Consider the following 72,089-nt stretch of genomic DNA (forward strand, 5'->3'; position numbering starts at 1 on the left):
CCAATGTGAGGAATTTTTATTCACTAAAGTATACCATCGATTCTTCCTGCCGGGGTGCCATAAGGGCCATAAGGTATAACCTCATAGGGTGGAGTTAGTTTGCTATGCGTCTATCTGTCACACCTAATTTGTTCGGAAAGATTGGAGCTATTGTCACAAATTTGGTAGGAATTCGTTGGGAAAAGGCTGAACCTATTGCCACGAAATATAATAAGAACGTATGGTCTAAAAGCAATGAGTGGCATAATCTTGTGTTAAGTTTAAAGGTGGCTCCCCGTATGCGTGAAAGGGGGCTCTCAGTTTTTTTCTATCAGAAAATGATCATCTGTAGTGTCAAATGAAACTCCTCAATTAGTATCTTTTAGAACTACCATAAACTACCATGTCAGTTTAGATATTTGGGAGTTAGGATCCAAAACATGCACCACGCCATAAAGTATAATAGGCCTTGTTCTTAGAACCTACCGAAAGATCTAAAAAACACAATGATGTATCTATACGAAGGCCTCAAAGTATATTCCATTTCGACATCTGCTCAAATAAAGTCAGTAATAGTAAATTGCTATATTTTAGAAAATTATCAAAAGTCCACCCTTAAATTAATTTTAGAAGTACGAAATTTTGTGTGTGTGGGTTCGAAGGAAATCATATTATTAGAAAGTTCGAAGAAAATCCTATTGTTATAGTTATAGCAGGTGAAGTTTTGCTGAAGACATAGTGGAACGGTGAGCAAAGTGGGGTGATGACAGCGATCAAAACGTTAAAGCCAGTAAATAATGAGGTATCGGATCCCCGATCTTCGTTCATCGTGTGTATATTTACATATATCATCCCCATAGTACAGTTAACGATACTGAGGGCCTGCATGTACAAAGGTTCGGATGAAAACATTTTATTTTTACTTTTCGTATTTTTTGGTTGCTAAGAATTTGTGTAAAATAAACCGTTTGCCTGCTTGTCCATTTGTCTCCTTGTTAGACACACTTTTCACATAAACGGTTATACCTATTGACAGGAAGGTTGGAAGGTTGGCATACAATGAGTAGCATCATTCTACGTCGAGCTTAAGGGAGTTATCATATGTGCAATAGTAATGTAGGTAATCAGAAAAAGGGCTCAATTGGTAATTATCGGTGTTAGTTTTTACATAAATTTTAATGGAGAAGGTGAGTGAAGGGACCAGGAAGTCTGAAGAAAACATCAAGCAGCCAATCATGACATCTCCTCAAATAAAGTTAATAGTAGTTTTTGGAAATTGACACCCCCCTCCCCCTTTTAAGTTCATCCTATAATCATAAGTTATGGGGGATGGGTTTCACATTAAATTGGCATAATAAATACACATCCATTACAAACCCCCAATGATGGGACAACACTCAAATACTCTTACATAAGAAATCCACAAGACCTTTCATACATGATGAACCGAGCTTCCAGCTTTCGACTTGTTTTAATCTTTCCTGTAAGTGTGCTGCACATCATCGACATCTTAGTTCTAAGTGAATTTCTATTAATTTAAGTCCTCAATTTAACTTTAAATTAAGTTAGCTGCTAAGGTTACTGCTAAATATGTGTGATAACTTGGGGAATATGAGATGGCCGGAAGACCATCCGACTTGACTTTCATAAGTGGACAAGATATTTTACGACACTTTGCCAACCGAACGGAACTGCAAATAACTCCTTATTACTCCTTATTATTATTCGCCCTTGGGACTGAATTCAAAACGAACCTATGTATTTTTTTAGTAAAATTTCATTTTATTTACATTTAGTAATAATTTTAAATTTCTTTGTTGGTTCAAATTAGATTAAATGACAAACACTATATAAAATTGAACTGATGAAAGCAATAATAGATATATTCAGGGCTCCTGGCGAACTGCTAGTTTTACAATATTGGTTGGAGCAATCTGCTTTCAAGTAATTGTCATACTTTGATAAAATATTTTTTTCTTCACACAGTCCTTCTACACATCCATCAAGTTCGAGTGGTTTTTGATTCAGGAAAAAGCGTAGCCTTGTTGTAGGTTCAGAACTGTTGGTGGAGCAACTAAAAAGAAAAACGAAAGGTGGTGATAGTACTAATGACTAGTGGTGGAGAAGTTGGGTTCCACTTTTTTTTATTAAACTTGGAAAAAAAGTGAAAGACTGTTTAAAAATCGGGGAAAATATTAGTTTGCTTACTTATATTTCACAACAGCCACGTTAGCCGCAAACGGCACCATGTAGCTACCGCGCCATTGTCGATCCTGCATACTGGCATAATTATCCGCTGTCAAAATTTGTTTGTCCTTAAAAGCTCCTGGAAGAACATGATATGATGTGCTTTTATTATTCATTATTTTATGATACAATACTTCTTTTCTAAACTTGGCTAGGATCGGATATTTCATGTAATGATAGATAAATGCAATATTGGTCCATTTATAACATTCAGTATTAGCACGGTTGAGTTTAACCATTCTAATGTACATTGGTCCCCATGATACTTTATACACTTCATATTTATATACATTGCATATATTTGATAAAGTATAGATACTTGATCTATTTTTCAGTGTAGGAAATATTTTCACGTCTTCCGGGTTTTTATTGTAAAACGCACCGGTTTATCCGATGTTGTAGTCTCCAGGTTTTCCTAGTGACTAATAACCAATTCAACAAAAATATTCATTCAGTTTTCATGTAAATACCGCACATACACTTAAATTTGAACATATATGGTTGCCATTCACCCTTTGGTGGGGTATAACACTTAAACCACATCTCCAAACCATCGTTTGCGGTTACCTGAAATATGCTTCAGCTCCCCCCACGATTTCCCCAGACGATCGTACTCCTCTACTGTTCTACGCCAAGTGCCCTCCGGGGCTCTTAATGTGTCGGGCAACATCCCGTTCGGTGCCACCGTCCGCAGACACCACGTCATTGCACCTATACTTGCCTCTCTTTCTAAATTCAGAGTCATTTGGCCAAAGTTGACGACCCAGTGAACAACCAGAAAAAGTAGATATCATCAGTGTACTCGATGTGTTTAAGGAAGGATGATCGATTGAATTCCTCTTCGTCTTCCGGACAAGGCAGCATGGAGAACGTCAGCGATAACAAGAAAAAACAATATCGGTGATAGGATGCAACCCTGGCGGACTCCGTCGCTTTGGATCTCAAAATCCTCCGAGATTTAACCTCGGTGCAGCACGTGACATTTTGCGCCATCACAGGTCGCTCTGGTAATTGCTATTAGTTTCTCCTGCGTAGAGCATTCCAGATACACTCCCTGTTCACGCTATCGAAAGCTTCCTCGAAATCAATGAAGAGCCGGTGTAGCGAAGATCTAAACTCTGCGCACTGTTCCAAAATGTTCAGTTGTTCATCATCGTGAGAAATCGACCATTGACGTCTTTCACAGGACCATCGAAAGATTTGCTATCACATGCAAGCTTTTTCGTGATGCTGTATACATTCCTGGAACCATTGCGATCTGCGGCATCTTCCTCTTCCCTGACCAGTGAAATAGCAAATTGTTTCTTGTCACGACGTACACTACGCTGAACTTCTCGGGATTTCGTTCGATATCCGAGTTCTAGCGCGTTACGCGCCATCACTCGTAACGGCCAATAGAGCCTTCAACCCCTTCCGTTTATTGATCCTCTTCCAGGATTCCGCAGTTAGCTAGATCTTCTGACACCCCTTCGGGCCGTGGCCGACGACCTATGTAGCACCCTAGAAAAGCGTATTTTTGATGGCGGCCCAATGCTCATCGATATTTTTAGGCGGATTGCTCAGTATATCTGCCGTCCGATCAGCGAGCTCTCCCACTGTCGAGCGACATCTGTTTTATCCAAGCGGTCGATGCTGAACTTAGGGTGTTGCAGCTCCACAATCCTGCGAGAAGTGGCGGACGCAACACGCAGCCTAACGTAAGCGACCATGGTGATCCCTTTCGAGGCTGATGTCGCGCCTCTCTTGTTATTTAACGACGACTCCTAAATCTACTGCTGGTCGCGAAGTGATTGTGCGGCGTCGGTCAGTTGATATCCAATTGGCCTTATGGCAGGCTCTGTGCTCGAACAATGTGCCACCAGTGACGAGGCGGTGGAAGTTGCAGAAATCCACGAACCTCCCACCATTACTGTTACGGTCTTCAAGATCGTGTTTCCCCATTACCTGCCCGAGCAAGTTGTTGTCAGATCCCATTTTGGCATTCGGATCATCCATCACGATCACAATGACACCTTTAGGAAGCTCCCCTTAACCCCATTTAATTGCTCATAGAGAGCATCCTTATCCACTACATTGAAAGTCTCCATGCGTAGCATTGTACAATTGTGATGCTCCTTAGCCTGTACCGAAACCTTGCAGTTAGCAGTCCGTCACAAACCGGCTCCCCGGTTATGAGAGTGCGCCTTTCGGTAGCCATCAAAAGCAACCCGACACCGGATTCGCGTCTGCTACGACTTGGATCTCCAAAGTGCAAAAGCACAATGCCAAAAGTGTCGCAAAATAGAGAGAAGTACTCTCCGAAGTCCCACTATCTTACTTCGCTCAGGTCTAGAATGTCTAGTTTATATTGCTGGAATTCCCGCTCAAGTTGGAGAAAACGAGCATCCTGAGGACCCTCGCTACCGTTATCGAGGATCGTGTGCACATTCCAGAAACCAATCATAGTGTGTTTTCGATAGCCAACGGTTGTTGCCGTAAGGTCAGCCCCTGATTGAGGCGTTGAAGACGTTTCGGCAGCAGTAGAGTTTCAAAATTTGCAGGTTGCAAATTACTTTCCCTTTTAGTTACCACTGATGACAAGCAGGAAACATGTTGAGTGTATTCTTAACTCCCATCTTTCTGGGTATTTGAACATAGTGGACTTTTTTGTTGAGGATGCTGGGAGTCATGAGTCCGCACCCACTTGGCGATGGACCGGACCACCTAAGAACCAACTTACTTCCTCTTTTGTAGTCCATGGACTCCTCTTTATTGGGTTAAACGCCCAAGTTTTCAAAAAGGGAACGAAAAAGTTGACTGACGGTTTCGTCCAGGGCAGACGCTGCCTCACCTCTGCCTAGGGCCTAGACGAAACCGTCAGTCAACTTTTTCGATCTCTAGTGGTAAGTCGGTGACAAGTACATACAGTGACCACCAGGCCATAATTTTTGAAATCATACAGCATCCAAGAATAAATTGATCTCGGAAGGCAGCTGAAAGATGGACAGTCAGCAAGAATATCGAAGAGACTTTCAAAGAAGTTTTGCTGCAGGGAGAGAGTGAACATTTTAAACGATTGTGTAAAGAATTTGACATAAACCTTTAGATAGCGCCTACAAGACAGTAATGTCAAAGTGAAAGGTAAACGTTCTCTACTAATTTCTGCCCTAACTTGCTTAGAAATAGTGACGAAGCTTTTCACGCAAAACATGAGGACCGCTAAGCTTCCTACTGTTGAAATAGACATCGCCGAAATTCCCATGGTAAGTGAGGAGGAGGTCCTCGAACTGCGAAGAAAATAGTCGAGAATGCGTCTGGCTTTGATTATGTCCCCAACATAGCTCTAATGGCAAAAGTTAAAAGAACGTCAAATATGTGGCCGAGGGATTTACAAAATGTCTTTAAAAAAGAGCATTTCCCACGCAATGGAATGGAAACTAATGCTCATTCCAAAGCCAAACAAACTTTTGGATGAAGGCGGATATGCCTTCTAAATAATACTTTTGTGCTGCAAATCAGACAAAGGACTGAAATTCTGGTCTATCGCAGAACAAGTATTTAGGCATAATGATCGCCTAGAGGCTAAACTGCAAATCTCTGCCGAGTGTGCAGCAACCAAGGCATATAACATCGGAGCACTGATCTCGAGAATGCTATCAAATATAGGTGGTCCAATGTGTTCAGATGTACTGGAAAATAAAGCAAATAGAAGGAAGATTGAAGTTACGTGTCGCTAAGTGCACTCCGAACATGTTGTGCTTACAGAATAATATTCGAGGAAGCAATCTACGTGATAGCAGGAATGATTTCGATCGATATACAAACGATGGAAGGACAACGTTTTTACGATCAAGCGTACCTCACCGGAGAATATTCACCCCATCAGCGGTAGTTCGCAAGAAGTGAAACTATCGTGGAATTACAGGCGAGGTGGGACTTGTCAGAAAAAGGCCGCTAGACGCACAGAATTATATGGGATATTCGAACATGGACCGAGCGACCACACAGCGAAGTAAGTTTCGACTAAATACAGCTTTTGAGCGGATACGGATATTATCGAGCATATCTATATCGATTTGGGAATATTGCAGAGAAAGGACAAGACGCTCGAAATTTGCTGTTCAGGGGGTTGCATTGGAAGTTAAAACCGGGGAGTACCTAAAAGCCGAAAACATCATGCATTATATATTGAAATCGAAGGCGATATGGACTAAAGTTGAAAAGGTGATAGCGACCCTCCATATGAAGGTTAGACAGGACGAAGTCAGTCGGGAGAAGAAACGAGGGAGGAACACGAACGTGGACACGAGTGCAGGATAAATTTTAATCCAAACCGTGACGTAATACCATATGAGAGTCCCGTGGGAAGAGTGAATGGAGATTAACTTTCTATAGAGAAGAAAAAGACAGACAAATAGACATTGAATCGGTTTTAATAAGGTTTTGTTTCACGCAAAACCTTAAAAATTGCTTATGGAAAAATATTTACTAACTATTAAACCCTGTTAGATTATTATTATTATTATTCTGTTATGGGAAAGTCGCACCGCGTCCTTGAAGAACTATTGTGTCCCTTTTACTGGTTATAGTGTACTTATTGATCATAGTATCTTAAGCAGGCCTGTAACCGTTAGGAACTATAGTATGTTCCCCACTTCCAGATGTTTCAGCTTTGCATCTGGTATTAAGTGTTCTCCCAGATGTCTCGACCTACTTTGCACAAGTGCGGACACTGTCCCAGGACGTGTATAGAGCTTTCGTCCTCCTCCTCACAAAACCTGCAGGCAGTCTCCGTAGATATCCCTGGCTTCCCTAGGTGATAGTTCAGCCGACAATGTCCAGTGAGAATTCCCACTATGATTCGGAGCTTCTTTTTGGTGAGGTTTAAGCAATCCTTTGTGCGCATGGGTTCGTATCCCCCAATAAGCACCCTGGTAGGCCCGCCCAATTTAGTTCCCTCAACCGTTTCTCTTCATTTATTAGATTCATAGCCATGAAACCGTTTCCGATTCCACAGAATGGTTCTGGCCCGTGTAAAGGCGTCCCTGCTCCCTTCTTGGCTAGTTCGTCCGCTGCCTCATTGCCTTCCAACCCAGCATGGCCTGGAACCCAAAGTATCCAGACCTTGTTGGCCGAGTCGAGTGTATTCAGTTTCTCAAGGCATTCCCATACCAGTTTAGAGTTCACCTGGTTGGACCTAAGTGCCTTGATCGCTGCTTGGCTATCGGTGAGAATAGCTATGTTCTGCCCCCTGTAGTTCCTTTGCAGAGTAAAGGAGGCACATTTGTCTATGGCGTATATTTCCGCCTGGAATATGCTAGTGTACCTGCCCATTGGCTCAAAGTACATTTTCCTTGGATCAATGACCCCGGCACCCGCTCCCTCTGCTGTGAGGGATCCGTCAGTGTACCAAGTAATCAGTTGCTGGTTTAAGCCGTATGTCAGGCCTGTTAGATGTAAACCTTACGAAAAAGAATCAATATCTCCCAAACAATTAATCGAAAGGACTAAACAACCGATATAATACCTACAAGCAGACAAAGGACACGCAGTAGCCATGATAAGGTCCAGTTAAGAAGGACGTAAGTCCTATGAAATAAGGAAAAGTCATCATAAAAAAAGTTGAAACGCTTCTCAACGAATGCAAGCAGATAGTCACACAAGCCTCTAAGCTGTAGACGCCAACTCCTATGCACGGAACCAAATTTTCTTCTGTTTTAGCCTGTGACGCGTTCTATAACGGAGTCGACTAGTCTAGATCGAGTACCCCAATTTTCCCAGTCACAAACCTGGCCCGGGTGGTGCCATCTAGCGTATCAAGCCATTCTCACCATTATGGCCATTCTCACTACAGTATGGCGGAGGAGTGAATCGCTCTAGAAACACAGAACAGTAGAGGAGGGGTGTATGCTTCTTATAATGACATGGAGAGAGTTGAGTTCGGGAAACCGATAGCGATTATTGTGTCCGTTTAGGGCGTAATGAGACTTTTTGAGGTTATACTAAATAATAGAAAGAGCCCCCATTATATTAGTTTTGAAATTATAATAAATACACTATAATTTCATTTTTAAGGTTTTGTGTAAAACAAAACCTTATTAAAATCGATTCAATGTCTGTCTGTCTGTCTTTTTTTTTTGTTTTTTTTGTTGAGGAGGTGGAAATCTTCAAAAAGACACTGGTCTGGACACACCAGCGTGTGGGATTCTTACCCACTAAAACCACCCCCGACTCCCTCCCTGCGCCGTGGAACCACCATAAGGTATTACATCACGGGGCGGAGTCAGCTCACTCTAGCTTTGTCACCTTTCTTCTATACGCGGCGCACGTGACCGCGCTTTTCTCCTTTCCTCTGCCTTTCGCAATTTATCTTGAATAGATGCGATCATGGAGTTGACCGCACCCCAATTCTCTTGATGTGCTAGCATTTTCGGTACCAGATTTTCTGTCTGTCTGTCCGTCTGTCTGTCTGTCAGTCTGTCTGTCTGTCTGTCCGTCACACGCATTTTTCTCGGAGACGGTTGCAGCGATTGACACCAAATTCGGTGGAAAGCTGGAAACTGTGAACGCTCACGCATACAGTGAATTACATCCTTTTACGACGAATTTAAGGGGGGGTCCCCATACATGCAAAAAGGGGGTGTACATTTTTTTTTCATCAAATATAGTCATGTGAGGTATCAAATTAAAGGTCTCGGTTAGTACTTTTCGAAGCTGGTCTTAGTTTTGACATTTCTTGGAAAGGTGGGGAGTGCGGGGGGTTGAAAGTGACCATTCCTTTACGGGGGCCATTCTCAGAAACTACCAAACCGAAAAATCTGAAAAAAATCAACAGGCTGCCACTATATGGTGCCTGGGCTCCGAAATACCTTCCACACTGATATCTGCACAAATAAAGTTAATAATAGTATATTACTATAATTTTTAGTAATTCGTTTCAAAACCCCCCTTAAGTTCATGCTAGGACCACGAAATCTCGCGGCAATATAGAGTATAACATAGAGCATGATCTTACCAAGTTTAGTGGAAATCGCACTATTATTATAATACGTCAAAGTTGTCGCTTCTTTGCAAATTCAAGACTATGAATGTCAATATCATCCGAAAGTGGATATTCTCACGTAATATATGCATATATTACGTGCTACGTACTAAGAAATACACAAAACCTTTCGTACCTGAAGCGTCCAGCTTCCGGTTTCCCGACTTGTTTATATTTGATGCTGGTTAAATTGTTTTCATTCGCTAATAATATTAAACTCAGAGCGTGAAGCGTGTGAAGGTGACCATTATCAACACAGGGCTTTCCATCAAATGATTTATTTAAATCGCTTTCTAGAAAATAGAGGGCAATGGAATTTTTAGCTATATGACGCGGAGCTGTCGTGCACTCGTCGCTCCTCACATCTTTTTCTTTTTCTTCAGCCTTCAGTTCACAAGCGGGGTCGGCTCGTGATGATCGGTTTCGTCATTTTATTGTATCAAATGCCTCATCAGGATGTAATCTGATCAATACTGGTTGTTGAATTCTCGTTAGCGTGAATTACGTGACCACACCATTGAAAACGCCCCTCTTGCAGTTTTTCCACGATCGGTGCAAACCCATATCGATCGCGGATATTCTCATTTCAGACGTAATCAAAAGGTGTCACGCCATCAGTGCAATGCAACATCTTCGTCCCCATTACCGCAAGACGCCGTTCATTGTCCTTTATAGTCGGCCAACACTTAGAACTATAGAGAGTGGCAGACGGACGACATTGCAGTAAATTTTAGATTTGGGACGTGCGCTGACACGTTGATCACAAAGAACACCAGTTGGGGAATGCCACTTCATCCAGGTTGCATTAATGCGTGAAACAAATTATTACGCAGTTCTCCATTGGCTGATAGCGTTGATTCGAGATATTAAAATCGCTGAGTTCTAGCAATGGCAGTAACCTGCCCTTCGAGATACTTAAATCGCTGAGTTCTGGCAATGGCAGTAACCTGCCCAGAACTGAACGATTTCAATATCTCGGGTCAATGCTATAAGCCAATGGAGAACTACGTTATGCTCCTCACATAGGGAAACACAAAACCTTTTATACCTGAAGCGTCAAGCTTCCGGTTTCCCGACTTGTTATTTAAGTACTTTTATTAGGTAGTTCTATCCATAAGTTATCACCATGTGCCGTTTTGGCGCATTTTACTCATATCCGTTTGGAACCAATTTTTGGAATTTTTACTTTTACTTTCATGGATTTGCTATTATTTATAGCAGATATGGGATTTTCCTGGGCTCTTTCCAAGGTGCACTACAGTAGAGTTTGCGAGTTTGATATTGGGTTCAGAGAGGAGCGATTTTTCTCTCCCTTGATTAAAAAAGTGTCTTATTTTACAAATAAGAGTGATAAATGATTGTGATCCAATTAAGGGAGCAATTGTTTCCCGAAATATCCAACTTGCGAAATAATATTCGTAAGTAGACTAATAAGAAATAGGATTTATGGTAATGTGAAACTTACCTAACGCGACGAAAAACAAATGCATTAAAGTGGAATGTGAGAAATAAGCGGTAACAACGGGCTTATCTTCACTTTGCAACTTTTTCAGCATATCTTGCATCAGCGCACACGGCACATTTGGATTTAATTTGCCGACATAACCTGCTTTGTATTGATGCTTCATGTCCTCGTAAAATTCTAGAATTTTAGTTTCTTCGAGGGTAAATGCCTGAAAGATAGATTTAATACGAATTGAACAAAATGGAAACCGATAACATTGTGTTATTTTCAACTAACCGTGCACCAGGCACTAGGTTTGTCGAGATACCAAGCCTGTTCAAATCTACACATATCATACATGAGTGAAACATTGTGGTATGTCAGTGAGGTGTTGTAGCTGAAAACAAAAGAGGAGAGTTTACTATCATTAAAAAACAAGCAAGTTAAGTAAAGTAAATGCTAGGAAATAAAGTAAACGTCAGGACTGGTATGTTTACCAGGAGCTTTGAATTTGGCAGATGCTTTTTCTTTGACTTTTCCATACTTTTTCATTGTAACGAGAGCAGTAAATGTTCCTCCTACCCATATAGTTTCTGTAGGAAAGAGCGAGATTGCATGAGGAAGCTTTAATCTTTGGGGTGCTATCTCGTTCGCACTGTCTCGCTCAGACGATCTTGTTCTCATGGTTTTCGGGTTTGTGTATTCGCTTCTTGAAAGTTTTTTTTATAGAACAAAACCTTATTAAAATCGATTCCATGTTTGTCTGTCTGTCTGTTACACCCGATTTACTTGAAAATGGCTGAACCAATTGTCACGAAATTTGGTGAGAAGATGTAGTCTGTGAATGCCTTTACCTTTTATTGGGGGTTCCTATACATGCGGAAGGTGGGTGCGGCGGGGATCAAGCGCTATTTCTAATATTGGGTGAAGCCTAGGTTAGTGAGAGGTCAAAATATGTGCCCCGAAAAGTGAAACAGGTCTCTTTCTCACCACTTATCTAACGGAAAAATTTGAAAAAAATCACAATGGTGCATCCATACGAGATCCAGGCCTCGAAATACATCCAATTCCCATACCTGCTCAAATAAACTTAATCATAGCATACAATTTAGAAGTTTATCTGAAAACCCTCCTAAGTTTCATCCTAGAAGTATAATATTTGGTGTTAAAATATAAGACATAACTTTGGGATTGGAATTTGGATGAAATCCAACTACTATTAACCGAGTTATAGAAGGTCAAAGTTCTGCAATCCACGCCAAGGGAGCCCCACGACACGACACTTTTTGTTAACGCCCACTGGGAACAACACGAAATGACAGAATATTGTCTAGTGTACTTGTAAAGTAAACATATTGAAAACTCCTCCGGCTACTTCAGACAACAGACAGACAAATCTCTGCCCATGTTTGAGATTTTAGAGTGACAAATATTTGCGTCAAACAAATGTCTATTTCAGACAAAATCTTTTTTTGCAGCAGACCAATATCTGGGTCTGTCTCACATATTGGACAGACTTTTGTGAAACAAGTGTCTGAGACTGCTTCAGACAAATGTCTCTTTCAGACAAAACCTGTTCTTGTTCGTCACACACACTAGTCAGACCAATAGCTAGGTGGTTGCAAAACTGTCGTGTCGCGTCTTATCGGTCCCAGTACGCGCCCTCTTTAATGGGTATATGACGTCATCATCATATAAAGTGAATTTATATGAACGGTGAGGTGCATGGGGACATTTTGATTTCCTTCTTTTTGCTTTTTTGAGTTATTATCATATCACTATGAATACCTTGAGACAGACATGTGTATGTATATGTATGTGCTAATTAAGTTTGCGGGTAGTGAACAATAGGATAGACATGTGTACGTTAGTACCGGTGGAATTTGTATGCTTTTGAGCACGGGGTAAAGTGCAAATCCGAGATCAATTTAGATGGGCAACGTTTGTTTATTTAGGATGAGCATAATATTTATTTATATGTACATATTGTTACGTTTTTCCTTTGCATAATGACACCATTGCCGCCAATTGTTACGTTCTTCGCTTTACGTACTCGTCACTAGTTACGTTACTTGTTTTACGTAGACTCATATCACTGGATTGCGTAGCACTAGACCAAAACCCTTTCTATAATTTTAATATAAGCGATTACGATTTTACATTAACTTATACAACCCTACTGCACAATTAATTATAGAACAATTCCTTCAACTGGTACAATTCGAGGCGTACGACACGATCTGTTCTAACTCTAGAACTAGGCTGACTTCGTGGGCGGATTTCCGGCGCTTTTAAACCCCGTGGAACATTCCAGAAAGGCACGCAAAACACTTTACTAGAAAACTACTCTGCACCTTTAACAAAATCTCCTTATCGGCATTAAAGTCATCTGTTTATAATTTTCCTTACTTAATATTCGCGCTACTGTTATATAATTTTGGTGTCTTGGCTAATTGTCATAACTACGATTTACATTGACGTCACACATAATTTTCCAAAGTGATTTTCGTCACAATATGTACATATATCTGGAGTTTAGCAATTAGTGAAGGAATATTTTGCATTTTTAGATATGTATGAATGGAAAACCGTGTTTAGAGAGTGTTTCGCATAAGATGAACACAAAACCTTTATATCCGAAGTGCACAACTTCCAGTATCTCAACTTGTTTTAGGTTGAGCTGAAGGTACTCATTCATAATAAGGGGCTAACTTTAGATGATAACAGGAGGATCCCTCTTCTAATCTTAGATGACGATAATTGAGGAAGTTTATCTTTAACGAGAAAACTGCGCAGTCTCTGTCTTTAAGGATGTCATCAGATTCGTAAAAGTCTGCAAGCGTTGCAAGTAGGATGGTATAATGGGCCATATCCAGGAGGGCTAAGTGCTTGGAGTTGCAGGAACCGCAATTTTTTTATTTAATCTAACCTAATTGTTTGCTGCTGTGAGCTTATCACTAGTAGTGATAGTGAAACTGAAGCACAATCTGACTGTGTGGATGCCCTATACTCCACCAAGAAGTGAACAGGAAACAGTAATAGTTAAAATCAAGGGTGTTAAAAGTCGCATAACTATATATTATATTTATAATGCTCAAATTAACAGTCTTGCCCTTCTCATCGAAATTCACATCTCGAAAATTATAATGGCTGATGACAAAGATGCGCTGTCTTGTTGTAATTTTGATATTGGCTTGGTGTTGACCAAGTTCTTTGTTTGTAATAGTATCAGGCCAGCGTCCTCCGCTGAGATAACGCAGACAGCAAACGTAAAAAATTTGCAAGTTACTAGCTACCCAATTTCTTTGCCTTTTAGTCACCTTTTACGACAAACAGGGAAAACTTTGAGAGTATTCTTGAGCTCTAATTCGCATTATTCATTTCCCTCATGATAAGCTGATAAGTTTTACATCTTCCGTTACTAAACGGTGTGTATTGTTCCTCATCTTTCTCAATAATCGTAACCTAGACCGCTCGTTCGTCTTTGAAACTTGACGCGTCTGATATGTCAAGAGCAGGTAGCACCGATGGTAGAGTTCATCAGAAAGAAATGGAACCAGTTGTGTTGTTTTATTTTAGGTTCTGAGCAACTTCTTGAGATTCTTCAGCAGTGAGTCGTCGTTTTGCATCTTGTCAAGGGTACGGATATCATCTATACACCTTAAGTAGAAAAAGAGAATTAGCGACTCGACGAAATTTGCTCCTCTAATTCCCCCATAAACTTCACTTAATAGTGATGATAGGGGATCGGCTACTGTCGGCTACTTAACTTGCCATTGAACCAGAGTGAAATTATGCGGTGTTTCCAACGATTAATTAATTGAAATAATAAAACTTGTTGTTTCTTTTTCGTTGTTTTTTGCACTGATGAAGGGAACAAGTGGTTCCCGAAATATCGGTATTTGCAAGAATAAATACCCACACCAACGAAAAAGAAACAACAGGTTTTATTATTTCAATTGCCATTGAATATTATTCTTCTGAAAGGCAATGGGACTTCGTTCTTGTTTTCCCAAATGCAGTTTCGCCAGTGTCTGCATAACATATGTGAATTTATTGCGGCAGGGATCACCCTTATTCCGTTTCTAGGCCTTTGATAGAGATCTGATGCTCGGAAAGATTGGGGTGGGTGTTTTTACCACTGATAAATTTTCGGTAATAATTCCGCAATCCTTGATTGTTTGTTTTTTTAATATTTTATCGACTCCGGTAATACGTCTTTGTTTAACCCATGTAACTTTCATTCTTCAGCTTATACATGACTTATCAGTTGTGACAATTACATCTCTTTGTTAGCATTCAGATAATATATCGGTTTATTTTAAAAATCTTGACAATAGCTGCTTCTTTACTCCTTTTTATAATCCTACGTAATTGTCTATGGATATTGCTTTCCATACGATTTCTTTCTACTTTGTTGGATGATACTTTATAACTACTTAAATTATAATTGGCAAGCTTTTTCCAGAAGGCGAAACAAATATTAGAAAACTTCAAAACTTCAAAACCGTCTGCCTTCTCCCGAACAAAGTGGACCGTGACTGCGTATATATATAGTTGTATGAAATCCAATGTCAGTTAGGCTAGATAAATTTCTGAAAGAGGCTTAGTAGCTTACGGTACTGAACCTTGGCATAAACCTTCAACTAATTAATTATGGGTAGAAATATAACGATGGCTCCTAACGAGGGTTCAGCAGATGAGGGTAGCTTCTCATTGGGCGGTATCGTAATAGCCACTTAACGCCCCTACGTTAATCATATCAACTATAACTACAAAAGACTATTGCAATCAATATATTTAATAAAAAACTAAATACATATCACAGACCACGAATTAGATTATGAAATCCACTTAACTTCCACGGAGAAGGATCTCCTGCTAAATTTTCTTTCGTTTTAAAAACCATCATTCGGATATTAGGATAAAATCGAACCCAGGTATCTAGTATTTAAAATCGCAAAAAGCGAGGAGAAGAGCCATGAATTCCCTCAATATCCTCCTCCTGAGTCGCAATATCAATATTCTGGAAGTTAATTTAGTTGAAAAGGATTTAGGAGAAGAAACCTCAACTTTGAAACCGGTTAAGGTGATCCAGACTACCCTAACTACGATAACGGAAATGATACAAGAGAGAGCTTTAAATAAACCGACATCGGAGTAGTTCATCCTCAGCAGATCTTCTGAATGCATTACTGAAAGGTAGCTACTATGTAGTGCTCATGCACGTACATTCGATTTGTAAAAGTAATCCCTAGCAGATAATTATTACGTTCAGAAAGAGGCTATTGAAGACTATTCTTACATGTTCTTCTAGAATCTGGTAGAAACACCAGCGATCTAACTTCAGTACATGTTAAAAATGATCGAAAACAATGACCTCTGATTAGTGTTGGATCATACATATAGATTAACAATCCACACGATTGACCAAAAGAGCTACGTAAGTAGATGTTTTACTTAAACTCCAAACAAATAAACAATGGTGCTCCATAATTCATTCTCTGATTGGTGCGCGAATATATATTAGGCTACTATTAGGTTGTTGCATATGAAATGGCCGATTTGGCAACCAAGTGAAGTTAGTTGCGATTTTGCTATATCAAACCACCACCAGTTGGCGCTGTTGGTGTCGGATAATGATGTATAAACACTTCTACATTTAATCAAGGAGTCAATTCAGTTTTGACCATCGTTGTGATAACAGTGACTAAAAAGGAAAAAAGGATGGAAAAGAGCCAAGAACGTATACTTTTTCTGTATAAGTTCAAACTCGGTCATAAAGCAGTGGAGGCGACCAGGAACAGCGCATTTGGAGCTGATACGGTAAGTGAACGAACCACACGGCGGTGGTTCGAAAAGTTCCGGTCAGGTGACGTAAACCATCAAAGTGAGCCACGTGGACATCCAGGACCATCGATTGATAACGACGAGCTGCGTTTGCTAGTCGAATCCGATACAAGTCAGTCTGTGAGAGACATTGCAGAGAAACTGGGCGTACAGTATTCGAAACTTTCCCGGCATTTGCAACAGCTTGGAAAGGTAAAGAAGCTCGACAAATGGGTTCCGCAAGCCCTTACGGAGCAAAACATGACGCTTCGAATAGAAATTTGCAGTTCTTTACTCTCTCGCAACAGAAGCGATCCCTTTTTGCACAGAATAGTGACATGTGTTGAAAAGTGGATATTATACGTCAATCGTCGCCGATCATCACAATGGCTAGATGCTGATGAGCCACCGAAGCATATGTCGAAACCGAGCCTCCATCCGAAGAAGGTAATGGTGACTGTTTGGTGGTCTACGGCTAGAGTTATCCACTATTCTTTCTTGGCACCTGGAGAAACGATAAATGCACACATACTGTGCCAAACACGAGGAAATGCACCAAAAATTGAGTATTCAACGGCCGAGATTAGTCAACAGAGATGATGTGATACTCCTTCACGACAATTCACGACCTCATAAATCCAGAACAATGGTTCAAAACGCAGTATGAGACTCTGCCTCATCCACCATATTCACCAGACCTTTCGCCAACCGATTACTATCTTTTTAAGCATTTGGATCATTTTTTGGTGGAATAACAATTGAGGAAAAAGAGGTCATCAAAATTGCCTTCAACGAGTTTATCAACCCCTGAAAATTGGACTTCTGCGAAACTGGCATACATGCTCTTGTATCCCGCTGGAAGAAGTGTTTTGAATCGACTGGCACCTATTTTGATTAATTAAATAAATTTTTGCAAGCTTTATAGTTGTTTCAAATTTTAGTACCAAATCGGCCATTTCATGTGCAACAACCTAATAGTTACTTGACAACCGGCTTCGGCTACTAGCACCAATGTTAATTTAGTATAGGTGAATGGACTTGTAGTAAAATAATTTAACTGTCTAGGGTATAAAGTAATGCCCTGAACTACTACTGCCTGCTGTACTTCAAACAAATAACCGAATATACATACCCCAGCCGTGCTGAAACGTTAGCTATCACCTGATTGATTAGCTCTGAGCTTGCAAATTTATCGATATCCTTTCCAGGTTGTTTTGCTTCACTATTTTGTTTTGTGAACAATTCGCAGTTGTCGTGGGGATCCAAAAGAATATCTTTTTCTGGAATTGGATCTAAAGTAATATTACTAGAAGTTTGATTTCCAAAAAGTCCTTCTGTAAATGCATTATAACTGGCCTTTGTTCGCTGGGTATTGGAATGTCGGAACTGGAAATATGGTAAGTGTATTTTTATTTATTTGATAGATAGCTTAGTTAGATTCCACTTTATTCTTCATACCAAGAAGTGATCCTTGTCATACGTAGTGAGGAGCAGCTCTGGATATACTTTCTGATAGTCAGTTGCCAAAAGTTTCAAATCTTCCCAGCCCTTCAAAAAATGGAACACGATTCATGTACATACATATGTTTGCATATATGTATACATCGCTTAATATAATCTTAATTTCACATGTTTTTTTAATGTTTTTTATGATATGTTTTTTAAAGGATTTTAGTTATTGTTAATTTAATTATTAGGGTTCGGAAATGAATTGTATTTTCTAACTTTTTCGTATACTTTTTTTCTCTAACGATGAGTTTTACCTCCACAAAATCGTAATTCACTATTGGAGGAGGCATCGCCAGCGTCTCGATTTTGTAGCACCAAATTCGAATCCCTGTTTGTCATGAATGTTTGCATTTGCCTTTGTGCTGATCTGCTGCTGTAGGCTTCCCACTTGCAAAGTATTAAGCGTGATGATAATAAAATTGAAAGAGACTGTTCTCATTGAAAATTGAGTCTGGATATCCCATACCCATAGTGAAATTCGAATGGCCTAGGTGGAAATAGCAACTATTGAAGCAGTAATGGCGGATTTTTTTCCTAAATTAATTTTGGTGTCGCGGCACAAATGGTATGGGTTTGAGTTTCCATTAGTTCGAATGAACTCCGAAGAATATCAAGAAATTTTAGATGCTTGCTCTCTACCATTTTTGATGCACCTTTCAGCAAACTGTCCTAATGTCCTTATCCAATATTCATGGTGCAAGATCGTGTTTTGAAGCTTAATTTCTACCTTTTGTTGGTTTCGGATCTGAACATTATTGAGAACGTGTGGGGAAATTTAGCTTTTATGTTTACAATTTCGTCTCGCTTTATACAATTTCTTAAGATTTTCCGAAGTTAAAAATTAAAGTTTTTCCGAATACTAATAACCTTTAAAAACAGGTATTCTTAAAAACTTTGGAAAACATAAAGAAATCGTGTGAACTTAAGAAGGTAAAATAATTTATATTAGTAGTAATTAGTAATAGTAAGTATTACCTGAGAAACCAAGTATTGCTCGTGGTCTGTGGTGATATTTTTATCAAGTACCCAATTACGTATCAGTTGCAAGTCTCCTTCACATAGGCTGCCGTTTATTGATATGTTTTGACTTCTGTAGTTGTTGATAACTTCATCGCGTATCTAAACCGTTAGTTTAATTTTTATTAGATTTTGCTTTTATATGAAATTATTATATAGTCAAATCTTCTTTCGCAATCCTTGGTTCCTTGGCCTGACGTTAGCTGAGTTCGAGGACATGTTAGATAGAATGATATTGGACGTGAAAAGACGGAGACTGAGAGAACCACAGAATAGGGAAGTTCACTAAGGAATGCTTGAGAGTGCTGTGTCTTAGAGGCCTTCGCACAGCGATGGTCGGGATATTATTTACCGGAAAGGAAGGTCCTTCATTAGCTCTGGATATGTCTTGGAATGTCAATTAATACTACATCTACGCTTATCATCAGGCAATTATCTTCCGAAGAGCATGGCAAGCGGAGTCCTGCACGTCCAAGAATGATGAGAATGTCCGGTTAGTCTTTGAACACAATTCACGAGCAATTGTTTACAAATGTGTGGTTAGACCAGAGAACAATGGATGGAACTGACCAGCAGGTATAGCAGTGTGTCTATAGAAAAACTCGAGGGAAGTTAGTTATCTAACAAAGCAAGAGGGAGAGCAGGTGCGGTAACAGTCTCCAGAGGCTTTTAAATGTGGTTGTAATATCCCCAGTAACGATGAAGGAAGTACTGAAGATTTGCAATAGGCTAGGAGACAACAAAGGGAATTTTTCTAACATAAGGAAACGCTAAAGACTAGTATTATTGCCTGAAGTTGGTAAACAAAAAGGAACCGCTTGGAATGGGTTCGACGACGTCAACATTGCACAGAGGGAAATTCGAGGAATTTTATGCGGTTCGACGAATTGAACTTTTAAATAAGCTTGCATACGAGCATGTACATAATATTAATTCGCCCTCTTAAGTGTTTTATCTGCAATTATCAAAATGATGACCAGTAAGATGACCAGTTCAGTAATGAGTATTTTTCATTTTTCCCCAGGCAAGTGTGACCTTTGTGAGACGTCGTCTTGGTGGAGATTATCGGGATTGTGAGACACGGTCATGCACGTAGAAAACTGTTTTGTGTTGTTGAATCGTTATGGCTGTTGGCATCAGTGAAATGTTTTCGTGAAGGTCGGAAAAACAGTGAAAAATATATGGATATGCTGGAAATTGGGTTGATGTCTTTATTAACGCACATTTTCGGCAATACCGATTGAATGGTGTTAAATTTTAACAAAATAACCCCTCACCCTATTTCAAATCTGCAACCGTAATGCGTTGGTCTAGAGAGAAAAGCATTGTCTTGTTAGATTGATCGGTTCAGTCCCCAAATCTGAACCCCATAGAACACCTTCTGGGTATTCTAAAGCACAAAGTAAGGGATCATAGCATCACATCCAAAACAGTGCTCAAAAACTTGTAATCCACGAATGAACGCCATATGCAATGTGCGAAGCTAATAGAGGAGTATAACGCAAATGATAGCTGCTGTAATAAAGGCCATAATATTGTATGATTATGCAACGCAATCGACTAAATCACTAAAAGAGTCTCATTTTTAAGGTTTTGTTTGTAAAACAAAACTTTATTAAAATCGTTTCAATGTCTGTCTCTCTGTCTGTCTGTCTGTCTGTCATAGGCACTTTTCTCAGAAACGACTATACCGATTAACACGAAGTTTGGTGAGAAGGTGGAAACTGTGGACCCCCAGACATGCAGTGAGTAATATCCTCCTACGTTGAGATTTAGGGGGGGTCCCCATACATGTAAAAGGGGGGTGTAAAATTTTTTTTCACCAAATATAGTCATGTGGAGTATCAAATGAAAGGTCTACATTAGTACTTTTCGAACCCGTTCTTTGTTTTGAGATTTGTTAAAAAGGCGGGGAGTGGGAGGGGTGCAAAGTGGTGATTTCTTTAATGGAGCCATTCTCAGAAACTACCCAACCGAAAAATCTGAAAAAAATCATGAAGCTGCCTCTATACGGTACCCTCGCCTCAAAATACTCTCCATTTCGATATCTGTTCAAATTAAGTTAATAATAGTATATTACCATATATTTGGTAGTAGTATAAAACATAATATGGAGCATATTATCTCCAAGTTTGATCAAAATCATACTATTAGTAACAAAGTTACAGTAGCTCAAAGTTGCCTTACCGTGTAAATTTACAAGCTGAAGTACTAAATCTGATATGCTAAACGCATATGTTTAACGGGCTACGTACAAATGGGATAGTTCTACACTCAAATATACTCACACAAGAAACAAACAAAACCTTTCATACCTAAAGCGCCCAGCTTCCGGTTTCTCGACTTGTTTACGCTAAACAAGAAAAAGGCATAAAGTATGTTCCGGGGTGCCTAATATTTATGGCCTAAGTTGTATACGTCTATTGGACATGATGTGAAAAATGCTTCATTGCTTCCAGCTGTAGAGAGTCTGGAAGGATTATCAGACAGACAGCTCGACTTCTTCATGGTATGGATCAACCATCGAACTGGTGGAAAGGGTAGAACTAGCAAGTATTGCGCATAACGTGCAAAATGTATGCAACTCAATCAATTGGAACCTTATAAGGAGGCCTTTAGCGACGATTGATATACTCAGTTACTTAACTGCGCGTATCGACAGCTATCTAGCAGGAGGGGGACTCTCCGCGAGTGTGGAAAATCATACATAACGATGTTCTCAACATTTCAGTTGTAAGCGAGGCCGATGATATAGCGCTGATTGTCGTTGCAAAATATTTTGCGGGTGTGGAATCGTAATCATCCGAAGCAATCACTGCTATAAAGAAGTGTCTGAAAGATGCAGATCTTGCACTCGCGGTAGACAAGACATGAAGCGCAGTAAGGAAACGAATGCTCGAATCAGAATGGGGAGCTACATCACCATGTCAAAAATCAAATTCATTGGAGTAATGGCAGATGGTAGGGTGAACTTCAAACAGTAATTACAATATGTGTGCATTAAGGCGTCCAATGTCAGCATGGTCCTGGCAAGGATGATGTCAAATATTCGGGGCTCACTATAAACACGTAGCTATAGTTAGAGTGACAATCTCTATTCTACTCTATGCAAGGCCTGCTGAACTCCACTACATACTACATGCAATACTGAACGATTGACTTCAGTTTGTAGGAAGACCGCCTTAAGAGTGTGCTGTGACTTTAGATCGCCTTAGACGAAGCAACCTATGCGTTAGCCGGAATTATGCGTATCGGCTTTTTGGCTGATGAGATAACTCACATCTATGATGGACCTGGTTCGTTTTCTGATCGGAACGTGGAAATCTCCGAAAGGAAGGTATCTTTGAGCCAGTGGCAACAAAGATGGATATGGGTGGAAAAGAGTAGATGGACCAATAAACTGATTCCAAGCATCAAGTCGTGCAAGCATGGGATTGCACACAGATCTCTCAACAATCAGAGCGCGAATTGATCCTTTTTTGTTTAAACGAAAATTCCACGGAGGCTTTCCAGAGAGAAGAAAAAAAGACTTGCTATAAGACGATCAGTTCCAGAGAAACAGCCAAGAGGTGCGGTTATGGTTCTTACAGGAAGATTTGGATGGAAGCAACGATATTGCGTTTGAACATGTGAAAGGAGATATATACTATCTCGATCAAAAAGTTCCTAGAATTTATCTAGAAAATTTAAAATACAATGATTATTGGGCAAAATCGCCATTTTCCCCTTCATGGACTACAACGTACTTATGTCACTGCTTCATCCAATCCTCGAAATACATGTTTTTCATACTGGGGTTTCATCTATTCATCAGAGGTACCTTTCATTTTTCTACACACTCCTCATAGTGGGTTTTTAATTTAGTGGAGCAGAACGAAGTCGCAGGGAGCACAATCAGATAAATCCCGTGGATGATGGAGGTCCGACTCAATCTTTTCTTTTGTGAAAATTTAATGCAAACTCGTTGTTGAAAATTTAATTTTTAAACTGTGAGACAACGAAAACGAAAACACGCATACAAATGAGCGGGAGGAGTGAAGTGAGCAGGCAAGGTGTTTCCTCTGGAGCTCGGAATACAGACCTTAAGCGGTTAGTTTCATTTGCGCAACAAAATAGATAATTTTCATGAATTTTTTAAAGGAAACTTTGAAACTGTTTGAACGATTATATTATCTTAAACTGTATACATTGAGCAACTTTCAGTAATTTTTTATTGAACAATATTACACAGTCGTGTTACAAATGCCCGCCAAAAGAGATTTATTTTAATTTTTGTGCTTTTCGGTGACCAAATTGTGCCGAATTGGATAATCTGAACCAAAAAATGTTAATGGATTTAGTTAAATAACAGTACAAAGTAGTGTTTGATTGAACGATTTAAAAAATATGCCTTTTTAAAAAGTGGAGGACGGTCGAAGTTATTCGTTTCATTGTTCACTAAAAGAGCTGTCATTTTTGGGCTATAAAAAGGGTTTGGATCATTCGTTTAATGCAAAAGTTGTGAGGATGAAGAGCATTTTGCCCAGGAGTGCGGCACTGCCTCAAACCCATGTTACATACATATATAATTATTACCAGCACCAGATGCTCAGAGCTGCGATAGGTATTAACTGGAAACGACAAATGAAATTATTTCGAAATCAACCTTTGAAGACAGGAATCTTTGCAATGATGTATTGATCATGGATAAAACAGATGAAGCCTAAACATGATGTCAGAGTAATGATAGGAGGCGTATAATCACTGCGACTACTTTCCTTCAAGTTTTATTTCGACAGAGTCCAAGAATGTGTTTCGATAGCCTGTTCTCCTAGCCCGTTAAGGGATTGACTTCTATTAGCACTGCGTAGGGGCAGACGAGCTTAGCACTTTGATGAGGATTATCCTACAGCATTCATCAGGCAATTTTATTCCCGGTAGGATATCTGCAAGGCTCAAAATGAGGAAACCATCAATCTGTACAGAAAAAACAATGGATCAGCACACTTTTGAAGAGAAGACGTTGATGGTAAACTCCAAGCGTTTATTGTCCCCAAGGATCTCAAATAGGACTCTGTACTGTCCGCTATTATTTTATATATCATCTATAACGATATACCCAATCTTCAGCAAGCCTGTAGCAGAAAAAGGTTTAGGTTGCTGTTAGATTGTGGAGAAGGAGGAGAGAAGGGAATGATTAGAGGCATAAGTTTGACCTTCGGGCCGGATTCTACCTCTACCGCTCAGGGCCTACATTATAAAAACTGTAATACGATGGTAATTTCAGGGGCTTTTGGTCAAGGTAGTGTAGTAGTTTGCGATAAAGCCAGGTAGGTTACAACTGACGCCAGTGATCATCAATTATGGTAAATGACTACATTGAAATAAGCACAAGATTCAGAAGTTGCCTTTTTGAAGTGTGCAGTACAAGAGCGCTGACAGGTTGTTCGAAAGAGACCATGATTTAATTTAATTTTAATTTAATTTAATTAACGGACAACAAACAGAAAATTCCAATTAATTATTGTCCTCAGGAGGAGGAGAAAGCAAAAAACTTATCCTACGTTTAAAACAACTTAAAGTAGGGAAGTTAAAAGGACCAAGCCTGGGAATCGGGGAATGAAAGTAGACTTGAAGCTCTGCGAAGGGCACGCTGAAAATGTCTGCGTGTGTTATAAGACGCAGGACGGCAGGTGATCTCGTCAGTGGCGGAGCAGTCCATTAGACCCGAGGAAAGTTTAAAGAATGTGCATAGATCCAGATAGGATCTACGCTGTTGTAGGAAAGGAAGGTTCAGAAAGCGGAGGCGGGAGGGGTAATCCACACGAGGGAAGCTTTTCTTAAAGAAGAGGGAACGGGTGCATTTACGTTGCACACGGGAGGGTGACCAGATCACGGAGCAATACTCGAGGGTATTCCTCACGAAGGAATTGAAGAGACCTAAGGAGGGTTGGATGGAGTCAAAATCAGAGGAGAAGCGAAGAATAAAGCCTGACAATTTTGCTGCTCGATTGATGACATCGAGGCAATGGGTGTCAAAGCGGAGCTTATTGTCAAAAGTGACTCCGAAGTCTTGAGTGGATTTTAAGCAGGATAAGGAATGTCCGTTAAGCGAGTAGGAGAAAGAAGTGGATGAGGAGTTTAGGGAGTGGCATATTTAGTGACACTTTCTGACGTTTAGCGCTAAACCATTAGTCGAGCACCAACGAACCAGAGTGTCCAGGTTAGACTGAAGGGGAACACAGTTCATAGGAGACGATATAGCGGAAAACAGCTTAAGGTCGTCTGCATAGTGCAAACAGGGACAAGTAAGGAGGGGAAGAAGGTCGTTTATAAAAAATAAAAATAGCAAAGGAAATTTGAAAGGATGCACATTATTTTCGACATTTTCTCTACATGTACAAGGCTCTAAGATATATAAATTTGCGTTAATTTCTGAAAGTGGGAAGAACTACTATTCTGGGATCAATTAAGATAGAAAGGATATAAGATAGTATGGTGGTGAATTGTTTTAGAGTTATCGAAATAGGTGAACCAAAATTTAATACTTACAATTTCTAATTCTGGAAGACTTTCAATAACGTCTAATTCGGGCAATCTGGTTCCATGCCTGCTAAAAAGCCAGAATTTCACGGGAGTACAACCTGTAACGTAAAAGGGGTTTCAGAATAAGTACATGTATCTAGACATATATTTTTTTGTAAATAACAGTTTACCTGAAACAGTTGAAAGTTTCTCATATTCCTTTCCTTTCATAAATTGATAAGCTGTTTTAGTGGCAAAGTGCAACTTTTGTGGTCTGGCCGTGTCATCACTGTAGCAGTAGCTATTAGAATCAATATTTTGGCTTGGTTCGTCGATTGCAATCGCCTTCCCAATTATGGTGAATAAAGTCAATAAGACTAGAAACCTCATTTTGTCTGAAAAGCGAGGGAAGATGTTGTTTAAAAATATTATTTGTAAATCTTGTCAAATGGTGACCTATTTATGAAGGAAAAACACAGTGTAGCCTGAAATTAATACAGGAAAAACTAGTACGTTCTACCGGCCAACGAAAGCTTCGCGAGAAACGTGGGAATAGGTAATTTAATAATCGTTGGCCCAACAATCCATATTGGATCAGGGCGTTGAAGTGTGTTAGAGCACTCCATTCAAGCCCGTAACGATACACTACAGGATTGCAGTACCCTGTAGGAGGCAATGTGGTCAGCATTGCGCTCGCCCGAGATTATTACCCTGATTTGATTTACAGCTGAGCCGACTGGTATCCGACGTCAAATCACGTCAGGTGAGATTTGAACCGCGACCTTCCGTACGACAACCTAGGTAATTTAGTCCTCAAAAATCTAGCCGCCATTAAGACCGTTGCAGCTGCAGAATGTGCATTCTAAGTAAAACATTATTGAAATAACGACCCATGAATGCTCCCAATCCATACTGCATGTTATGAAGAAGAAATGTGAATTTACCGATCCAGTTTTCAGTCAGGAACCACCACAAATATCTAAGGCCTTATAATAGCAGATGCGAATCCGGTGTCAAAATGACAATTACCACAAGGGTCGCTCTTACGACCTAGGAGTCGGTTCTTGATAGGCAATTGAATACGAAATTCCGGTTCAAGCTAAGGAGCATCAGAATTGTGCAGCGCATCAGCAGAAGTTTCGATATTATGGACGCTTTCTATGAACACCGTGCTGAGGCATGTTCTTGATAACCGTACAAGCAAAGATGACCGGCTTTTAAATTTTTGCCATTTTCACCGCCTCATCACTGGCGGCATATTCTTCGAACACAAAGCAAAAGCGGATGGTTTTCGCGACGTTCCAAGCCGGAACGTGGAAGCGAATCAATGAACGGAAGGAGCTAAGGGTTCTATTGATTGCTGTCAGCAAAGGTGAGCGTACTACTCCGGAGTTCTTTTATGCTGGGGGATAGAGAGTAGGAGAGAGAGAGAGAGAGAGTGTATGCGGTCACAAAAGACATTCCACTATTGCGTCGGTGAAGACGCAGGCGCTGCTGCAAATAAGAACGATTTCGCTACCATGTACCACATCATGAAAGAAGTTGCAAGTGTTCTAAGTCCTTCAGTGATCTCATGAGCGACGTTATCCTTCTCATCCACGATGATGAGCAGCTGAAGAGAAGGTACGAACAATTCACCACGATTCGCAGTCTTATAAGATTCGATGGAGTTTCACCTCCTATGAATGGATTGGATAAGCCACCGTAACTCCGGACCGCCCGCCGAAAGAAAAGTGAAATTAGTTTTGCCATCAACGTGCTTGAATAAAGCTACCAGCCCTGTTGGTCTCTTTTGACACCTTTTCGTGCAGCTCCTGTGTCATTACATAATTTTTTTTCCACTGATTCGTAAATGCTGCGAACCTTGGGATCTATTCCAGTGCGACGAATGGAGGTTCGGGTCAGAGCGCCATTGAAAAAGTCAAATTTCTATATTGTATATTTCTATATTTCTATATTCTATATGTACTTATATTAGAAACTGCTGGACTCGATCTGAACCCACAGATTGAACTATCGAATTTATAGGGTAATTCATGTTGTTATATTTTTTGTTACGCATATGTCCACATATCAAAGCAAAACATAAAGAATCAAAGGCGAATAGCATACGAAGTCGATATATGTACTTTTCATATCTTTTAATTTCTAATTTCCCAAACAAAGTATGAAATTGTGCCTCTATGAATGACGAGGTGTGTTGGTATACGCATAGCGTATTTTTTTATCAACAATCATTAAATGATAATTTTGATTAATTTTTGAAAGAATCAAGTGACGTAATATGCTAGAAATCATTTATCCATTAAATAACATATTGCTGATCGAATCAGGGTCTTTCGATTAGACTGACCGAATATTTGGCAAGTCAATTTCAATTTCCCGTCAAACAAATTGACGTTTCCTTTTATTGAAGTTGACTCATACAGTAATAGAAATTGTGAATTTTTTGAAAAGCGAACGATTTTGTGAAGTGTCGAAGTTGATCGATTGATCACTGTAGCTTTTTCAAGTAATTTTCAGTTTCCATTGTTGACATCAAATCTAGGAAACCGGGTTCTTCTATAAAAAGTTTTGGAATGTACCAAAGGCGGTCCTCCCAGACCCAGTAGAGATAGGATAAAGGACGGGTCACTATAGTCTGAATAGTCGTTTAGCATCCAGACGTCTCAGACAGTAGTTAAACACTTCAATAGTATTCGTTATTAAAGTGAGGTGGGGATTAAGAATTTACATATTGTAAAAGGAATAGGAATCGCTGGGCTAGCAGAGAGAGAGTTGTTAATTGCAATGAAAACGTTATCCTCCCCTCGAATAAGGGCAGGCCTACCTTAGACTGTCATATCAGGAGTTCTTTTTCTGAATGCCCAACGCTCCTTGATAATAGTGTCCTAGGGCCTCCAGAATACTCATTTTCTCCAACTTGAGCGTAAGTTCCAGCATTATAGGCTGGACGTTTTGGGGTTAAGTGAGTTTTGTACTATTTCACTCCTGGCGGAAGTAAGCGTGTTGGATTAATGTTTCCGGCAATTATTTGGAAGCCTGTTTCGACCAGGATACTGATTGCAAGACTCCGGTCTAGAATAAGGAATATTTCAATATTACAGTTTTACGCACCAACGAAGATTTTCTATGAGTAACTGAACGCAGTCCAGGAGAGGTTTCCTAAATGGAGTCCGCAGTCCAGGAGAGGTTTCCTAAATGGGACATTGTGGTCGGGATGGTAGATCTGAATGCCAAAGGGAGCTCTGGAAATACTTGACTCGGACATTTGATGGGAAAGCACGGTCTTGGCGACCGTAACGATAATCGTGGGAAGTTTGTGGATTTCTACAATTAGTATGCGGTAAGAAAGGCATTTTGTTGATCGGACGGCAGATATCGTGAATAATGCGCTTAAGGATGAGCATTAGATCGCTATCAAAAACGATCTTTTCTTGGGCGCTACTTGGTATCGGAGGGGCGTCATAGGATCTCACTGATACCATACGAAGTCCCGAGAATTTCAGCCTGACAAAAATGACTTTGTTGTTGCGTTGATCAGGGAAGCAAAGGCTAGCGAAGACTGCAATTATTTTAGAGCGGTATGCGAGAAAACTGGCATCTGATTTCACGCGTTTCGATAGTCCTGTGAGGTCCGTTAACGGACTACTTATTGAAACTGCGTACCAGTCAAAGCTTCTCTCGTGCGCATGCATGTACGTATTCGCTGTGCTGGGTAAATGGAACAATGCAAAGCAAGCAAGGTTTTGAATAGCTTCATCAGACTTTCGTGTAAATGTTGGGATTATACTTTGCTCGATCTGGCTAGTAATTCACTAGGATGTCCTATAAAATAACATTGAACATTGCTGTGATAAATAAAAAAAACAATAAAGTCGCAGAAGTTGTCGGTAGGAGTTCCTAGAAATAAGAAGCTGATCATATCATAAGAAAAGTAGAAAATCCTTCTTTAATGAATATTTGTGAACATAAAAGGGTAAACTGTGAAATGGAGCAACTGATTGCCTACAAGTTGCTGGAAGCTGGACATGATCTAAGGCGTCTAGTGCGATCAGTGGGGTGAACTTTAGTATATCGTTATACACGATTGTTCATTTTGTTTCAACAGAGATCGGTATGAGATGTGTTTTGAAGGCTAAATTTTATATGACGTCATCTTCATATTTTTTTTCAAACTTTTCGGTTGGGTATGACAATGGGTCTTACCTCATTTCAAATTTGTAGTTTTAGACCCCTCACTTGTGATCGAAGTCAAATCTGAGCACCCTCCTTTGTTTGTATGGGGAGGTTTAAGAGTAATATTACGATAATAAACTGCAGCTAAATCTAGAAGTATTGGTTATATCACTCTCGTAATCTTTGAACCAATTTATAAAATCAATGCAAGCAATGATGCAGGAACTACCTCGCCACCAATTGTAAATGCTTCAAGTTTTACTTAGTAAAGGAGTTTACTAAAAATTCGCCATTGGAACGCAAACGGCATAGACCACCATAAATTCGAATTGGAGTGTTTCCACAATAGCAACGAAATAGATATCATGCTTATCTCTTAAACATACCTAACGGATAAATTCAATTTCAGCATTAAAGGATTCATATTCTATAATACTATCTACTAGCTATCCTTATAAATTCGCATCCTCAGTACTATGTCCTTGAAAACTATTGTATCAATTATTTGCAAGCGGCATTTATTCGAGGAACAGAGATGGCCGACGAAATAACTATATCATCGATTTATTGCTCTTCAGGATTAAAAATTAGCTCCAAAAAATTTCGGGATGTTTTTCCAACTTGGGCAATAGCTGCGTAAGATTATAACGCGGAACATACCTAGTGGGCCTCTAGATTAGTCAATCCAAAAGGAAGGGGGTTTTAGAATGTTTTGAGCGGCACATATGATTTCATTTCATCTGGACATTAAATTTACTGGTCGATTGTTAGCCGCAAAACTCCCGAGCTCATTGATTTCGGAATTATGAAAAATATTCGTCGAGAAACCATTTCAGCTTAACCAAGTTAAAAATTCACGTGTCATCATACACATGCTCGGACAGCCAATCTGAAACTCTGACAAACAAATTTACAAAGTGGTTGACATATCGAAAATAAATAAGCTCTCACTTAGCCAATGGAATACCTTTGAATACGAAGCGTGATCTTCACCCAGCCACCAACACCCTGTACATGGCTGAACAACTACCTACAAAGCCAAACCAACCAAGCCAACCATACGAAAAGCTCTGAATAATAGAAACCAGCAGAATATGCGAAATTACTTCAGAAAAGGAAAGGACCAAAACAACATTCACCACCCTTACGCCTAGGAAATGGTGACTGGGCCCAAAACGATGGTGAAATGGTGCTGCACTGGCGACTCATTTAGAAAACGTTTTTACAATCAACCCAGTTGAAAAACAAAGTTCAACTTGCGCGGTGTTCACCCTCATCTACCAAAATGAACCCCGCTTCTGAGTTAAAAATGCTGCTCGCCTTAGCAGAGAAGTTGATCCTAAAAAAGGATTTAACTACAACAAAATTACGGGCGAAATGGTCAAATAACCTCCTCTTCATGCTATCGAGAAACTGATTAAGATCTTTAACGCGATGGAACGTATTGCTTAGCTCTTGCTGTAATTACGGTATCAAAACCGGGAAAAGATAAGTAGCAACATACTGCACATAAGCGTAAGAATTTTGCTCAAAGGATATTGTACAAAATTAGAAGAATTCTATCGACAAATACATACGCATGATATTTTGATGTCCTATATAAAAAGTAGGTCGTTACGATCAAGGTACAAAAGTTTCCAGGTTCCAGCATCCAAAGATTATCATAGTAAAGCAGCAACAGCTGTCATGTTACGTTTACTCTGAATCGGAAAACGTGCCCGCTCATTTCTTTAAATGAAATCATCATCATCATCATATTCAACGGCGCAACAACCGATATCCGGTCTAGGCCTGCCTTAATGAGGAACTCCAGACATCCCGGTTTTGCGCCGAGGTCCACCAATTCGATATCTCTAAAAGCTGAGTGGCGTCCTGACCTACGCCATCACTCCATCCTCCTCGTTTTCTTTTTCTACCATAGATATTGCCCATTATAGACTTTCCGGGCTGGATCATCCTGATCCATACGGATTGGGTGACCCGCCCACAGCAACCTGTTGAGCCGAATTTTATCCACAAGCAGACGGTCATGATTTCGCTCATAGATTTCATCGTTATAGAGGCTACGGAATCGTCCATCCTCATGTAGGGGGCCAAAAATTCTTCGGGGGATTCTTCTCTCGAACGCGGCCAAGAGTTTGCAATTTTTCTTGCTAAGAACCCAAGTCTCCGAGGAATACATGAGGACTGGCAAGATCATTGTGTTGTACAGTAAGAGATTTGACGCTATGGTGAGACATTTCGAGCGGAACAGTTTTTGTAAGCTGAAATAGGCTCTGTTGGCTGACAACAACCGTGCGCGGATTTCCTTATCGTAGCTGTTATCGGTTGTGATTTTCGACCCTAGATAGGAGAAATTATCAACGGTCTCAAAGTTGTATTCTCCTATTTTTATTCTTCCTGTTTGATCAGTGCGGTTTGATGTTGATGGTTGGTTGGTTTTCGATGCTGGCGTTGCCACCATATATTTTGTCTTACCTTCATTGATGTGCAGTCCAAGATTAAATGAAATCAACAATCCACAAACTGACAATGTTAGATATTTTGGCTTTCACCTCCATCGACGTCTTACTTGGAGAAGACACAACGAAGCTGGACGCAAATGAAACTAAAACTAAACAAGTCGGGAAACCGGTCGCTTCAAGTATGAAAGGTTTTGTGTATTTCTTTTATAAATATATTTGGGTGGACATTTGTCCCATTAGTACCTAACACGTAATATATTCATATATTATTTGAGAATATCCACTTTCGTATGATTAAAAGTCTTGAATTTGCACTGAAGCGACCACTTTGACCTATTATAACTTTGTTAATAATAGTGCAATTTGCACCAAACTTGGTAAGATGATCCTCTATATTATAGCCTATGCTGCTTTATGATTCTAGGATGAATCTGAGGGGGTCTCTGCGGTCAATTACTAAAATTTATGGTCATATACTATTATTAACCTTATTTGAACAGATGAAGTATGAAGAGTATTTCGGAGCCTAGGCACCATATAGTGGGACCTTCTTGATTTTTTAGATTTTTCGTTTGAGTAGTTTCTGAGAATGGATCCATGAAAAAATTAATCAATTTCGACCTCCCCAACTCCCTACCTTTCCAACAAATGTGAAAGCTAAGACCGATTTCGGAAAGTACTAACCGAGAATTTTATTTAACCACGACTATACTTAACGAAAAAAAATTATTTTCCCCTTTGACATGTATGGGGACCCCCTTAAATGCGACGCTGCCGCACACAGTGAACTGCATCATTCTCTCACTGTGTGCGGGAGCATTCACAGTTTCCAATCGTTTCCGAGAAAAATTCGCGCAACCGACAGACAAACGGACAGACACACAAAATTATAATAATTTATCCTCCACCTAGGATGCTAGAGCTAGCCTTTTAAGAATCACAAATTACAAACGCTAGGGGGAATTTAATTTTATTTTAGTCGTAGAAGTCAAAGATTGCTAGTTCTGCAAAAGTGGAAGATACAATAATAAATGAAGTTGAAAAAAAAACCAAGACGGCGGACGGCGGAGGAGTGTAAACATCTTGCGCAGTCGCGAAAAGGTCTGAAGTGCAAAAATATGAATACGAATAATACTGGTTTTTCCCAATGACTTCAGATAAAATAAAAGAAAAAATCATCATCTTGGAAAAATATGTATGTATTAAGGTGAACTAGGAATATATGGTTGCCATTCACCCCTTAATTAGGCACCACGCGTCAACCATCACTAATCTACTTATACCGACGAATAAGACTTTTGTTAATAAAAAAGCTAGTCAGGAAAGCGGAAGCTGGACATCACAGGTTTGAAAGGTTTTGTGTATTTGTTATATATTTGAATGGAAATACCTCCCATTTGTATCTAGCTTGCAGTGTTTATGTATTTAGTATGTCAAACTATTCACTTTAGCCTTATCCTGACATTCAAAGCCTTAGATTTACACAAAAACGACAACTTTGACCTATTATAACTTTGATAGTAATACTGCCATTTCCACGAAACTCGGCAACATCATGTCTTATATCATAGTTTACACTACTGCATGATTTTACGATGAACTTAAGGGGGGTGTCTATCAATTTTCGAAAGAAATATAATTATAACATAATAAGTAATACAGTATGAGCCCTAGGCAGTGAACAAGGGTAGCTTCGTAATTTTTTTTTAGATTTGTCGGCTAAGTCGTTTCTGAGAATGGCGCTGTTAAAGGATTGATTAAATTCCTGCCACCACACTCCTCGCCTTTCCAAGGAATGTCAAAATTTAGACCGGATTTGGAAAGTATAATATTAATCAAGATCTTTAATTTGATAATCAACATGACCTTATTCGGTGAAAAAAGGTTTCTTCCTCCTTTTGCGTGTATGGGGATACCCTAGCCTCAACGCAGAAAGATGAAACTTGCTACATGTGTGTATGTTCATAGTTTCCACCTTCCAACCAAATTTCGTTTCTGAGAAAATTGCGTGTGACAGAAAGACAGACGAACAAACAGACAGACAGATATTGTACTGATTTAGTAAGGTTTTGTTTTACTAACTAAACCTTAAAAATAACGTCACGTGCCATACATAGTTACATCTAAAATGCATGATATCTGTTGCTCTCTCACGGGATCATGGACATTGGCGAAATGGCTCTGGATTTGGAAAGAGAGGCAAGTAGAGTTGGACTGAAGATAAACAGCAACTAAACCAAGCTTTTCAGTCTGACGGGTCATTGCACTCTCTCTATCTGCATTAATGGGCCGAGCATCGAAGGCGTCGATCAATTTGTATATCTGGTTTCTGCCGACGCGGCACCAAACTAGATGTTGCCCGACGTATTAACATGGCTAGATCCGGTTTTGCTGCCCTGCCTAAAATCTGGAAATGCAGCTATCGCAACACTAATATCAATTTGAAATAGTCAAGATTTGCTTTTTCTTTCCGCTAGTAATATTAGTCCCTTGCAAACACCGACATTTCGGGAACAACCTTTTCCCTTCATCAGTGCTAGAAATGAATATTAGCAGGGAAAAGAAAAGGCAAGTTTTATTATTTCAAATAATTTAATTGCTAGAAACACCGCGAGATTACACTTAGACAACTAAGATCAGGTTGAGGCTGTTCTGTGCTGTGTTCTTTCTGTGTTGCTATATAGGAGTAGCAGATGGAAAATGAACTTCACTGTTACTCAAAAGCTCCAATATTTCGTCCATACCTACCTGCGTCGTATCAGCGGAGTACGCTGACCTGACACTATCTCAAACGCAGAACTTGGTCGGTGCACAGACTTGGCACTCGTATGCGAAGTGATGGGAAGACGGAAGTGGCAGTGGATAGATCATACATTATAGAGGGGGGACAATCCGAAGCCACTTTCCCAACATTGCCGGCGAGTGGGTCGCTCCGACGGTACTTGGCCCAGAATAGACAGGGAAGTCCTGAGGGGAGCTGAAGGACATTTTAGGTAACGGCGAGCGATGGCGCGTATGTGTGGTTGATGCGTTTTACCCCACTAAGGGGTGATATATAATATATATAAGATGCATCTGTCGAGTGTGCTGCATATTGTAAAAAAACAGCACCTCTTGTTCATTAAGTAATGAAATACTGCGAACATTTGAAGTAGTATTTTGTTCTGGTTGGCAATGTGTCATTGTCAGAAGGGTTGTTGCTTTAACATAGTTCCAGGCTTATGGCTAATAGATACTTGTGAGAGTTTTGGCTAATGGTTACTACAAGGAGACTGCAAAAACCGACTTAGAAATTTCAGATTTAGATTCGAAAGATTTCTAATTAATTTTTAACTATCTTCTGAGCGAAAGCCCTAAGGCTTGATATAGAGAAGAGAAATGATACTATTGTAAATTTCCTGCACCATCTGGAAAGGACGAGGCATGCGGTGAGATAACATCCGGACTGCCTCTGATGCAAAACGAAACAGAATTAAGTAATTGACTTGATGTGATAAAAGCAGAAAATCCTTCTACGATATTCCTTGCTGTACGGTTCACAGTCAAAGATTCTAATTCTGGTCCCCTGAATGATAAGCCAAGGGGGAGTGATGCCATCACGTAAGCGAGAACACAGTTAAAAGAATTCCCAGGTCTTCTTTTTATGTTTTTTTTAACTTCTGGCTATTTTCAGATTCACTGTGTGTTGTTTACCAAATTCATCAAACCATATTTTTACCAATATTTGTAGTTACAATTTGCAAGCAATGTAAATTGTCTGGAATGATTTACCTAATAATATTAGAAAAATAAATATGTAAGTGAACACTAGATTTACTCTATTTTAAAAAATCACTACACTTCAGATACTCTTATTCCTAACTCTTCAGAAGAATGGACACTACTGACCAATATAAAATGAAGGCTAACATGATTACTTGAAGTAAATTGAGTAAAGTTTAAATACGTTATCGTGATTGATTTTGAAATTTGATCTGAATTTATGTACTCTTATATTATATGTCACGGTGTCTGCCATGAAACCTTCTATTGTCTTGAATTATTTTAAACGAGGTTCGAGATTAAATCCAAGGAAATTATTAATAGAGTCAATATCAAGCGAATGATAACACTTAGATAATCAATCACACGTCTAATATGGACTCATCATCTCTGACATCGCTGAACAGTGGAGTTCAATCACAATAGAGCTACATATGAATAATATACACAAACGTATGCATCGAGGTGTGAATAAGTTCTTTAAATCCATCAGGAATTACCTCAGATTCATTCAACCTTTTTATTAAGAAGGAATGTGGACTTACAGTTTGGCAAAAGTCGTACATCACAGGTATGAGTTTAAGAGGTTAATTTACCAGAAGGAATGGAGACCAGTGCCTTCTCAAATTGCATAGATGTAAGAACGCATATAGAAACCAATTTGTAATATTGCAAAATTTACAAAAAAGTGATTGGGATACAAGTGTAAAGGATAGGGGTAGTTTTCGGTTCCAATTTTTTATTTATTTCATTCTTGAGAGTATCTTTTTCAAACTCATTCACTATTATTGATTTGAAGGTGATAAGCTTGCAGAAAAAGTGTTATTCGGTACGGTATATATTTCAATGGAATGAACGCAAGCATAACGATCGATTCCATGCTGTCTTTTTGAAATTGTCACGAGTAATTAAAGCCCATACATACGACTGCCTCTAACGGACATTGCCTTCTCAATTTTTGCTGTGTGCTCTGTGTGCTGTGAATTCGCCTACCAGAACATGTTGTCTGCAGTGGAGTAACCACTTAGGGATATATGTATCCTGTATCCTTTATGAACCGATTTATAAGTCTTTCCAGTCCTTTTAGTAAAACTGATGGGTTGGAAACTTTTTGCGTCCCTGTAGGTGGGTTTCCTTGGTTTGGGAATAAATATCATCTTCACATCACGTAAGTTAGCTGGAATATAAGTATGTGCTGTTATAGGTATGCCTGTATATTCCGAACATGTAGACCCAGTGATACTACTTTGTCTTGAGCTGAGATTTTGGATGCTGCCTGAGAAGTGTACCTCAAACAAGTGGATTATTGTTTTTCATCACCTTCTGTGTATCTCCCGCTCTGTGAATGTAGATAACCTAGCTGCTGACTCTGTTCTTCGACAAGAATCCGCTTCAATTTTGAGGTTAGAGTTAGTCTTTTCGTAAAGGCGTCTCCACGATTATTATTGAAGCGACATTATCATCATCATCAACGGCGCAACAACCGGTATCCGGTCTAGGCCTGCCTTAATAAGGAACTCCAGACATCCCGATTTTGCGCCGAGGTCCACCAATTCGATATCCCTAAAAGCTGTCTGGCGTCCTGACCTACGCCATCACTCCATCTAAGGCAGAGTCTGCCTCGTCTTCCTTTTCTACCATAGATATTGCCCTTATAGACTTTCCGGGTGGGATCATCCTCATCCATGCGGATTAAGTGACCCGCCACCGTAACCTATTGAGCCGGATTTTATCCACAACCGGGCGGTCATTGTACCGCTCATAGATTTCGTCATTGTGTAGGCTACGGAATCGGAGGAGGATTCTTTTCTCAAACGCGGCCAAGAGTTCGCAATTTTTCTTGCTAAGAACCCAAGCTTCCGAGGAATACATGAGGACTGGCAAGATCATAGTCTTGTACAGTAAGAGCTTTGACCCTATGGTGAGACGTTTCGAGCGGAACAGTCTTTGTAAGCTGAAATAGGCTCTGTTGGCTGACAACAACCGTGTGCGGATTTCATCATCGTAGCTATTATCGGTTGTGATTTTCGACCCTAGATAGGAAAAATTGTCAACGGTCTCAAAGTTGTATTCTTTTATCCCTATTCTTCTTCGTGTTTGACCAGTGCGGTTTGATGTTTGGTTGATTCGTCTTCGGTGCTAACTTTGCCACCATACATTTTGTCTTGCCTTCATTGATGTGCAGCCCAAGATCTCACGTCAATAGCCGCCTGCTCGATCTGGATGAAGGCAGTTGGTACGTCTCGGATGGTCCTTCCCATGATGTCGATATCGTCAGCATAGTCCAGTAGTTGGGTGGACTTGAAGAGGATCGTACCTCTTGCATTTACCTCAGCATCACGGATCACTTTCTCGAGGGCCAGGTTGAAGAGGACGCATGATAGGGCATGCCCTTGTCGTAGACCGTTGTTGATATCGAATGGTTTTGAGAGCGATCCTGCTGCTTTTATCTGGCCTCACACATTGGTCAGGGTCAGCCTAGTCAGTCTTATTAATTTCGTCAGGATACCGAATTCTCTCATGGCAGTGTACAGTTCGAGCGCAATGCTGACCACATTGCCTCCTAGTGTACCGTTACGGTCTTGAATGAAGTGCTCTAACACACTTCAAGGCCCTGATCCAACATGGATTGTTGCGCCAACGATTATTATTATTAGTGTACAGTTTTACCCTGGCTATGCTATCATAGGCGGCTTTAAAGTCGATAAACAGATGGTGCACTGTTGTCCATATTCCAACAGTTTTTCATCGCTTGCCGCACAGAGAAAATCTGATCTGTTGCTGATTTGCCTGGAGTGAAGCCTCTTTGATATGGGAAAAAGATGTTGTGGGCGTATGGGGCTATCCAGCCTAGCAAGATAGTGGAGAATATCTTATAGATGGTACTCAGCAACGTGATACCTCTATAATTGCTGCACAGTGTGATATCTCCTTTTTTATGTATGAGGTAGATAATGCCTCGTTGCCAATCGTCAGGCATTGATTCGCTGTCCCATACCTTGAGCACAAGTTGATGAACCATTTGGTGTAACTGGTCGCCTTCATATTTAACCAATTCGGCTGTAATTCCAGCGGTTCCTACGACTTATGATTTTTTAGCCGATGAATTGCACGGACTGTTTCTCCTAAACTTGGTGGTGGCAGTATTTGTCCGTCGTCTTTAGTTGGCGGGACCTCCAACTCGCCGATGTTCTGGTTGTTCAGTAGCTCATCGAAATACTCAACCCATCGCTCTAATATGCCCATTCTGTCGGAAATCAGATTTCCCTCTTTGTCTCGGCAGGATGAGCATCGAGGTGTATAAGGCTTCATCCTGCTGACTTGTTGGTAAAACTTTCGCGCCTGGTGCGGTTGCTCCCTGTACTTTCCTAGTTCACAGACTAGTTGGTTCTCCCAGGCTTCCTTTTTCCGTCTGTGAAATCGCTTCTCCGCTCGACGGAGTTCGTGATAAGTCTCTGCGCGTGCCCGCGTTCTTTGAGAATGCAACATTACTCGGTATGCGGCATTCTTCCGTTCCATTGCTAGCTTACATTCATCGTCAAACCAGCAGTTCCGACTCCTTTTGCGGCTGGGGCCAAGTATGTTTGTGGCCGTATCCACGATAACGTTCTTCAGGTGATTGTGAAGATCATTTGTTGATGCTTCATCTCCAGGTCGTCTGTTGACTGCGGTTATTGCGGCATCCATTTCCCTCTTATAGGTGTCGCGGAGGGTTGTGTTGTGGATGGTTTCAGTGTTCACTCTCACCTGATTGTCAGAGGGGGTTCTAGGTGATATTGTTATTCGAGCTCGAAGCACCATGCCAACGAGATAGTGATCCGAGTCTATATTGGCCCCCCTATATGTTCTGACATTCATCAAGGCTGAGAAGTGGCGGCGTTCGATCAACACGTGGCCAATTTGTTTGAAAGTGGTCCCGTCTGGAGAGGCCCACGTATGTTTGTGGACTGCTTTCCGCGCAAACCAGGTACTTCCAACAACCATTTCGTGTGGCCCTGCTAATTGAATAATCCGCAGTCCGTTATCATTTGTTTTTTGCGTAAGCTATGGGAGCCAACGTATCGCCTGAATACGGGCTCCTTCCCTACTTGGCTGTTAAAATCCCCAAGTATGATTTTGATATCATATCTGGGACAGGCTTCGAGGGTTCGTTCTACTACCTCGTAGAAGGTATCCTTCTCCGACTCTGCAGTCTCCTCTGTAGGGGCGTGAACGTTAATGGGGCTTATATTTCTAAACTTGCCTCGCAAGCGCAGAGTGTACAGCCGTTCGTTTATGTTTTCAAAGCCGATAACAGCAGGTTTCATTTTTTGGCTGACTAAGAAACCTACTCCGAGCACATGGTTTACTGGATGACCGCTATAATATATGGTGTAGCAGCTCTTCTCCAGGAAACTAGTCCCTGTCCAACGCATCTCCTGTAACGCTGTTACATCAGCCCTATATTGGGACAGGGTATCGGCTAGCTGCTTATCAGCTTCATCTCTGTATAGGGAGCGCATGCTCCATGAGAAAGTGCGCAAATCATTACTCCGTTCATCATCAGTCATCAATCCAGGGCTCGATTAATACTTTTCGAAGAAGCTTTTAGCCCGTTTTCAGAAACTTTCCAGCCGAAAAGTAAAAAAAAAACACTATCATGTCCATTATGCCAGCTCCTCACGTTTGATACTTACTGCAAACTCCAAACCTTTACAAACGTTTGGCTATCACACGGTTGAAGTTGCGCTAGAATTGTCTGAGCCCTTTGTCCTAAAAACCGACACTCGATCATATCGGCTGCAAACGTTTGTAAACCTATACAGACTCACGCACGTTTGAAAGTGCGATGCTTTGTTGAGGTTTGGCAAATAAATGAATTTGGCATTATAAAAACTAGGTTTCAAAATAATCCCCCCTCCCTTTTGTCCTACATAAAGTTAAGTGTTACGTGGATATTTACGTGGATGCCGGGACCATTTTGTTTGATTGTTCACGCCTTTGAGGGCGGACTTAAAGCCAATTCGTAACTCGCAGGATATTTCACAAAAGTTTGCGTCTTATGCAATGTTATTGTGCTCGCTGATTACCATAATTGTGAACTTTGACGGTCGTCACACATATTTTTCGAAAATGACCTCTATGACAATAGTATATTTTGAAAATTTATTGGAAGTTGCCTTTAAGTGTGACATTATTAACAAAGTCATAGTGGACTACAAAGTTGGTTCTTTCTCGCAAATTTGCTATACTGTAAGACATCATATAAGGTTATGAAATAGTAAATGCACGTACCATACCCTACGAGTTGCGCACTATGAATTAGCCAAATTTTCCCCACATAAGAAATGCACAAAACCTTTCATACCTGAAGCGCCCAGAGTTCGACTTAACCGTAGACATGGCGTATGATATAATCAACCAATTTCAATAATTCTTTCAAAGGATTATCTATTATGTTGTCTATTTTAATATAAATACTTTACAAATTTCAAGTAATTTAAACGCCTCTAACAAAATTAAAAAGTTTTTGAAACACGTGATAATAGTTTATCATTTGTAAGCGCACTGTAGTTTTATCAGACAAAACAAACAATTTTTTTTTTTCTGATTTTTAAGCGTCGTATCTCTTAGCGCCAAGAATGATAATTTTGATAATATTTGCATTATCGGTAAGAGTTATTCATCTTGGACTTTGGAACGTTTTTAAAGTTGATTGATTGATTGATTAACAATCATTGATAGAAATTAACGCATTGCGTATATATTACAGTCAATCCTCACTATTATGTTATTTTGGAGACTAGCGAACAGGAAACGTAATCACGTTAAATGAGTATATTTTTTCACATATCTATGTGTGGGCATTTTTCTGCTATTTGAAAAATCGTTGTCTTAGAAATTTTTTTTATTAGAACACGTACTAAGTTTTGTAAAGCTGACCAGCCTATTCCCGGCATACCATTCAAATGCATTTCAAAGGCCTCAAATTCAGTCCCTGCTTGTACCAGGAGATGTTCAAAAATTCGGTACTTAATTTTGTTTAAGAATCGAGCGATTCCTAAGTCCGCCATCCACTTAATGGCGGACCGGACCAGTTGGAAAACAGCATTCTTTCTCGGTACTTAATTCTTTAACACCGTGAAGAAGAAAGAAAAGTTGAAATTACTTCCTTAGCGCTGGAGAATAGTTTACTTTTATTTAACTCAGTTCGATTTTTGTTAGTTTTTATTTTAAACAAGTCGGAACTCGGAAGCTCGGCGTTTCAGTTATGAAAGATTTTGTGCATTTTTTGTGTAAAAACCTTTGGGTATCCAATGATTTAATTTATACATAGCTCGTGATGTATATATGTGAATATAACCGACATTCAAATCAATGTGGTGCTGACATTTAATTATTAGGGATTGGTAATTTGACGGGTAACTTTGACCTATCAGAACTCCGCTAAGTATAGTACGATTTCCCCCAAACTTTCCAAACTTGTAGTATAAACTTAAGGGGGTGCTAAAATTTTAAAAATGTAATAATATTCTATTATTAACTAGAGAATTCACTACTGTTGATTTCTAAGGATATCTTCTTATCGGCGCTTCCCTATAAATATGATATATAACTGGAAAGCCGCATGAAACTAGAACTAAGCCATTCCTGCCCAGATACACGAATGTTTCTGGAGGCATGAGGTCAGTGTCAGAAATCTTCTTTCAAAATCCATTTGCTGATAAAGCTGCAACGGTAAAGGATTTTTACCGTACAACGGGGATCATGCAGTGTTGTTCTGTATCAATTTCATGATTAGAGTGTCGATTCCCGTCCTTCGCCATGTTATGTGAATGCCAGGTTAGGTGCAGGAGTAGAATTTAGGGCAACGTACTCAGTACTACCTTTAGTGAAACCCGTGATCGTGGAAAGTGTGAAAAAAGTAGATTTGGACCCCAGCTAGGTTGGGATAACTTCGTCATGCATTCTACCTGATCATCATCAGCCATTCACTGAAAAACCAAAAACCAAGACAACGTGAAGAACCTCGGAATGGGTTGACACCCTGGAAACGATCAAATGACGTCAAAATATTGCTCAGTGACTTTAACGCCAAGGTTGGGAAAGAAGAGATATATCGAGGAGCGATCGGAGTCACAGTCTCCATGATACGTATATTAAATGACAAAGGCTAACCCCTCATTGAGTTTTCAAGTAGTAGAAATTTAATTATAAAATCAACGCGCTTCCCACACAAGCGCATTCACAAGAGCATATAGGCCCCCTCCAACCAAGTAGACGATGGTATCATCAAAAGATGGTTATGCAACATCCTCGATGTGAGATTATATCGAGGAGCAAACTGCGACTTTGACCACTATATTGTAGAGACCATTTGCAGGTCCCGAATCTCGAAGACTGCGGAATAAAAATCGACACACTTCGAAAATTTGAGTTTGGAAGACTAAACAAATCGAAAAGCGCAAGTATAAGTACTTTGAGTGCAGAGCTATCCCATTTGCACATAGTCCGTAATGTATTTGCATATTTAGCATGTCAGACTACTCACTTTATTGTGATATTGATATTTAGTATTTTGGGTTGCAGTAAATTTATATGAAAAACATAATTTTGAGCTATTGTAACTTGATTAAATTCGAGGATATCATGCTTTATAGTATAGTTTATATTACTGTCAATTTTTCCAAATTTTTTGGTTGGGTAGTTTCGGAGATTAGGCCCGTTAAAGAAATGATCTTTTTCCAGCCCGTGCACTCCCCGCGTTTCTAACAGGTTTCAAAACTAATACAACTAAGGCTTCGGAAAGTACCAATTAAGACCTTTTATTCGATACCTCACACGACCATATTTGGTGAAATATAAATGGACACCCTCCTTTTGCATGTATGACGACCTAAGGGGGTCGTAAAAAGATGCAGCTAACTGCATGTGTGGGCATTCATAGTTTCCACCTTCCCAACAAATTATCAATCGGTATACCCGTTTCTGAGAAAAGTGCGTGTGACAGACAGACAGCCAAATAATGAACCGATTCTAACAATGTTTTGTTTTACAAACAAAATTTTAAAAATGATTCAATACAAGGGAAAACTGTGTGAAATTGGATCCTATTCTCCGAAATTTCACAAAGAAGCCTATAGATGACACTTGGTATGACCTAAAACGCCCTATCACAACAACAGAGAAGTTGGATATGAATCCCAGCAGCCAAAAAAATTATTGGCTTGACGATAAATGCCAGGAATCGCTTGTCAAGAAAAATGAGGCATTCAAACAACATATAGAACGAAACACAAGGACAAAAAATGCTAATTACAAAAATCTCCGACGAGCAGCTAATAAAATATTAAGGCAAAATTTCAGGAACTCACAGCGTGAATATAAGAGGCTCGTTAGGTGTTCGAAACGAGACTCCTTTAGAGCGTACTGTGAGGAACTGGAAGGTGAAAGAGAGACTTCAAGGCTGTGCAGAGTCCTCAAAAGGAATGAGTCGGCCAAGTTGGACTCTCTTAGAGAACCCGACGGTACTTTCACGAGCTGCAGATTGGATTCAGTACAAACCCTCCTGGAAGTACACCACCGGAAGAACGGGTGAGAGAAATGGCAGGGGGAGAGTTGGCGGTTCTTGCAACCCCTTCAGTACGCAAATGCTGCACGGGGAACTGTAACACCGCGAAAGCGGTTGTTATCCAGGTGAGAGTTGAGATACTGTCCTTTGCACATTTCAAAGCACCTGGCATGGATGGCATCTACCAGGCAATACTAAAGAAGGGTATGGAGCACTTAGAGCGACCTCTAAGAAATATTTTTCGAAGATGTCTTGCTATTCTAATCCAAAGCTATGTTAACGCAGAGATTGCTGCGCGCTGAGGTGGGTATCGATCGCAACGAAGGACTGCCACCAAGGACGTGTGCTTTCGCCACTTTTGTGGAGTATGTTGATCGACTCACTGCTATGCGAACTGCAAAATTTGCCAATACACGCTCAAGCTTATGCTGATGACGTGGATGTGCTTGCTGTTGATCGGGATCTTGGAACGGTGCGTTGCCGTTGATTTGATAGACAGTTGGTGCCTCAGACATGGTTTTTAAGTTAATCCAAATAAAACCACAATGGTATTATTCACAAAAAGGAGAAAACTGCTTGGACTTTGCTTCCCTGAGATGAGGGGTACTACCCTTCAACTCCCCGAAGAAGTGAAATATTTGGGGGTCACTCTAAATAAAAAACTTCTTTGGAACAAACATGTAGAGGTAAAGATGAAACGAGCTCCCACAGCTTATGGGCTGTGCAGACGGCCCTTTGCCTCGACATGGGGATTCAGGCCACATGTGGTAATGTGGGTATACGTTGCCATCATTAGGCCGATGTTCGTATATGAATCCGTAGTGTGGTGGGCTAATGTGAGACAAAAAGGTTTTCACCGTAAACTAGTCGCACTGCAAAGAACTGTGTGTCTGGGTATCACTGGTGCCATGAGCACGACATCCGGCGCAGCGCTGAATGCACTACTCAATTTGCAGCCCCTGGATATATTTATTCAAAGCACTGCAATGAGAGCAGCTTATAGACTAATTCGATTAGATCTATGGGGAAATAACGGATGTGGGGACACAGAGCATTGGAAGAGTCACTGGGAGGACTGAATCCAGTTCTTACAATACCTTGCGATTCTCGTGTCCCCATACATCTATTTGGTACGGGATATGAAGTTACCCTGAAGCGTAGAGAGAACTGGGAAGTCCCAGACGAATGCTTGGCGGGATATACGGAAGTCTACTACACCGATGGCTCAAAAACAGAAGAGGGTTCTGGAGCCGGAGTCTACCTCTCGAATGAAAACGAGAAGTGGGCTTTTCTTTTGGTACAATATGCAACAGTTTTTCAAGCCGAAGTTTATGCGATCCTAAGGGCGGCAAACTGGGTGATAGACGAGCGGTTGAAGGGAAGGCGCATCGCAATCTGCAGTGATAGCCAAGCTGCATTGAGGACGTTGAGTAGTCCTTTGATCACCTCGAAAGTCGTTCAAGAATGCAGAAACCGTTTGAACTCTATCTAGATTCAATACGGTGGAACTACTCTGGGTACCTGGTCACTGTGGGGTAGAGGGAAATGAAGTCTCTCCTATAATGAGGAAACGTAATCCACGGAGCATTTCCTATGTGAATGCCTCGCCTATGGACGTATCAGGCATCAGATTTGTTCTCCAGTTGCGACAGGTAGCATCACATCCACTAAATGAAATTCTGCGATACGTTAACGAACCCCCAATACTCCGTTAGACGGGGGTGGCGAGTATAATGGGCCAACGCATCCTGAGTGCTCAGAAGCTGTAGCTTCTCCCCCACCATACACACACACACAAGGCAGAAGCAACGAGTCTACAATGTAGTGAAGAGCCTGAAGGGAACATCCAATATGGGCGTCTTATTTAAAAGAACTCCTCTACCCCTAGTATACAATTCATTCACTAGAACCTACAAGAATCCTGGTCGAATATAATGATAATGTTGAATTGCCACAATTGAAAGAAAGAGAGTCAGCCAGCAAATATCAAAAAATGTACATGGCTGTGGACATAGATAACATCCCCGCTAAACTAGTCAAATCAGGCGGTCCATGGACCATGAACACTATCCATGGTTTGTTTCTCACCATTTAGGAACAAGAACACATTCCACAAGAGTGGTCAAAAAGTGTGGTATGCAATATGTACAAGAAAGGTGACAAGTTGACATACCAAAATTACAGAGGCATGTTAACATTTTGTACGTCCAATAAAATGTTCACGCAAATACTAGAGCAAAGAATTAGATTGTAGGTCAATAAGATGATTGGTGAATACCAAGGAGGTTTTCGGACTGCAAGCTATGCTATGTACGGTCAAACAGGTATTCGGAAAATGTTGAAAATTCCACGCCCATTAAATACTCGTTAGTATCAAGCAAACATAGTAGGTAGTCCTTCACTTGGGAATGTCAGCAAAATATAATAGGTAAGTCTTACCAGGATGATAATGTCCTTCTTAACAAGGCAGATCAGAATCAATAACAGCCTGACAAATGCGTTTGAGTCAAACGTCGAAGTAAAGCAAGGAGATGGGCTGGCACCTCTACTGTTCAATCTGGCACTAGATTACGTTATACGAAAGTTGATTGTGGACACAAAAGGTACACTGTTCTTTAAGTCCTACTAAATCTTCGTATATGTGGACGATAGAAACATCATGGGGAGATCTTTCTCATCAGTAGGGGATATTTTTATAAATCTCGATAAAACACCAAAGAAATAAGTTGGTCTACGAATTTCACCAATTTTAAAAGTCAGGTGTATACACAGGAAAGCAAAACTCAAAGTATACATTACGATAAAAAGACCCGTGCTATGCTACGGATGTGAAACATGGAACCTCATATACAATTCTGAAAATTCGGGAGGAGGGTACTGTAGACAATAATAGGAGGTAAACGAGAGGACGACGATGACCAATCAGATACAACCATGAGTTGTATTAAATATTTGACGATCCTGAAGTCTACAAAATAAACAAATTTCGGAAGTTGCAGTGGGCTGGCCACGTTTAAAATATGGACTTATAATTCGATAGGGGGTGGCAACAGGAAAAGACTTGGTTTTCTAAAAACAAAAAATTATTTCACGTAATCTTGGTGCAAAATCAAATTTAGAGTCCTCACCACTCTGGCGATTATGTGGTGAATCATACTATGTATATCTCTCTTATCATTCAATCTATATGTTAACGACATTTGTGTTGATCTTTATAAAGATTACCCCATTGTCTGATGTATCAGGTTTTATAGAAAATAATTAAAATCTATTGCTGAATAACACTTGTAGTTTGCCGAGAGCGGAAATGGTTTTATGACCGAAAATAAGTAAATAAATTTAAACAATAGAGAAAAGTATTTTAGAATAAAGTCTTTGAAAAACTATATGTTGTGAATTATCGACAATCCAAACATAATATTAATATTCCAAATATGACAAAGCATGAATTGGGGATCAAAAGGGATTTAGTGAACTGGATTAAACTCACATGAGTAGGTTATGATTTTGGGATTTGATGAATTGCTTCAATATATGGTTAAGGTATCATCTGTATTGGATTCGCTACTTGTCCTGACCGTAAGTTTCGTCTGAACCTTTTCTTCGCAATTTCTAAATGAGCTCTAGAATAAAAGCAGAGTTCCAGTCTCTACAAAAACAAGTCGCTTCAGGTATGAAAGGTTTTGTGTATTTCTTTTATAAAAAAATTTGAGTGTATATTTGTTCCACTTGTAACTAGCATGTAATATATGCATATATTACGTGAGAATATCCACTTTCGGGTGATATTGACATTAAAAGTTTTGAATTTGCAAAGAGGCGACAACTTTGACCTATTATATCTTCGTTAGTAATAGTACGATTTCCACCAAACTTGGTAGGATCATGTTCTATGTTTTAGCCTAAGTTGCTGCAAGTAGGTGTTAGGATGAACTTAAGGAGGTTTTGCAGCCACTTACTGAAAATTATAATAATATACTATTATTAACTTTATTTGAACAGTATGAAGGGTATTTCGGAGGCTAGATACTACATAGTGGCAGCCTCTTGATTTTTTCCAGATTTTCCAATTTGATAGTTTCTGAGAATGGGTCCGTGAAAGAAATGATCATTTTCGACCCTCTGCACTTCCCACCTTTCCAACAGATGTCAAACTAAGACCAGCCTTGGAAAGTACTAACCGAGATCTTTCATTTGATATCCCACATGACTATATTTGGTGAAAAAAATGTTCGCTCCTCTTTTACATGTATGGGGACCCCCCCCCCTTAAATTCAACGTAGAATGATGTAACTCACTGTATGTGGGAGCGTTCGCGGTTCCTACCTCTCCCAAATTTGGTGTCAATCACTATAATCGTCTCCGAGGAGTTGCCAGATCAGGCGCGACCTCTGTTGGCGGATAAGGACATATCTATTGATGTGTAAATATGTGTTCGTGCACTTTCTTTTCTGACTGTGCATGGGCTAGTGGTTGCTCATCTCTGGTGTGTGGGCCAAAATGGCTGTGGGAAGCACACCCAGAACAAAAAATCACCATGAACGACGAGAGGAGGAGGAAGCTTATGGTGCAGGGGCTCGGAACCCCAGTCCCAGTGGCTGGTGAGAGTGATCAAGCGGGCTCTCGTCGATATCCCTCGACCGCAGTGCATCAGTGGTGGACAACTTGGCCACGGTGGCATATAATGTTACAAATGATTTGAATCTGGAGAAGGAAGTGTTCAAGCGAAGTACCACGTTACAGAGAACATCGGTAACAAGACCAAACAAAGATGAGCTGAAGTTAGATTGTTGGACGACGAAAACCGCGATAACACCCACCGCATATGTGCAAAATGCGCGACAGCAGGAGGTACACGAGGACCAGAAGAGAGACCCATTCGCAAGAAGCTCGCCAACTATGAGATCTCCACCAATATCAAAGAGAGTAAAGGATAAAGTACAGGCAAAGTCAATGCACGCCAAAAGTGAAGGAGCGTATCAAAGGAGCAACCCTGTCGGGGCTCATAATGAGCAACTCAAAATCCGGAGGAATTACCCTTCACTCAGCTTGGGACAAAAATAGTTGAGCTGTCCGAGTTTATCAAGGACAAGCACAACGTGCAACAAGCCATAAAGAATATGGTGAGAGCTATTAGAATCCTTTATAATTGATTACAGATGGAGGAAAAGAATACTAGGGATACGCCAAACCTCGCTGTGCAAACAGTGTCACAAGCGACCCAAGTGACGCCCAACCGTACTGCCATCGAATCATAGCGAAATAAACGATTGCTCGAAAAAGAGGGCGATCCTCTAAATAATTAACAGCCGCCAGCAGTAATAGTACAGAAAGAGGAAAGCATACAGCGAATGTATAGGTTGTTGCAAATGAAATGTCGGATCTTTGAGTAAAATTTCAAAAAACTATAACTTTTATGAAAATTGATTTTATTAGTCAAAATAAGAACCAGCAGCTTCAATGCACTTCTCCCAACGAGATACAAGGGCATTTATTCCAGTTTCGTAAAAGTCTGGGTTTCTAGAGCTAAGAAATTCTTCAAAGGCACTTTTGACAGCTACTTCATTGCTGAATTGTTTCCCCGCCAAAAAGTGATCCAAATGCTTAAAAAAGTGGTAGTCGGTTGGCGAGAGGTCGGGTGAATATGGTGGATGAGGAAGAGTCTCATATCGTAATTCATTTAATTTTTGGACCGTCATTCTGGAAACATGAGGTCGGGCGTTATCATGGACCAGTATCACTCCATCTCTGTTGACCAATCTAGGCCGCTGAACACGTAATTTCTCGTGCATTTCATGAAGTTGGGCACAATATTTCTCTGCATTAATTGTTTCACCACGCTCCAAAAACGAATAATGAATAATTCCAGATGCAGACCACCAAACAGTTACCATTACCTTCTTGGGGTGAAGGCTCGGTTTTGGCATGTGTTGTGGAGGCTGATCGGCATCTAGCCATTGCGCTGATCTGCGACGGTTGTCGTACAATATCCACTTTTCATCGCATGTCACTATTCTGCGCAAAAAGGGATTGTTCCTGTTGCGGTTGAGTAGAGAACTGGATATTTCCATTCGCAGCGCCATGTTTTGCTCGTTGAGTTCATGCGGAACCCACTTATCAAGCTTCTTCACCTTTCCAAGCTGTTGTAAGTGCCGAGATACTGTCGAATAGTGTACGCCTATTTTCTCTGCAATGTCACGAATCGATGATCAGGGATCAGATTCCACTATCAAACGCAACTCGTCGTTGTCGATCGATGGTCCTGGGTGTCCACGAGGTTCACTTTTGAGGGTCATGTCGCCTGATCGGAATTTTTCGAACCACCGCTGTGTCGTTCGTTCGTTTGCTGCGTCAGCTCCAAATGCTCTGCAAATGTTTCTGGTTGCCTCCGCTGCGTTGTGACCAAGTTTAAATTCATATAGAAAAAGTAGACGTTTTTGACTCCCTTCCATGCTTTTTTCTTTGAGTTTTACTTAGAACTTCAATGACGATTGAAACTGAAATGACTCCTTGATCGAACGAACGACTATTTATACTCAATTATCCCATACCACCAGAGTCACCTTGCGGCAGTTTTAAACATTAAAATCATAACTAACTTCATTTCATTGAAAAATCCGACATTTCATTTGCAACAACCTTAGGAAAGTCGCCAGCGTTGTGAAGCCCAAGACGAACGAAAACGATGGATGGACTAACATTAAAAAGTAAATAATCGTTGGCGCAACAATCCAATTGGATCAGGGACTTGAGGTGTGTTAGAGCAATGTGGTCAGCATTGGGCTCGCCCGAGAATATTACCCCGATTTGACTCAGGTACTCATTCGCAGCTGAGTCGACTGGTATCCGACGTGGACTAAAGTTACCAGCAAAAAAGCGAAAGGAAAAATAAAAGTGCGAATTTGTCCAGATGCGATTGTTATCTTCACTAAAGGCTATCTGTCCTACTTCGAGATACTCAGAAAGGTCAAAGCTGATCCCGAGCTAAAAGATCTGAGCGGAAATGTGAACATAATCCAAAGAACCCAGAAAGGGGATCTCATGGTCGAGCTGAAAAAATCCTGCGTAGGCAAAACTGATGACTTTCGCACTCAAATGAAAAACTCAGTTGGGGAGAATGCCGTAGCGCATGTCAAAAACATAAGAATTACATACAATGTAAGGATCTCCATGAGGTGCTAACGAAAGGAGAAATTTGTACTGCTCTTAAATGATCGATCCGATCGATGTAAAAGGTGTAGGGAGAAACGCCATATTGCCAGGGAGTGCAATAGGGACCCCAAATGCCTATCGTGCGAAATAAAAGAGGAACAAGATAGTCGGTATATTGCCGGAAATGGTAAATGTCCGGAATTTAGGAAGGCGCTCAAATAAACCTCGGGTCGGATTTACTTGAGCAGATCACGTTTGTTGGTATAGAAACCGTCACGGTGGTATATGGGTAACAGATTCGACTGATGGAGCGGCGATATGGTCTTGCGGTCGATAGGCCATACAACGTACAGCAAGTCAGGCATATCAGTGGCTTTGTGTTGCCGAAAACAAGTGGTGTATATGTATACAGCTGCTGCACCCCACCAAGTTTGACACTGTTTGATTTCGAGCAAATGCATGATAATCTTGTTCTCGACGCATGGGGCAAAATCGAAAGGTGATTGCTGGTGATTTCAACCCTTGGGCCCTTGAGTGGGATAGCAGAGACTCAAATACCAGGGGCAAAGTTTATTAGAAGCTTTTGCGCAGATGGACATAGTTTTGGCTAACGAATGTGCTTTAAACACTTTTCAAAAACGGAGGTCAGGCTCGGTTGTAGACCCAACCTTTGTCAGCCCTGCACTGGCGCGTGGTATATCCTTGTGCATCAGGGAACGCTATACTCCGGCAATCTCCAGGCAATCTTCTTTGACATATGTGTCGAGCCACAGGGCAAAGACCCATCATCCCCGAAACCGAGAAAGATTTCAGGTTGGTCTGCAAAAAATTTGGATGAGCAGATCTTCATAGAGGTGCAGTTAGATCAACTTGAAAAAGCAGGCGCCTCTACGGAAAGAACCGTCCATGTAGCCCAATGCATCGCCAAATCTTGTGACGCGTCTATGTCAAGGAGGTGCTCATTCCCCATTAGATCTAACTACTCGTGGAATGCTGAACTGGCCAGTCTTCGATCAGCTTGCCACCGAGCCACAAGAGCAAAAAAAGTACGCCTATAAGGCGGCCTGCAAAACCCTCAAGCTCACCATCCAGCGAAGCAAGAAAAAATAAGGAGTTTTGCTCAGAAGCGGACGTAAACCCGTGGGGGAGTGCTTCTAGAATCGTGATAGAACGATTCAGAGGCCGTTCATCTCCGCAGATCATGTGTCCTACCCTCTTGCTGAAAATCATCCAGGGGTTATTCCCTCATTAAGAGGAGAGTGCCGACACATTCCAACCACCTCTGAATGTGACGGCAATTCCGCCAGTCACCAGAGACGAAACTGCTAAAGAATAGGAGACAATAAAGCGCCGGACCTGGACGGAGTACCGAATAAGACCCTTAAGTTTGCCGTGAAATCCAGGCCGGACATGTTCGCTGAGTTGTACGAACCGTGCATGTCCGAGGGAATATTTCCAGCGGCATGGAAGCGGCAGCAGTTGGTACTTCTCCCTAAGCCTGGTAAACCTCCAGGTGAACCATCCTCATACCGACTCATATGTCTTTTGGACACTGCGGGGAAAATGTTAGAGCGGGTAATTTATAATAGACTACTCCTGGTTGTTGAGAGCCAAGGCGGCCTTTCAGGTCGGCAGTATGGATTCCGTAAAGCCAGATCAACCATTGATGCCATCAAATTGGTTACTGGCTTAGCGGAAAATCCAATCCACGGAAAGGGTAGTACCAGCAACTACTGCGTGGTAGTAACCCTGGACATGAAAAATGCAATCAATTCGACCAATTGGAATCTAATACGGTAATCCCCAGCGAAGGTTGGTATTCCCGCCTACCTAGCTGCTACCGTTGATAGTTATTTAGCTGAAAAGAGGCTCTGGTATGACACCGATGATGGACCCCGGGAGTGCGTTGTTTCCGCGGGTGTCCCTCAGGGTTCCGTATTGGGCCCGATACTGTGGAACATCATGTACAAGAATGTACTTAATCTTCTTAATCCACGGTAGTGGGTTACGCTAAAGACATAGCTCTCTCTCGAAGATGGTGAGTTATACTCAGGCGAGGCAATCAGTGCTGTTAAAAGTTGGCTAGAGAGCTCTGGTCTGACACTTGCAGAGGAATAAACAGAAGCGGGAAGCAGGAAGAGAAATACACCTGTATTAGAGTCGGAAATCATATCATCACTTCCAAGCCGACCATCAAATGCTTGGGAGTGGTGATGGACACAAAGCTCAGTTATAGGCAGCACGAGCAGTATGTTTGCGACACATCATCCACTGCGGTCATACCTTGGCAAGGATGATGCCGAAAGTGGAAGGGCCACGTTATACCTCTAGGTTGCTTATTGCCACGGTGGTGGCCTCAATCATGCACTTTTTGATTCTCGGGGGGGGGGGGGGGGGGGGAGTTCCAATTTTGACGTTGGTTGTAAAGGAAAGGTGCTGCGTTGTTAAGAAATGCCCACTCAAATCAAGAACTTGTTTCAAGGACCTTCCCATCCGAAAAATCTGCAAATCAATTCTTGATGATACTTTTATTTGACGTCTAAGTCTCAAAATTTTCTCCATCCTGATTGAGCGGATATCAGTAATGTTAATAATGGTACATAACTATATTTTGGAAATTTACTGGAAACATCTTGTCTTGTATCTGTTGAAAAAAAAATCATTTCATTGCACCCAGCATTTCTCTTTTCTTCTATCACAAAGCACTTTTTATCTTTTTCATAATTCCTTCCTGTGTACACAATATTCAAATTTAACGTTTTTAAATATTTATTACAAATTTCGAAGTAGGACTACCAGTCCTACTTCGAAACCCAAAACCATTTGACATTAAAATCTCTTGCCATCCCCATATTTACCGGGTGTCCCTTTCACGAGGGTAGATGGTGGTTTACCATAGCAGAGTTATAGCTTTTTTCGTGAGCCTAATTATGAAAAATTTACGAATATTACGCATTAAATGGAAGAAAACGTGGTCTTGACATAGACCAAATTCACTTATGGTTAATATGGTTAAAATCCAAACTTTTTACCACTGGATAAGGATGAATTAGGATTGGCTGGATTGACCTGAATGTGAAACGGAAAATTATGATTCTGGATTGAAAAAGTTTGAATTCGAAATGGAAAATTTTAAAATTCATTTGAAAAAGTGCTAGAAGCTAATTTGGAAAGGTCTGAAATTAGTTTAGAAATTCTGAATTTGATTTAAAAAAATCTGAGACAAATTTACAAAATCTATACCTGTGTATACTATAATACAATATAGCAATGGTATACCCTGATACCAACCGTTTTAGTATTGTAATTCTTCTGTGTGGAGTTGCCAAATCTCGCATCACGTGCGTCTCTTCGTGTGCATAAGGGAACGCTCGGTTGATGCGTTATGGGCGTGCACATGTACGCGTCAGGGGATGTGTGTCAATGGGCATGCTTATGCGCAGGCCGGGAAGTGGGAAGCAAATGCTCACCCATGGATAAAAATTGGCTATTGGAAAGACACCCAGAAATCAAACCAAATATGGAGGCTGAGAAAGGTGCAGGACTTCGGAAACTCACTACCGGCGGGTTTTGGGAGTGGACAAGCGGGCTCCCGGCCGTCGATATCCAGCGACCGCAGTGCCTCAGTAATGAGAAACTTGGCTACTTTGGTATCTAATGCTACAAGAGATCATAGTGGAGTGGAAATGAGATCAACACTGGATCCCTTTCGCAAAAGCTCAAAACTTAGGAGATCACCACTGAGGACAACATTGCTCCTAGGCAGTCGAGCTTCGTCGTGGAGCTCGGAAAGGACTTGGATAGTCCTCGGATTGACATAATTACTGATGCTGTAAACGACGAACGTGGAAGGCAGCAAACAGCAATAGCGTTTGTTTCACTAGGGGAACGCATTAATGAACTCTCTGTGTTAATCAAGGAGAGGCAAAATATTCACCAAAATATCAAGGCTCTGATACGTGGCATTAAGTTGTCCTACATTAGGACGGTGAAGGAGAAAAACACCTAAGCGTCGTGTGGCAAAGTCATGCGGGAGTCGTAGGTGACACCTCCTCAACATAAGGTAGGTGAGAACGCGGGAATAGGAACAGAATAAGTGAACCCTTGGTGCCCAGCAAACGGCCAAGAAGAAAAAGACCTCAACCCCCTCAACCCAGGCGAAAGTTCCGAGTAGTTCTTCGGCTACGGCCTGAACATTGACAAAATGGGAAGAGTCTACAGCTCATTAACCCGAACAATGGACATGATCAGAAATTTCGCTTATTTTTCTATTTTTCACTCCTTTCTAACATTATAATCACAAACTATGTACTGCTTTCTGCTCTTCATTTTCTATTTTTCCCAGTATTCACTATTCCGTTTTCTCCTAGGAAGTTTTAGATAATAAATAATAATAATGTAATGTAAGTATATTAAATGTTGAAAATTTTTTTACGTCACTCCTAACTCTCCGCAAGTAACGTGAAGTAACATTATTTATTTAATTGAATTGGAGTCAATCATACCCTTAATTGTACCAAACATATATGTATTATTGCTTAATTTATTCTTTACTTTGCATACTTTTAGGCAAATTCATTGTAAGCATTTTAGGTTTTGTATAATACTGACCATAATATAGATCACAGTACTAAAAAGCTTGAAGGAAATTCTACTGTTGTTAAGTTAGTTATAACAGATCAAGGTTTCGTGTAAATTGATTATACCTAAGTGCACTAGCGACCACTTGCGACCTGTTAGTCTCTTTTTCCATATTTATAATTTGCCTGCTATTTTTAAAATTTTGCTACAAGAATTCACAAACACTTCACAACCTGAAAATAGGGTTTGAAGGTTTTGTTTAATATTTACAACAAGTGAGATGAAGAAAGTAAATGTAAAACCGATAAAAAGACGTCGCTAAACTATTATCGTTTTTCTAGCTTTTTGTTAATATAATGTTTTATAAATATCTTCGCATTGAGCTAATTAATGTTCTCAGGTATTCCTCGAACATCTTGTTTTAATTTTGAAATATCGCGGTTCAAAGTTCCTGAATGGTCTTCAGCTGCATCCTGCGTACGTGGTAACACAAATAACTCCAAATATTTCTGGTGGCTCCAAACTCCAAACTTTCTGGTGGCCAATCCAAATTATGAACCCCAAAACTTTCCAGGGACGTTAACACCTGAAATACTTTTTATATGGTTTATGCAGTTGATAAAGGTAACTTATTTTCTTAAATTTATTAATTAATAATAATAATGCTTAGCGCGATAATCCAACTGGATCAGTGCCTTGAGACATGTTTCAGCACTTCATTCAAAACCGAAACGGTAGACTGCAGCACACGGTAGGAAGTTATGTGTTCAGCGTTGCATTCGCCCGAGATTATTACCCTGATTTGACTCACAGCTGAGTCGACTGGTATCTGGATTCCAGTCATGATACAAATCTCTTATTAATTGGTGGTAGTAATCAGCAATATTACTCACCGCAGCATTCGCTGGGTTTTTATCGTGTTGGCATCATTTTCCGCAATCGTATCACCAATTTAACGGTAAGGATTTTCTTCCAAAATCGCTCTATAACTATTCTGAGTTAAGATACAGTTTACAAAGGCAGCCTGGTTGTAGCTGCCTGCCCCGCACCACTTCTGGTAAAGCTACCCCACACGATTACTCCAGTTTGTTAGGGAACTTTTAATAATTGGCATGGCGTTGCCATACGTTCTCTGACTCTGCATCTTACTTATAGCCGTCCTTTTGATCCGTGCAAGTTGTCGGAAAACCTGAATCGATCTCAATACCCCTTACTCTACACGATATGCGCACAGAGGAGAGTGCTTAACCCTATCCGAAAATTGACATTTTTTAACAGACCTACGATTCCAGGGCGAAACGTGGATTGGTAGCCAGAATGGAACACAAAACCTGGGAAACGCCTGCTGAAATATTATTAACACCTCTACTACCAAATCCTATCTCCACCTCCATGTGGAGACCGGTTTCTTAACGAAAAGCTGCAAACGGAGAAGGATGAAGGCGAGTCTCCCGTGCCTATAAACGGTACAGATTGTACAAACCAGTCCTCCAGGTTGGGGGTTGGGTAGGGTTGATAACCCTACACGGAAAACAACTTATTATGAAGCCAGGAAAGGAACCTCGGACTGGGTAGACTATTCAAGGACGAGCTCGAGAGCGGAACAATGATTTGTACATTTCCTCATGGAACGTGTGAACCTTGTATACATCGAATGCTGTCCAGCAGCTAGCTGATATCCTGTCCCAATATAAGGCTGATGTAATAGCGTTGCAACAGATGGACAGGGACCGGTTTCCTAGAGAAATGCCGCTACACCATATATTATAGTGGCCATCCAGTAAACCATGTACACAGATTTTTCAAGTCAGCCAAAATGTAACGTAAGCGGACGGCTATGCACTCTATGCTTGCGAGGAAAATTTAGAAATATAAACCCCATTAACGTTCACGCCCATCCGGGTAGGAAACTGCAAGGTTGGAGAAGTAATAGAACGAACCCTCGAAGCCTGTCCCAGGTACGATATCAAAATCATACTTTGAGATTTTAACAGGTAAGTATTCAAGCGATGCGTCGGCTCCCATAGCTTAAATAAGTATACCAATGATATAATAACAACACCACTTAGAATCCCCTCTGATACCCAGGTGTAAGTTAACACTGAAGTCATCCACAACACAGTCCTCCGTAGCACCTATAAGGGAGAAATGGATGCTGAAATGACGGTACTCAACAGAGACCCTGGAGATGGAGCATCGACAAATGATCCCCAGAACCACCTGAAGAACGTTATCATTGATACGGCCACAAAGATACTTGGCCTCAACCGCAAGAAAAGTCGGAAGGGCTGGTTAGACGATGAATGTAAGCTAGCAACGGAACGGAAGAATGCTCCATACCGAGTAATGTTGCATTCTCAGCGAATGCGGGCACGAGCGAAGACTTATCACGAACTGCGTCGGGCGGAGAAGCAACTTCACAGACGGAAAAACGAAGCCTGAAAGAATCAACAGATCTGTGAACTCGACAAGGAAGTTTTACCAACAAGTCATCAGGATGAAGCCTTACACACCTCGATGGTCATCCTGCCGAGACAAAGAGAGAAATCTGATTTCGGGCAAAATGGGCATATTGAAGGATGGGTTGAGTATTTTGATGAACTGCTCAACAACCAAAATACCGGCGAGTTGGAGCTACCGCCAACTGAAGACTACGGACAAATACTGCCACCGCCAAGCATGGAAGAAACGCGTACAATTCATCGGCTTAAAAATCATAAGCCGCCAGGAGTCGAAGGAATTACAGCCAAATTGGTTAAATAAGGAGGCGACCAATTACACCAAGCGATTCGTCAACTTACGCTCAAAGTGTGGGACAGCGAATCAATGCCTGACTACTGGCCACGAGGCATTATCTGTTTCATACATAAAAAGGGAGAAATCACACAATTCAGCTATTATAGAGGTATCATGTTACTGAGTACCATCTATAAGATATTCTTCGCTATCTTGCTAGGTCAAATAGGCACAAACGCCCAGAACATCATTGGCCCATACCAAAGATGCTTCACTCCCGGCAAACCAGCAACAGATCAGATTTTCTCTGTGCGGCAAGGGATGGAAAAACTGTTGAAATATGACCATCAGTAGTACCATTTTTTTATTGACTTCAAGGTAACATATGATAGCATAGCCAGGGTAAAACTGTACATGGTCATGGAAGAACTCGGTACACCGACGAAACTGATAAGACTGACTAGGCTGACTCTGACCAATGAACGACGCCAGATAAAATCAGCAGGACCACTCCCGAGACCATTAGACTTCAATAATGGTCGAAGACAAGGAGATGACTTATCGTACACCCTTTTTGAACTGGCCTTGGAAAAAGTGATCTGAGTGAGTCTGAGTTAAATGCGGGGGGCACCATGCATGCCTATGCTGAGGATTTCGACATCATAGGAAGAACGACAGATCGATCAGACGCGATTGGTGTAAGATCTTGGGCTGCACATCAATTAAGGCAAGACAAAAAAATATATGGTGACAACGTGAACACCAAAAACAAATCAGACGAGAATAATAAATACTGGAGACCATTGACAACTTCTCCTATTTAGGGTCGAAAATTGCAACCGATAACAGTTACGGTGATGAAATTCGCGCATTGTTCCGTTCGAAATGTCTCACCATAAGGTCAAAACTCTTATAAAACAAGGTCTTGCCAACCGTCATGTATTCCTCGGAGACTTGTATGATTGTGGATAAAATCCTGGCTCAATAGGTTGCGATGAGTGGGATGAGGATGATTTAGTCCGGAAAGTCTAGAACGGCAATATCTATGGTAGAGAAAGAAAACGAGGCAGACCCTGCCTGAGATGGAGCGATGATCAGGACGCCAGACAGCTTTTGCATAGTTCGAATTGGTGGACTTCTTTGCAAAACCTTGATATTTGGGGCTCCTGATTAAGGTGAGAAATTTCCTATGCAAGTTTTTCCATTCTTACATAGCTAAAAATTCAAAATATTCTTTAATATATACAGCTCCGTCGTCCGGACATCATACACGTCTTAGATTGCAATAAATTTAGGTGAAATAGAAAAATGCTGACCTTCTATACGTGTTATTAGTAGTTGAATTTCCTTCATAGTTTCCATAATTGAATGTTATATTATTACTTATAATGGTATCAATTTTGTATAGTACTTCTAGAGTGAACCTAAAGGGAGTTTTCGGGTAAATTTATAAAACATGGTATTATGTTATTATTAACTTTTGTGTACAGGTACCAGAATAGGATACATTTTGAGGCCTACATTTTTTATAGGTGCACCATTATACATTTTTTCATATTTTTCTGTCGGATAGGTTTAAAGAACGAGGCTAGTTACCCTTTTTGGTGCATACATTTTGAACCCTCAGCCCCTTATCTTTCATCCGATATCATAGATAAGACCAATACCAGAGTACTAATCAAGCCCTTTCATTTGATGATCATATTCTCGTATCATTGTATCATTATTCCCCCCGTATGCGTTCTGCTGCTGGAGCCTCCGAAAGTTTATTTGCTCTTCTTTGGATTGAAAGCCAGCCTTCGATTGGCTGTCGAACTGTGGCTTAAGTCTCCCGCTAGAAGTATATATATGTTGCCTATATATGTCAGCTAAAAGCAGAGGTATATTGATGTGGAATCCAGCTGCAACTAGAGTTGAGAGCAAAACAGTCGCACATCCCTGCTTTCAACGATTTTTTATTCTTTTGCTGAAGTGTTAGTGCCATAATGGTCTCTCTAGCCCGTATTCCCTTTTTCTTAATCGATTCCATGATTGTTCGATTGAACTAAGGTCTGGGCTTCGAGCTAGCCATGGCATTACCGGTTCATCCACCTCCTGCAAATACCGTGTCCCATGATAAAGTCATGGCTCACCAAAAGATACAGTAGCAATCCCGAATAAGTCTACAGCCCATTTCATCATCGTCCAATCAGCAAGTTCTCGAGCGAACTGGAGGAGAGCTTGTCGCTGGGCTCCTGTCAATTTTGGGCCACTTGGGGGTATCAAACCCCCCAGTTAGATGTCTTCTTACTATTCTCTGGCTAATATTATTAGTGTTGTGCAAATTAAACTGAAACAATGATGTAGTCAGTATAGCAATTATCCTGATGAGGCGTTGTGCATTTCCGTCCAGCCCCACGTTGCCTGGTGTAGCCTCCTGTGTATTGATATCTCTGATATACACACCAAGTGGAGTAACGACTTCAATTCAGATGTCGAGTAACTTCGTTTTGATTTTCACCAGATTCAGGTGCAACAATTTCATCAGTTTGATGGCATGTTGTATTCCTTCTTCGATTTCCACTGACTATGGACTCAATACATTAATATACAGGGTAAGTACTAATATGTAAATGATAGTCCTACATCTAAAAGAAACTTTCTTAAGACTCGCAATGTTTGCTACCTGAATTGAGCAATGAAGAAGTATCGTCATTTGATATTATGCCTATGTTCATAAAACTTTTGAAAGTCTACCCTGCCCCACTTTACAAATACACACGATGTATATTTAGGACAGATCCAATAAAATAATTTAAACCGATGCTCATTTCTGAAGTTAAAACAAAGACACTGGGCTACTTTTTTTCTTCTTCTTTTTCATTCATTTGTCTCGTTCAAAAGCATGGTTAGCTCGTCGAAATCGTTTGCCCCATTTTGATCTATCAAAAGCCTGAGCTGGATTTTCAAATTCCCATCCAGCATATCAAGCTACCGTTGTTTCGGCCAGCCTTTTAATCGTGTACCATCGACTTCAATGTTCAGACCAATCTTAGGAAGTGAGTTCTCGACCGCGGATATCCTAATTTCGGATGTGATCAAGGCGTGTCACGCCACTAGTCCAACGCAACACCTTTGTCACCCGCCATACTTCGAACTTTACTTTTCGGATCGTGGTCAAGTAATTTAACACAAACGCTTTCTCTAGATCCAGAAATTCAATGTAAAAAAGGTGATGCTTCCCACGATGTTTCTCCAGGAGTAACAGCCCGTCGTGTATTGCGTCAGTAGTTCCACAGTACCTTGACAAACTCGGCTTGATTCATAGTTATTCCAGCGATTTCGCGAATTTCGATTTCGCTTGTCACGAATGCATTCAGAAATTTTCATGGTATGGGACAGCAACCGAATCGGACGGTATTTTCAATATTCTGCGGGACTACCTTGGTTTTTCCATATTGGAACTGTGGTGCTTTTTTGCAGACAGTGTTCTATTTTCCCGAATATTTCGATTGCTGTATTCACTGAGTCACAATGTTGGGTTCCAGCTCTTCGCTTTCCAGAACTCAGATGCGATGTCGTCAGGTCACTCCCTTTTTTTGCTTCTTCAACTTCAGTCGCGCTAGCAGGTGGAATTTCTCCAAATGTCGGCAATGCTTGTAGAAGTTGAAAATGATGAGCAAAGTACCATTCTTGTCATTAACGTAATAGAAGGGTTTGATAGGCTGTGTGTGTTGGTGCCGCCTTTTAACAAGTCGATACAGATCATTTCTGTAAATTTGTCAATTAGCCAGCGTTTTATTGTCGTGAAACTTTTGGTAGAGGCGTTTCTTTTCACGGACCTTCATTAAAACATCGCCATTCCAAAGCCAAGCATCTCGGTTGATCAACCGCTAAGCTAGGTATAGCTTCCTGAAGACTCGAAGGTTGCATAGACCGCTCTGTGTATGTTGCCTTTAATTTGGTTCCACTCTTCTTCGACATTCACAACGATTGGTAATCGCGTAAATAAGATCTTTTTTCCTAGAGAATAGCCACCATTTAATGCGCAGCGGGTCAATGCGTTCCTCACATCATTTTATGGGTTGGATCGGTTTGCAAGACAGCAATCAACGAGCGATGTTGAGTTGCTATGGTCTTGGAACGCCTTGTGTCTCATGGGAGTATAGTCGATTTGCGTTTTACTGTTAACACTATAATATGGAGAAAGATGAGACAATCGTTTGATGAACCATGGATTCATAATTACAAGGTCATCAGTGTCCGCAAAATCAACTATACGCTTACCATCTTCATTGGGCGTACACCTTATTGAGTGCACATTGCGTGCTCAGACCACCGGGTTTTTATAGCGCCCTTTTTCGGAACGGCTCTTGGGGTTCCTTTGTTTTTACAGTGAGGATGGTCGGCCTGCCGCGGGACCCGTCATCAAGAGATGTAGCATACTACTACAACTTCATTTTATTTATCTCTTTCCCTGATCTCAGCATTTTATTTTTGTTTTACTGAGGATAGTACAAAGTAAAGATTTTTGAACGCATTCTTGACAACCGTATTCGCGAAATCGTTGAAATAACCGTGAATCAAGCTGGATTTGTCAAGAACTGCGGAACTACTGACGCAATACACGCTGCGCGGTTACTCATGGAGAAACACCGTGAGAAGCATCGCCCTCTTTACATTGTATTTCTGGATCTAGAGAAAGCGTTTGACCGTGTACCACACGAACTCATCTGGTATGCTTTACGACAACACTTCGTGCCAGAAGAACTCGTACGTTGGGTTCAATTGCTCTACCACGATCCGAAAAGTAAAGTTCGAAGTATGGCGGGTGTATCGAAACCACTTCGTGTTTCTGTTGGTGTTCATCAAGGAAGCGCCCTCTCACCACTCCTCTTTGTTCTTGTGTCCATACACCGTCACACGGGATATCCAACGTCCAACGCCCTGCACACTGCTTTATGCAGATGATGTTTTCCTAGCATCTGATAGCAAAAATGATCTCGAGCAACTTGTTCAAAAATGGAATGATCGCCTCATGCAACACGGTCTAGGATTGAATTTAAACAAAACTGAATTTTTGACGACCGATCCCCATGAAACAGGCACAATCACTGTCAGCGGCAGTGATCTGCCCAGAACTGAGCGATTTAAATACTTTGTGTCAACGCTATCAGCCAATGGAGAACTGCGTTATGAAATTGCTTCACGCATTAACGCAACCTGGATGAAGTGGCGTTCCACAACTGGTGTTCTTTGTGATCGACGTATCAACGAACGTCTCAAATCTAAAATTGACCGCTATGTCGTCCGTCCAGTCGCTCTCTATGGTTCTGAGTGTTGGCCGACCATAAAAGACAATGAACGGCGTCTTGCGGTAATGGAGACGAAGAGGCTACGTTGGACTAGTGGCGTCACACATCTGAAATGAGGATATCCGCGATCGTTATGGGGTTGCACCGATCGTGGAAAAGTTGCGAGAGAGGCGTCTTCGATGGTATGGTCACGCAATTCGTGCAAACGAGAATTCACTTGCCAAGATTGGTCCGAACATCGAAGTCGATGGTAAACGACCAAAAGGCAGACCTAAACAACGGTGGCTTGATACGCTGGATGGGGATTTGAAAGCCTCGAAATTGCACCCAGATCAGGCATTCGATAGAGCCAAATGGCGAAGCCGATCACGACGAGCTGACCCCGCTTGTGAACGGGACAAAGGCTGAAGAAAAAGAAGAAGAAGGATAGTACAAAGTACCCCCTCTTTTACTTGGGCTTGGAGCCAACATGCTATGTAAATAACATGGCGGAGTTGTTATTTACATACCCTTGCTTTCAAGTGTACAATAATACTGCTACTACCTTTCGCTGTGGTAATTTCTCCAGTATCCTGAGGTATCTGAATACACCAATCCCCATTATTTAAACTTAACCATATATGCGCATATATTTTTCCATTTCTGTTTGCAACTGTGCTAATGATGAGACTTCCTTGAGGGTGCGTACATTTCATGTACCATGCCCATTTCTATGTTTCAATAGCTGTTGTCAAGTAGTTCCAGCCTGCGTCCATTCTTGTTGATGAGCCGAGAGCTATGTGTAACCCTAAATCTTCAGCTTCTATGTGTAATTAATACAAAAATTATCCATATCACTGCAAAATTATAACGCTAATCATCATTTGTCGTAAATGCAATCTCCGGCTTGATATTGGGATTAAGTTTAGAGTAAAAGCGATAATCTTCAAATAAAGAATTTTCGTTTCATATTCAGCGTCAACTTCTGCCGAATTACTAATATATATGATAATATTTGTGACTTGACAACATAAACCTAATAAATCGTGACTTCATGCATTCACCTGTTTTCGTTGAACCATTTCAGTCACGTTATATGCACGCGATATTTCAGGTTTTTATAAGTCCAATCACTCAGCGATATCTAAATATCAGAAATACGCTCATTTGCTTTTTTTAATCTAATCGTCGAACAATCTAGCGAATTTCATGGAACAAAAGCATAAGTGATAAACTTCCAGAGGGTATTATGAAAGTAATTTGTTTTCAAATGTCTATAATTATATATGTTAACAATTCCGATTTTGAAGTATTTATTTTTATCTGATCTACAATAAACATTGAACATTGTTTGATGGTTTCACTAAAAAGAAATTCGCTACGTGATAACAATAGAGCAACTGTTTGGCTTTTCAACGCTAGTGTTTAGTGTAAAAAAAAATTTATTAAAATCCGTTTTTTTTATCAGTCGCAAGTCAGTCGAATTGTAGCACTGAAGAAAACGACAAATGGTCGTCGAAATATGAATGTGGAAAAGTTAATCTAAATAAAGTAAAGAAGCAGAAATTAGAATTTTAATTTATATTATAATCGCCAATCGTCTCTAGTACTTACAAATTTTGCAAATAACTGGAAATCGCTAAAAAAAAAAGCGAAAGTGTCTCCATGGACCCTGCCTACATACATACAAGTTCACTTTATATATATGAAGATGACGTCATACACACAAATTTACGTGAAATGCAATATTTTGACTCTTAATAATTCTGTTAAGAATAGTTGGATTGCGAATACAAACATTCCAAAATTATGTCCTATATTATCGCCAAATTTTGTACTTTTAGCTTAAGGACGGTTTCGGGTGAATTTCCAACATGTAGTCATCTACTATTATTAACTTTATTTGTGTAGAAAATAGGAACTGGGATGTTTTTTGAGAGTTCGATTTCGCGTAGATGCATTAATGTGATTTGTCAGAGTTTTCAGTGGGATAGCTTCTGACAACGAGATTCGCTTCACTTCTTGTGGCACCATTGTGAGTTCTCATTCACCCAATGTCAGAAATAAGGTAAGTTTCAAATTTTATAGCCCATATGACCATTAGTTGGTTAATTTAGTCGGGGCAACCGCAGCTACAAGCATGCAGACCTCGGTTAGGCCCATTCTATAATAATATCCCCACAGATCGCCTATTCATCGGCCTCACGCCGACGGTGTTCGCAGGCTTTCGCAAATCTGAGAACATTCTCTAGAGTCAGAGAATGCGTATTCTCTTCGTTAAAGAAAACCTTACAAGGTATCTTCGTCTGAGATCTGAGGCGGCCGGGCAGTTGCACACGAAGTGCAGGGCCATCTCTTCTTCCTCCTCGCATTGGCTGCATATTTCCGAGACCACCACTCCGATTTTTTGCGGTAGTTTTAGGGGCATTGTCCTGTTAAAAGTCCTACGAGGGTTTTCATGTCCCACTTCTTAAGGGAAAATAAAAATGCCGCTCTAACAGCCCCGGGTTCCTTTACAAAGATTTTCGTTCGCCGGCAGAAGTTCAAATTTCTCCATTCATTTGTGTGAGTCCTTGCCATTTTCCCCTTCAGAGTAAACTTGACAATAGACGGCCGGATGCCAAAAGCTGGTTCTGGTCCCAACATTGTGGATTCAGAACCTTGGCGAGCCAGTCTGTCAGCGTTCTCATTACCAGTGATGGTTGAGTGCCCTGGTACCCATCAGGAGTGTTTCATTCAGTCGGCTAAGTTACCCTATACACCATATAGTTTTCTTGTTCACGTCGTCACCACCTTTTGATCTAATCTTGTCAACAGGGTCATCTGAATTTGAAACTTCGCTCAAAATATACCGCTTTTCTGCATTAGAAAATATTCACTTGAGTTTCCATATCTTCTCTATAGTCTGGAGTATTTTGTAATGATATTTATGGAGATATGAGATCCAGTCGATCCCTTGAGTGGCCGATAACGACCTAGAGGGCAGAGCTATCCCAAAAAAAACTAAACAATTTGGCAAAATTTGACCGTGAAGGTCCGCCCACGAAGATTGCAGCTCTATCAAAGCTCTCGGTCGACACGTTCTTGCACGCCTCTGTGCTAGCCAGGCTCGGGAATGTGGGGGGGTCCTTTGAGCGCTTTGATCCCTCACGCTTCATTACTAAAAATAACGTGTCTTTACCGGTGCGTGGGTCCGCACCGGATTTTAAAATCGAATTTCACGTAAGAATTCGCGACGGCCTATCGAATAAAACCAGAACGCGAGCTAAATTGGAAAATAAAAAAAAACGGCTCGACCGCGCGCGTGGAGCCGTTTGTCTCCGGACCCGAGTGCCGCGATCAAGTATTGGAAAATCTACGACGGATCACCTTCCCGATTGCCGTCCCTTCCGCCTCAGATCTTGGACGAGGCGCGGCCGGTGAGGTTCCCACCCTTCCTCGACATCCTCCGGCCAGTTATTCTTTTAGAGGATGTCCCTTCTGTAAGAATTCCGCGGGAGTAAGGAGATCTAAGGAGAGGGAGTCCTCAAACTACTTCCGATTACGAAAAATTCATTATTTATAAAAAAATTCTAGGATATTATCTATTAACACAAAGTTGACAATAAAATATACAATTATACCAATTCAAAAAAAAGAAATAATAAGGCAAATGAAAAATTTAAAAATAAAAAAAAATAAAAAAAAAGAAAATAAAATAAAATAAAAGAAAAATCCAACCAATTACTTACTCTAGTCGTCACGCCGAGCTCGGTTAACGGCTGGTATAACAGGTTCTAAAAGAAAAAAACAACAAATTATGTCACGTATTCAAAGATACTATGTTAATTACAGCTTTTCTGTTTCACTTTCTTTTTTTTTTTTAGTTTCGAATATAGGTACAACTTTTTCAAAGATTTCTTAGATAAATGTATTTATATTGTTCGTCTGATCACACCATTAGCGAAACACTTCACCGATTTCTTAAATAGAGGCACTTATATTGCTCGTCTGATCACATCGTTAGCGAAACGCTTCACCGATCTCTTCCTTAAGTCAATTATGTTTTATTACCTTTCCAATTTTTGCTTTCGGGTGAAAAGTTATCCAGTTGCCTTTGCTTCTTTATTGTGAATCAATTGCCATTACTTCACCTTCCTTCGCTAAATTCACTAGAACTTCTCCATCGTCAAAAGCTTCCAACCAAACGCTCCAACCTCTAATGGGAAAAGCGCTCATCTCCGATCGGGTATTTCAACGTTTGTATATCGATTTGATCGGCCCATACCCCAGATCTCGCGCCGGAAATATCGGAGCAATAGTCGTTCTCGATTCTCTCTCAAAGTTTTCATTTGTGGAGCCGATTAAACGGTTTACCGCAAACGTGCTGACCGAATACTTGGAGAAGAGAATCTTTCATGTATTTGGAATCCCTGAGTCGATCACATCTGATAATGGGGTACAGTTCAAATCCGTGGCTTTCAACGATCTTCTGAACCAGTATGGCATTCAACACATTTACACCGCTTTATACTCCCCGCAGGCAAACGCCTCGGAGCGAGTGAATCGCTCACTGTTGGCTGCTATACGCGCTTATATCGGTCCTGATCAAAGAGATTGGGATAACAAGTTGTCATCCATCAACTGTGCCTTGCGTTCAGCGAAACACGTCTCGATAGGGACATCACCCTATCACGTCGTTTTTGGGCAAAGCATGGTCACCCATGGGAGTACCTACGCCCTCTTACGACGCCTGAACGCCTTGCCTGATGCTACCTTGGAGATCTGTTCTCAGGATAAACTTGCTATTCTGAGAGCAGAGGTTCAAGGGCGAATCCTCCAGGCAAGAGAGACACAGGAAAGGGGTTACAACTTGCGATCCCGAGCTCGTGAATTTCAGGTCGGAGATATCGTGTATAAGCGGCTCTTCAACTTAAGCAGTGCAGCAAAACGATATAATGCCAAATTGGATCAGAAGTTCGTGAAGGCGAAGGTCATCGGTCGAGTCGGAACGGTTCAATACGAGCTGGAGGACATGGAGGGTCGTAACCTGGGCATCGCTCACGCGAAGGACCTCAAGGCCTAATGTGGGTTTGGATCTCGGTCTACCTTTCCTTGTAACCGCCAACACCCAGCCGCTATCAGCAGTGAGGCCCTCACTGGTCTTCAGCTTTCTTTCCTCGAGCGGGTCTCGAAAACCCAGCTGCCCTGTAGTGACCGCGGCTGCGCGACGGGAGCGGAATTTCATTCGGCTCTTTCTTAATCAATTTGCTTAAACAATGCATTTAATAGTGTGCAATTGCCTTAAAGTTCGCCGCAGATTGCACATTATTCAATGTATTCAAGCGAATTGATCTTGACAGGAGGGGAATGATTTGCCGCATCCGCAGGCGCATGCGCATGTTGCCGCAACATTGCCGAGTGAGAAAGGCTATGTAGCGGGAATAGAAGCGGTGCACGAACAAAGCACAGCGAGAATGTTGCTGGGTGGAACGGGTTTGGCTAAAGAATCGAGGGGGAAAACGGAATTGATTTTGGAAAAAAAGAGGGGAGTTTTGTTTGAGATCGAGAGGCGAGTGGTTGGAGGAGATTTTTTGGATTGGATTTTGGAGAAGTGGAGTGGAAGAAGAAGTAAAAGGCAGCAGCGAGTTTTTTTTCCTTGGGCGAGAGAATTTAGGAGGAGAAGGTGAATTTTGAGAAAAGAGGAGTTTTGGTTGAAGAGCTGTAGGAGCGGTTTGAAGAACGTCTTGGTGGAGGAGGAAGTTTTTGGAGATGGAGAAGTTCTAGTGAATTTAGCGAAGGAAGGTGAAGTAATGGCAATTGATTCACAATAAAGAAGCAAAGGCAACTGGATAACTTTTCACCCGAAAGCAAAAATTGGAAAGGTAATAAAACATAATTGACTTAAGGAAGAGATCGGTGAGGCGTTTCGCTAACGATGTGATCAGACGAGCAATATAAGTGCCTCTATTTAAGAAATCGGTGAAGTGTTTCGCTAATGGTGTGATCAGACGAACAATATAAATACATTTATCTAAGAAATCTTTGAAAAAGTTGTACCTATATTCGGAACTAAAAAAAAAAAAGAAAGTGAAACAGAAAAGCTGTAATTAACATAGTATCTTTGAATACGTGACATAATTTGTTGTTTTTTTCTTTTAGAACCTGTTATACCAGCCGTTAACCGAGCTCGGCGTGACGACTAGAGTAAGTAATTGGTTGGATTTTTCTTTTATTTTATTTTATTTTCTTTTTTTTTATTTTTTTTTATTTTTAAATTTTTCATTTGCCTTATTATTTCTTTTTTTTGAATTGGTATAATTGTATATTTTATTGTCAACTTTGTGTTAATAGATAATATCCTAGAATTTTTTTATAAATAATGAATTTTTCGTAATCGGAAGTAGTTTGAGGACTCCCTCTCCTTAGATCTCCTTACTCCCGCGGAATTCTTACAGAAGGGACATCCTCTAAAAGAATAACTGGCCGGAGGATGTCGAGGAAGGGTGGGAACCTCACCGGCCGCGCCTCGTCCAAGATCTGAGGCGGAAGGGACGGCAATCGGGAAGGTGATCCGTCGTAGATTTTCCAATACTTGATCGCGGCACTCGGGTCCGGAGACAAACGGCTCCACGCGCGCGGTCGAGCCGTTTTTTTTTATTTTCCAATTTAGCTCGCGTTCTGGTTTTATTCGATAGGCCGTCGCGAATTCTTACGTGAAATTCGATTTTAAAATCCGGTGCGGACCCACGCACCGGTAAAGACACGTTATTTTTAGTAATGAAGCGTGAGGGATCAAAGCGCTCAAAGGACCCCCCCACATTCCCGAGCCTGGCTAACACAGAGGCGTGCAAGAACGTGTCGACCGAGAGCTTTGATAGAGCTGCAATCTTCGTGGGCGGACCTTCACGGTCAAATTTTGCCAAATTGTTTAGTTTTTTTTGGGATAGCTCTGCCCTCTAGGTCGTTATAGGCCACTCAAGGGATCGACTGGATCTCATATCTCCATAAATATCATTACAATTTTTAATTTTAAATCACAACCGATAACAGCTACGATGATGAAATCCGCGCACGGTTGTTGGCAGCCAACAGAGCCTATTTCAGCTTACAAAGACTGTTCCGCTCGAAACGTCTCACCATAGGGTCAAAGTTCTTACTGTACAAGACTATGATCTTGCCAGTCCTCATGTATTCCTCGGAAACTTGGGTTCTTAGCAAGAAAAATTGCGAACTCTTGGCCGCGTTCGAGAGAAGAATCCTCCGAAGAATTTTTGGCCCCCTACATGAGGATGGACGATTCCGTAGCCTACACAATGACGAAATCTATGAGCGATACCATGACCGTTTAATTGTGGATAAAATCCGGTTCAATAGGTTACGGTGGGCGGGTCACTTAATCCGTATGGATGAGGATGATCCCACCCGGAAAGTCTATAAGGGCAATATCTATGGTAGAAAAAGAAGACGAGGCAGACCCTTCCTAAGATGGAGCGATGGCGTAGGTCAGGACGCCAGACAGCTTTTAGGGATATCGAATTGGTGGACCTCGGCGCAAAACCGGGATGTCTGGAGTTCCTTATTAAGGTAGGCCTAGACCGGATACCGGTTGTTGCGCCGTTGGTGATGATGATTTTTAATGGAATTATAAATAACTTTTCTGCTTCTTCTAATCCTTTTCGAAATTTCAAGCATAGAAAAGGCACAACCTCTACAACTTTTTATACTTCGTGTACTTCGTTTGTAAAAGCTTTACCAGGACCTATTATTATATCAAATCAACAAAATGTATTTAAAATACTGAAAATAGAAATTATTATGTTTAAGTTACGGTAAATTTCCGGAGCACATTTTTTTCTTC

General features: G+C 40.8%; 1 protein-coding gene across 2 annotated transcripts; it reads right to left on the reverse strand.

The window, feature by feature from the left end:
- Window positions 1–1,746: 1,746 nt before the first annotated feature.
- Window positions 1,747–36,097, reverse strand: LOC119649837 (multiple inositol polyphosphate phosphatase 1-like). 2 transcript variants are annotated; one of them, XM_038052181.1, is made up of 10 exons: window positions 35,966–36,097; window positions 25,742–25,945; window positions 25,578–25,669; window positions 19,005–19,148; window positions 17,979–18,068; window positions 17,653–17,906; window positions 10,989–11,088; window positions 10,713–10,920; window positions 2,188–2,305; window positions 1,747–2,053 (listed from the first exon to the last, which is right to left on the reverse strand). In XM_038052181.1, exons 2-10 carry the CDS (start codon window positions 25,938–25,940, stop codon window positions 1,807–1,809), a joined length of 1,452 nt encoding a protein of 483 aa, XP_037908109.1. In that variant the 5' UTR covers window positions 25,941–25,945; window positions 35,966–36,097; the 3' UTR covers window positions 1,747–1,806. The 2 variants fall into 2 exon arrangements, with proteins under 2 accessions (XP_037908109.1, XP_037908110.1); XM_038052182.1 differs by having other exon boundaries at window positions 35,913–36,074.
- Window positions 36,098–72,089: the final 35,992 nt, after the last annotated feature.

This window comes from Hermetia illucens, chromosome 2 (genome assembly GCF_905115235.1).
Source record: "Hermetia illucens chromosome 2, iHerIll2.2.curated.20191125, whole genome shotgun sequence".
Taxonomy (NCBI): domain Eukaryota; kingdom Metazoa; phylum Arthropoda; class Insecta; order Diptera; family Stratiomyidae; genus Hermetia; species Hermetia illucens.

Excerpts from the sequence above, each read along its gene's own strand:
- LOC119649837 (XM_038052181.1), bottom strand. The coding sequence starts at position 25,940 with ATGAGGTTTCTAGTCTTATTGACTTTATTCACCATAATTGGGAAGGCG. Across the intron at positions 19,149-25,577 it reads GTCTTCCAGAATTAGAAATT|ATACGCGATGAAGTTATCAA; the intron begins GTAAGTATTAAA and ends CTAACGGTTTAG. Across the intron at positions 2,054-2,187 it reads GTGGCTGTTGTGAAATATAA|TTGCTCCACCAACAGTTCTG; the intron begins GTAAGCAAACTA and ends TTTTCTTTTTAG.